The following is a 72089-nucleotide window of genomic DNA, read 5'->3' on the forward strand; positions in this document are numbered from 1 at the left end:
TATACAGCCGACTGTTTGCACTGCAGTAAGCTGCCAATGTTACCCCACCTCCCAAATCTCCATCATCCAGGAAGACAAAAGTGAGAAGTATGTGAAAAACCAATTTGTTATTATGGAGCTACAGCCTACTCTGACTTGGATAAATGGGTGACCATTGCTCAGTAACGCTCACATCTTCTGTGATGAACTGCTTTGTAAGGCTGGTCATAGCTAGAATCAACTACCTAAGCAAGGATCTCCACCCACTGCAACTTACCTATCACCATAATAGGCCTACAGCAAATGCAATCTCACTGGCGCTCCACCCCATCTTGGATCTTCTGAACAATACCTACATCAGGCTACTTTGTATTGAATACGCCTCAGCATTCAACACCATCTTAACCTCAGTTCTAATTATCAAGCTCCAAAGCCTGAGCCTCTGTGCCTCCCTCTGCAAATAGATCCTTGACTTCCTCACTGGGAGACCAGTTTACATGGATCAGTGTTAACCTCCTCACTGATAAACAACATAGCCCACTGCTCCAGTCTCTCTACACTCACAATTGTGTGGCTAGGCACAGTTCAAACAACATCTATAAATTTACTGATGACACAACTATTGGCTGAATTTCTGATGGTGATGAGGCAGCATACAGGAGTGAGATAGATCAGCTTTTTGCATGGTGCAGGAACCACAACCCTGCACTCAATGTCAGTAAGACTAAGGAATTGATTGTTGACTTAGGAATGGACAATCAAGGGAACACATACCAATCTTCACTGTGGGAACAGAAGTTGTAAAGGTGAGCAGTTTCGAGTTATGGCAGCAGCTATATGTCATTAGGAGTTTGAGGGGAATTGCTATGTCACCAAGGGCACATGGAAATTTCTTCAGATGTGCCACAGACAGTATTCCAACTGGTTGCATCATGGTCTTGTATGTAGGGCCTCTGCACAGGATTGGAAAAAGCTGGAGAAAGTTGTAAACTCAGCTATCTCCATCATTGGCAATAGTCTGCCCAACATCCAGGACAACTTCAAAAGGCAATGCCTCAAAAAGGCAGCTTCCTTTATTAAGGAGCCCCAAGGCATGGCTTCTTCTCATGACTGCCATCATGAAGGAGGTACAGAAACTTAAAGACACACACTTGGTGTTTCAGGAACAGCTTTTTCCCCTCTATCATCAGATTTTTGAATAGACAATGAATCTAATGCTTGTTATTTATAGATTTTATTATGATGTGTTGCAATGTACTGCTGCCACAAAACAATAAATGTTATGACATATGCCAGTGATATTAAACTTGATTATGATTCTGAATATCACTGCTGCTGGCCAGGATCCTGGAACTCCATATCAAACCCAGATTGTGATAGCTTGAATTTCAAGTTTATTATCACCTACATTGCATCATACACCTGGGTGCTCTCTCAGTTAGCTGATAGGTAACCGTAACCGTTTACCTGATGAAGCCAGGAGCAGATGTCGTCAGGTGGTGCCCAAACTTCATTGTGTTTCTAACCTTAGCCACTACACCCTCCAGTTGATGGGTCAGCAGTGGAGGCCAAGACACTGCCCATCTGCTCCTGACTTCCTGCTTAACTCCTCTTGCTGGATAAGAGCTGGTGAGAGTCTCCTTCCTCCATCCTGCAAGCTGCTTGGTTCTTGCTCTTTTCATCAAGGCCCAGCACAGAGAGCAACCTCCATGTTGACTTTGCCAGGAACCCTCTGCAGTCAGTCTCCACAGGGAATAGCCATCCTTTGTGCCTGCACTCCTGGACTAATTACCGATACTTCAGGGCCTTCTTCGCAAACTTCCTCCCGTGGTACTGTGAGCTCCACCAGGATGACTGTCTCGTCCTCAATGGACCACAGTAAAACACCTGGATGAAGTGTGGTTTGGACCACCACTGGAAACTCTGGTTTCCTCCCCACATCAATCCTCACCTCCCATGATCTGACAGTTTGCAGCAGATTGAATTTAGGCCTCTTATATATGAATGGCATGACCCCCTCCTTAGTGAAAATGACTGTCCTTATGCCTCTTTGCCAGCTGGTGTCTTTTTATACCTCCCCCGCTCCAGTTTTTTCAATAGGACCTTGTTGTAGCACCACCTCTACCGTCCTAGTGTTAAAGCTGTTTTGCATCCTGACAGTATGTGTGCCAGTGAACTCTGCTGACCACAGAGCTTGCAGTTAGGGTCCTTTCTCAGCCCCCTGGTATAGGGTGCATGCCATACACGGACTGCAGGAGGAAAGATGCTGAGGGTTCTAGTCTCCCGAGTTCTGCCTATGTGGTCTTGTGTTTGGGAAGATCCCATTTCATCCAGGCGCCCTGTGACCCCAACTCTATTGCTTGATAACTGTCTTTTGTCCTTCTGGTTCCATACCTCTGCCTGGACCATGCCACAGCTAACCCACACACTTACACTCCCCCGTCATTGGAAATGTACAGAGACAAGGCTTTGCTGTCCCAGGAATGGGTTGCTGATGATGTTTCTCAGTTGCGGGGAGCTCACTGTCTGGTCTATGGCCATGTTGGGTGCTCACCTTTGGCCCAATGTTGTTGTAACTCCAGCTTGATTTATTAGCTTGTCATTAGAGTACTTCAGAGTTAACACAACTCTACACTTTACCACCTTTGAATTTTTCCACTACCGATGATAACAGGAGATGTAGCTGGTCTGATCTTACCCAGAGCCCCACAAGTACATATACATCACCATATACTACCTGGAGATTCATTTTCTTGCAGACATTCACAGAACAAAGAAATAGAAAAAAAATAATGAAAAACTACACGCAGAAAAAGATTGACAACCACTATCCAAAAGAAGACAATCTGTGCAAATACTAGGTATGTAGATAGATAAATAGCTGGCTGGTGGCACAGGGACATTAGTGCAGAACTCCGGAGCAAAGGTTCCCAAGTTCGAATCCAGTTGGGCCGCTCCCGGGCCCCCTTTCTATCCATGCCACGTTGAGTGTCGAGCTTGCAACTCTGCCTCATAAAAAAGAAAACAACTGTGCTGTGAGAAGGACGTGAGGAACCACTCACGGAATCTTTCCTCCAAGATAACCACTTGAAAAAAAGTGGTCACAGAGGCTCTGGCAGAGTACGGCACACAAAAAAAGATAAATACATGCAATTGAAAACATGAGTTCCATGGACCCTGAAAGTGTTTCCATAGGTTGTGGAATCAACTTGTAATTGAGGTTTGTGTCATTTTCCACACTGGTTCAGGAAGGTAACTCAACAACAGCTTTTCAAGGACAATTAGACACTAGGTTGCAGAAATGTTATGAGATAGAAATAGACATTTTGACCATCACAGTGTGTGAAATAATTAGAAATATGCAATCAATATTGGCCTTGACAACAACAGGTACACGCAAGAAAGAATAAAAGTAAACACTTTCCTTTTATTAGTTTCTGCTACATATTTATTTTATGGTGTTTCCCAGTTTTTAATTTATTTACAAGTATAGATATGATCCTGGTGACTTTTAACATTTTTGTTCCGTGTCAACATAAACATTTTCCATCTCACCAATCATGTTTAGTTGCCACCTTCATGCACTGCCTCCTCCACACTTTATTCTTCGTCAGTTATCAATCTGTTTCAGAGCTTCTCAGCCTCTTTTCTTACTCCTTTATTTTCCCTTTGCCTGTCTGTCATCAGTTTTCTATATCATATGGTCTATATACCATCAACTCCTCTTCCAAAATTCCACAGAGTATAAAACCAAAGTTTTGATGCAACTCTGAAGGAGTTTTTCCACAAATTGTGCCTAGAGAAGTCCTCTGATGGAGTTATCCAGTTAGTCCCACTCACTGGCTCTTTCCCACTCTCTGTTACCCTATCACTAGAGCAAAACTGCACAACTAAAAGGGAACTTCCAACTGCTGCTACATTCACTAATAGCAATTGAAAATAAATGACTCCATTATCAGGACCATCTTTCATTCAGTACTTTGGGATTATTTGTTGTGTTCATTTGGTGCTATGTTTACCTACAACATAGCTGCTGCAACGTTTTAAAAAGTCAATCAGCCAAAATTTGTGGGGACATCTCACTAAAGTTAAGAGGTACAATATAAATAGGGCTTTTATCTTGGTATCTTGGTTAAAATACTCAAGTGGAGACAAATATATTAGGAGAACTGATTCAGCCATAATACAAAGTACTGAAGTTATCAAAGAACATTTGGGACCATTTCAACAAATCACTTCAGGGCTGGTGATGAAATTAAATCTCAGCTGTCAATGACACAGACATTCATTTGACTTCTGCCACTGCAAAGTGACCACAAAAGGCAAATAGCTAACCCCTGTCAGAGCTGCTAGGTCATTAGAATGTGGAATCACTCTGATAATAATGCCTCTGGAGATGGAGAATTGGACTTCCTTAGAATGCTCAAGGCATTTCTTGTGTGCTGCTGTTGTTAACGGAATCATATGAGACATCAAGTCATACCTCAATGCATACTGTATATGTAACATCACTAGCAATAAACACAGAGCAGATGATCTATTACACTTAGTGGTTTCAGAATATCTGCTGCTTTTCGGGCTTAACCAGTAATGATCAAAATTCACTTGTATCAGATTTACCTGTACTGCCAAGATACAGAAATAACACATTCACATTTAACAGGCAATGCCGATGCAATGGAAATGCAACACAATGCCATGCAAATTCCTGGCATATGCCAAATGAACTCAGCATTCATCCATCCCAATGAATATCAGGAAGAGCAGGATTTCAACATGATCCTGAACTTGCTTAGTGAGCTCCACAGGCAATGACTATGCTTCAAATTCCTCATGCATTCCAGCAATAAAGCATAAACTTGGTTTGAATCTCCAGCAATGAATCACACAAGTACCTGGGGGCCTATGCCTAGTTAAACATGATGCAGGACCAGCAAGCCCATTCATCTGGGAGAAGAATGGCTAGGAGCTTAATGTGTAAGTTTGAGGTAACTTATTTTTATTTGAGTTTGCATTATTACTTTTAAACCATTTGAACATATTTTCTGCTGTGTTTTAAATAGCTTAGTTTGCTTGTATTCCATCTTTAATGATTATTTTCATCTACCTGTCAAGGTGTATTTGGAGATCTTGGGCAAGACTTGTCCTGGGCATTCATATAATAACCTTACTGCTATTTCTGCCTTAGTTTGGAACCGGCAGCTTCCAGCAATGGTAGGATCTTAATAGGGAAGGAAGTATTTAGTAAGTATGTCAGAGTTAAGCTTGGGCAGCATGCTGTTGATATTAAATTCAGGCCATAGTAGATTTGAAGTTAGTGTTGCACAAATACACTGATTGATTCCTAGAATGAAGGGCTTATCCCATGAGAGGAGATTGGATGGAAGGTCATGTGTTCAAACCACACTCAAAGACTTGAGAACATAATTTAGTGCTTGCTGGAGTGCTGGTTTGTTTTGGCATTGCCCTGTAATCACTGACTGAGTTGATCTCATCAATGCTTATAATGCTCTGAAAGATTGACAGGGTGGATGCTAAGAAGCTTTTTTCTCTGCCTATAGAGTCCAAGGCTGGGGCCATGAGCTCAGGATTGAGACAAGGAGAAAGTTCAGTGATTGTCAATCATTGCAACCTAGTTCACCCACTGCAGCTTTTAGTCCAAGAGTCACAATTTTATTGATGTTGTCTTATATTGTCAAAGTCTGTGTTCCTTACGGGCTAACCTGTGACCGCTTTCAGACTTCACCCATGCTGCTGAATTAATTCCCAAACAGTAGCTTTCAGCACAAGATTATAAGAAGAGGTATTTTCTCATTAAATTGGAAACTGTAGGCACCTGTTTAAAAGTTCTTCACATCTACTATATTCAGGCATATGTTTTTTATTCTTGCTCATTTTGTCCTTCTGTTATTTTTTGAGTAGGTGCCATAAGTGATAATTGAAAATCTGTAGCTACTAAAAAAAATCAATTAATGTATTTTTAAAAGGTCAAGACCAAGCATTTTAAAGTAATGTTTTGCTCTGGCCAGAAACAATCAAACTATCACATTTGGTTTCCCTTCATTTTGTTTTGGCTTGGATCCATAATCATTCCATTAACAATAATCACACCTGCCAGAAAATGAAATACGATACTCTGCTCTGAGTAAAAGAAAATGTTGGAGGTACTTTGTTTTAACTAAAGCAAGAACATTTAATCTCCAAAGAACATCTCAGGATTACTGGCTGTGCCACACGACAGTGAGTATAGGAATGGAGTGAGGTGGAGGATAAATGTGTGGCTGAGGGATTGGAGCAGGGGGCAAGGATTCAGATTTCTGGGTCATTGGAAGCTCTTTTGGGGCAGGAGTGACCTATACAGAAAGGACAGGTTACGCTTGAATCCCAGGGGACCAATATCCTGGCGGGGAGGTTTGCTAAGGCTATTGGGGGGAGTTTAAACTAGGATTGCTGGGGGGGGGGGATGGAAACCAAACTGAAGAGACAGGAAGAGGTGGTTGGCTCACAAATAGAGAACACTTGGAGACAGTGTGACAGAGAGGATAGGCAGGTGATTGAGAAGGGACACACTCAGATCAATGGTTTGAGATGTGTCTACTTTAGTGCAAGGAGTATTATGAACGAAGTGGATGAGTTTAGAGCGTGCATCAGTACTTGCAGCTATGATGCTGTGGCCATTACAGTGATCTGGATGGCTCAGGGGTGGGAATGGTTACTTTGAATGCCAATGTTTTAGAAAGGAGAGGGAGAGAGGCAAAAGAGGTGGAGGCATGGCGCTATTGATCAGAGATAGTGTCAAGGCCATAGAAAAGGAGGAAGTCATGGAGGGATTGTCTCCAGAGTCTCTGACAGGAAGATAGGACCAGGAAGGGGTCAATAACTCTACTGGATGTTTTTTATAGACCACCCAATAGTAACAGGGACACTGAGGAGCAGATAGGGAGACAGATTCTGGAAAGGTGTAATAATAACAGGGTTGCCGTGTAGGAGATTTTAATTTCTCAAATATCGATTGACATCTCCCTATAGCAAGGGGTTTAGATGGGGTGGAGATTGTTGGATGTGTTCAAGAAGGTTTCTTGACACAATATGTAGATAAGTTTACAAGAGGAGAGGTTGTAATTGATCTGGTATTGGGAAATAAACCTAGTCAGGTGTCAGATCTCTCAGTGGGAGAGCATTTTGGAGATAGTGATCCCAACTCTATCTCCTTTACCATAGCATTGGAGAGGGATAGGAACAGACAAGTTAGAAAAGCATTTAATTAGAGTAAGGGGAAATATGAGGCTATCAGGCAGGAACCCGGAATCATAAATTGGGAACAGATTTTCTCAGGGAAATGTACTGAAGAAATGTGGCAAATGTTCAGGGGATATTTGTGTGAAGTTCTGCATAGGTACGTTCCAATGAGACAGGGAAAGGATGGTAGGGTACAAGAACCATGGTGTACAAAGGCTATTGTAAATCTAGTCAAGAAGAAAAGAAGAGATCATGAAAGGTTCAAAAAGCTAGGTAATGATAGAGAGCTAGAAGATTATAAGGCTAACAGGAAGGAGCTCAATAAAGAAATTAGGAGAGCTAGAAGGGGCCATGCGAGGTACTGGTTTGGCTGACAGGATTAAGGAAAACCCCAAGGCATTCTACAAATATGTTTGGAGTAAGAGGATAAGATATGAGAGAATAGGACCAATCAAGTGTGACAGTGGAAAAGTGTGTATGGAACCAGAAGAGATAGCAGAGGTACTTAATGAGTACTTTGCTTCAGTATTCACTATGGAAAAAGATCTTGGCGATTTTAGGGATGACTTACAGTGGACTGAAAAGCTTGAACATGTTGATATTAAGAAAGAGGATGTGCAGGAGGTTTTGGAAAGATTCAAGTTAGATAAGTTACCAGGACCAGACAAGATGTACCCCAGGTACCTGTAAAGGGCAAGGGAGGAGATTGATGAGCCTCTGGCGATGATCTTTGCATCATCAATGGGGACAGGAGAGGTTCTGGAGGATTGGAGGGTTGTGGATGTTGTTCCATTATTCAAGAAAGGGAGTAGAGATAGCCCAGGAAATTATAGACCAGTGAGTCTTACTTCAGTGGTTGATAAATTTAGAATCAGGTTAATTATTATGTGATGTGAAATTTGTTAACTTAGCAGCAGCAGTTCAATGCAATACCTAATATAGCAGAAAGAGAAAAATAAAAATATAAATAAAATAAAAGATAATAATAAATAAACAAGCAAATCAGTTATGTATATTGATTAGATTATTAAAAATGTGCAAAAACAGAAACACTGTATATTAAAAAAAAGTGATGCAATGTCCAAAGCTTCAAAGTGCATTTAGGAATCGGATGACTGAGGCGAAGAAGCATTTCCTGAATCATTGAGTGTGTGCCTTCAGGCTACTGTATCTCCTATATGATGGTAACACTGAGAAAAGGGCATGCCCTAGGTGCTGGGGGTCTTTAATAATAGATGCTACTTTTCTGAAACACCGCTCCCTGAAGATGTCCTGGGTACTTTGTAGGTTGGTACCCAAGATGGAGCTGACTGGATTTACAACCTTCTGTAGCTTCTTTCAGTCCTGTGCAGTAGCCCCTCCATACCAGACAGTGATGCGGCCTGTCAGAATGCTCTCCATGTTACACCTATAGAAGCTTTTGAGTGTATTTTTTGACATGCTAAATCACTTCAAACTCCTAATAAAGTAGAGCCACTGTCTTTCCTTCTTTATGACTACATCAATATGTTGGGACCAGGTTAGATCCTCAGAGATCTTGACACCCAGCAAATTGAAACTGCTCACTCTCTCCACTTCTGATCCCTCTAGGAGGATTGGTATGTGTTCCTTCATCTTACCCTTCCTGAAGTCCACAATCAGCTCTTTCATCTTACTGATGTTGAGTGCCAGGTTGTTGCTGTTGCACCATTCCACTAGTTGGCATATCTCACTCCTGTACGCCCTCTCGTCACCACCTGAGATTCTACCAAAAATGGTTATATCATCAGCAAATTTGGAGATAGTACTTGAGCTATGCCTAGCCACACAGTCATGTGTATACAGAGAGTAGAGCAATGTGCTAAGCACACACCCCTGAGGTGTGTCAGCAAAGAGATTATATTATCACCAATCCACACAGACTGTGGTCTTCCAGTTAAGTCGAGGATCTAATTGCAGATGGAGGTACAGAGGCCCAGGTTCTGCAACTTCTCAATCAAGATTGTGGGAGTGATGGTATTAAATGCTGAGCTATAGTCGATGACATAAGTGTTTGCGTTGTCTAGGTGGTCTAAAGCTGTGTGAAGAGCCACGGGGATTGCGTTTGCCGTTGACCTATTGTGACAAAAGGCAAATTGCAATGGTCCCGGTCCTTGCAGAAGCAGGAGTTCAGTCTATTCAAAACCAACCTCTCACTTTTGATGTTGGAAAATATCCTGAGAGGTTGGATTTATGAACATTTGGAGACGCCTAATATGATTAGGAATAATCAGCATGGCTTTGTGAAAGGCAGGTCATGCCTTATGAGCCTGTGACTGAATTTTTTGAGAATGTGACTAAACACATTGATGATGGTAGAGCAGTCGATGTAGTGTATATGGATTTCAGCAAGACATTTGACAAGGTACCCCATGCAAGGCTTATTGAGAAAGTAAGGAGACATGGGTTCCAAGGGGGAATTGCTTTGTGGATCCAGAACTAGCTTGCCAACTGTAGGCAAAGAGTGGTTGTAGATGGGTCATATTCTGCATGGAGGTTGGTGGCCAGTGGTGTGCCTCAGGGATCTGTTCTGGGACCCCTACTCTTTGTGATTTTTATAAATGACCTGAATGATGAAGTGGAGGGATGGGTTAGTAGATTTGCTGATGACACAAATGTTGGAGGTGTTATGGGTAGTGTGGAGGGCTGTCAGAGTTAGAGCGGGACATTGACAGGATGCAAAAATGGGCTGAGAAGTGGCAGATGGAGTTCAACCCAGATAAGTGTGAGGTGGTTCATTTTGAATATGATGACCGAATATAGTTTTAATGGTAAGACTCTTGGCAATGTGGAGGATCAGAGGGATCTTGGGGTCCGAGTCCATAGGATACTCAAGGCTGCTATGCAGGTTGACTCTGTGGTTAAGAAAGCAATCTTTGCATTGACCTTCATCAATCGTGGGATTGAGTTTAGGAGCCAAGAAGTAATGTTGCGGCTGTATAGGACTCTGGTCAGACTCCACTTGGAGTACTGTGCTCAGTTCTGGTTGCCTCACTACAGGAAGGATGTGAAAACCATAGAAAGCATGCAGAGGAGATTTATAAGGATGTTGCCTGGATTGGGGTGCATGCCTTATGAGAATATGTTGAGTAAACTTGGGCTTTTTTTCTTGGAGCGATGGAGGATGAGATGTGACCTGATAGAGGTGTATAAGACGATTGGAGACTTTGATCGTGTGGAGAGTCAGAGGCTTTTTCCCAGTGCTGAAATGGCTATCACAAGAGAGCACAGTTTTAAGGTGCTTGGAAGTAGTAACAGAGAAGTTATCAGGGGTAAGTTTTTTACTCAGAAAGTGGTGAGTGCGTCGAATGGGCTGCCGGCGACTGCGGTGGAGGCGGATACAGTACGGTCTTTTAAGAGACTCCTGAACAGGCACATGGAGCTCAGAAAAATAGAGGGCTGTTGGTCCACCTAATAATTTCTCAGGTAAGGACATGTTTGGCACAGCTTTGTGGGCCAAAGGGCCTGTATTGTGCTGTAGGTTTTCTATGTTTCTATGTAACATTTAACCCTGCAGAAACTGATCAGAGTTATGGACACAGGTCAGCACATCATGGAAACCAACCTCCCTCCATGTACTCTGTCTGGAACACTCACTTCCACAGTAAAGCAGGCAACATAATCAAAGGCTCACCATTCCCATTGGGCTGAAGATATAAAAGCCAGCAAGTACATAACACCAGAGTCAAGGTTAGCTTCTATCCAACTCACATAAGACTATTGAATGGTTCCTCTATATGATAAGGTGGACTCTTGACCTCACTATCTATCGTGCACCTTATTGGCTACGTCCCCTGCACTTTGAAACACTAACCCTTCATTCTGCATTATGTTGTTGTTTTCCCTTGTGCTACCTCAGTTAACTGATATGATAGAATGATTGGTATCGATGGTTCCAAAACAAAGTTTTTGCTGTATTTGGGTACATGTGACCATAATAAATCAATTTACCAGAAGCACTAACTGATGTGACAGTGCCAAAGATGAAACTTGTAAAAAGCATTGAAATAGTGAACAGGATGCACTTCTTGATTGTCCTTGATTGTTTAGTTTATTCTGGGTAGTCACTGAGTCGTACAGAATAGAAATCCACCCTTTGGCCCAAGTCAGTGCTGACTATCAAATTTAATATTTATTGATATTAAATCTAAGTACATTCAACTGAGTTTATTTTATCTACACAGTTAATTCAGACATACCAGGAGCAGTAAATCTTGGTCCGATTAAGACGCTGCCCCAATTAGCTGAAATTTCATGGAAATATTTGAAAATGTGTAAAAATGACCAACTACTGTTTAACTGAGTAACAAATTATGGATTTAAATGAAATATAGGCCAAATTAGAACACTAACAATGCTACTACAGTACTACAAAACTGTAGTTCCTAACAGTTACTGACAGAGGAACTTATTCAGTATGTGCTGCCTTGTCAATGTACAAAATCAATGCAGACAATGGACTGCCATCAGACAATCCTTTCAATGATTACATCCTCCAAATTTTCATTATCATTGTAAACTTCAAGACGATTGGTGATACCTTCAAATTCTTCATAGTTTCTAACTCGGTGAAGTACGAAAATTGTTTCTTTTTCACCTGCAGTCATCTCTAGCATCTCCAAGCCTGAATGCTTGAAACCGCAGTGAACAAAACAGTTCCAGATTGTCTTACTACTTATTCCTTGCCAAATATCTGTGACAAAAATCTCTGCTTTTCCAAGACAAACACATACCACTGATGCTATTTAAAAACTGTTCACTCTAAGCACGGTGTAGTGTATAATGGCCACACAAGTGCAAGTGGTTGACACTCATTAGAAACTTTGGCAATGGTCTCCTGTACCAGTTAAATAGCATAGTGTCCCAAATAAACAAAGGGAATTCCAGCTATTTTCTTGATTAGTATTTGTTCTTTAAGAGTTGTCCTAAATAAACAGCTGTCCCAGTTAACCAACGGCCTAAGTAACCAGAATCCTCTGTATTTGTTAGTACCTCCAGTTGAACTTTGAATTCTTGTGTGTTTTTCCCCTAGCCGTCAGTCTGTGGTTTTGTATTGTCTATCATCTGCCTCTCTGTTTATTACTCAGTGTATTTCAGTCCTGTGTTTTCACTTGTTTGTTGCCAGATTGTGCCAGTGAATTTTCCTGAGCCTCTCCAGCATTTGCATCTGTACTCTGTCCGTCTGAATATTGACTCTGCCTGTTTATTGATTCTGGTTTTTGGATTTCTCCGGATGTTTTGATCTCTGCCTGAACTTTGATGCTGACCTTGTTTGCACCTCGGAACTTGTCACTCAATTAATATCGCTGTGCACAGTGCTGAATCTGCAATTGGATCCCTGCTCCAGCGTCCTGACAATATTTCCATGAACTTCCTTCCAGATTCTACCACTCACCTAGACTGGAAGCAACTTATAGCAGCTAACTAACCTATCGAACCTTATGTCTTTGGGAAGAGGGAATCTCACAGGGCTACAGGGAGAATATGCAAACTGCCCACAGCCAGTGAGTAGCTGTAACGGTGAGGCAGCAGTTTTACTGAAAGTACTTTGGTGCAGGCATTGTGTTATGTCCCCACCGATCACATTTCTCACAAAACTCATATAGAACAAATTGCTTTGAAGTTCAGCAGTTGTTCCACTGGCAGAAGAAAATTCCCAAGACAGCAATATGATTAACTGGCTAATCTATTATTCATGTTATTGATTGATGGAATAATATTGAGAAGGATGTGCTGAGAATTATCTTCTCTTTAAACAGTATCATAGGATTTTTACATCTGCCTCAAACAGGTGATTAGGTGTGTAAGTTTTATCTAAAGCCTTCCACGGGCTTTATCCAATGTCTTACAAAGTAAAAAATGTAACATTCCATCTGACCATTGCACTTTGACCAAGTTACTATGCTTAGGTCTTGGAAGTTTGGCTTCAACCATGATCTTCAACTATTGATCGGCTTTCTATAGACATATTAAATTCAGCAATGCACATTAAATACTAAAGGAACTAAGCAGGTCAGGCAACATCCATGAGGGAAATAAACAGTCATTTAGAATTAACCTTCAGGTCCAGAAGTTCAGCAACAGCAGCCAGAAAGTTGAAAAGGTCATCAGATGGACTGCTCCCGTACAGGACCCTCTGATTGGCAGTTATGCTGCTGGGAGGTGACCCTACTGGGATATATATGATTGCATGGATGATCAGCTCATTCAACTCTGGTAGAGGGCAGTATTGGTATGTGAAGAATAACTTCAGTTTTAGTGTTCATCTGTCCCCTGAGGGCTCCACGTTACTCCTAATACTCTCAGAAAACATTCATCCCTTTTTTATTTCTGAAACATGATATTTAATCCTCACATCTGGCTAGTTAAACTTTAACCTGAAAGCTTATGAGTTCCTCTTAACTATGATTGATAATAGAGGTTTCTAGTAAGATCTTGTAGATGAGAAGGACTCCTAGAAACCATTGTGATTCAGATTCAAAGATTGTAGTTTGACAACTCCTCTTCTTTATAAGGAAAACAGAGATACATGCTGTCTTGGCTTTGATGGGCACCTAAGGCTTAAGCAAATGCCAAAGCAGATCCTTGGCTATTTACATGAAGACTTGATTTTCACTTAAAACATCAATTGATTTGCTTACATAAAGATGATAGCTTAAGGACAAGCTATTAAGCTTATGTATTTATAGGACCTTCCCCCAACCCTCCTGATCTATTCCCTAGGCATAGCCTTCTCATCCTATTTCCTTCTTGTGTTCTTCAGCTTCAACTTAAAACCATTTATGTTTAGCAAAGCATGAGTTTATTGGAGAGTGATGATTAAAGGGGATGTATGGAATGGGCAGTAATGCAATAGAACGTTTATGCTTCTAAAGATTACTCTAGTGTAGCACAAGTGCACTACAAGGCTGAGTGCTTAGCCCCCTGTTCAACATACTTTATACTCAACAAAGGCTAAGAAGTGCTCCATTGCCGTCTGCCCTATCAATGTTCCTTGTGGTTTTACTTTCTTCAATCAGGTCACTTTGTTCCAAGGAAAATCACTGTCTCTCACTCTCTACTCAATGAATCCTCCCTGCATCCTCTCCAGTACAGTCAGATTCTTACCTATTTTAAGTGAAAGGTTTGATAATGGCTGTGTGGTTGAGATGATGTTTTCTGGGAATTTACAAATTGAATTATGAGAACACGTGCGCTGCACTGCGAAAAGTCCAATTCCAGAATCTGCAAATTTCTACAGAATCTTCTCACCAAAAATATAGGACACACAGCCACCAACACACCGGTTTGATCTTGTGTGTTGGTGTAGTGCAATGTACTTAGTGTTAACTTTACCATGATAAAGTGGCTTGCAGTATTTGGAAACAATAAGATACTGTATGTCATGAATCATGCTATAGTGTTACACGTGTGACGGTTCAGTAAGGAATATATTATTAAAAGTACTCATTCATTGAAATTATCCATAGTTCAGTGATGGGCTGGTATGAATTGAACATTGGAGGAGGATAATTATATGATATTCAGCAACTTATGCCCTCAAATGATCACATGAGTTTATTGATCTTTTGGCAATGGTGCTTATTTGGATATTAACACCCTGACACTAACTTTTTTCTGGATTGCCCAGGCGAACCTTTGGATTGCCCGAGCTTGAATCGGTCTTATTGCTTGTATAACCTCAAACAGGAATGGTCCTCTAGCCCAGTAACTTTTCAGCCTTTGGGCTTTCACTGAAACAGAGACATATAAGGCTCTTACCTAAAGGAACCGTTTAAAATTCATGAATAATGAAAAGATGAGCAGTGAAGATTGCTTCTTCTCTGGTCAGAAAGAAAAGCACAGATGATCAAATTCAGTAAAAGAATAAAAGATTAGAGCAAATATAACAGAAGGATGAATAAGCCACATAACCCACTGAAACTGCTCCATCATGCAACAAGATCAAGACCAAACTCAATCTCAAATTCACATTTCCTACTTTATTCTATAGCCCACTAATCTCATCCTGGCCTGACAAACCAGAATATTGAAAGAAATGGAGGCTGAGAAGAAAAGTAAAATATATCTAAGCTTCTGATGTGTGCAAAAGAACTGATGCAGTCTTGACTGTTTTAGTCTGAAACCTATCACTTTTTATATATGATGATGGTAGTTCTCCAGTTAACATTGAGCTCCCTATGGAGGCATTATGTTATCAATGGCGAAACCATCTAGGCCATGCTTGCTTTTTGCAGCTGCTATCAGGAAAATGGCATAGGAACGTTAGGTCTCACATCATCAGGTTCAGGAACAGTTGTTACACTTCATCAACCAGGCTCCTAAACAAGTGCAAATAACTTCACCCACTTCAAAAGTGACCTGATTTGACAACCTACAGACTCACTTCCAAGGACTCTACAACACATATTCTCAGTAGTTTTAGTTATTAATTTGTTTATTATTATTATTATTATTATTATTATTATTATTATTATTATTATTATTATTATTAATAATAATAATAATAATAATATTCACACAGTTTGTTTTCTTTTGCACCTTGGTTGTTTGTCAGCCTTTGTGTGTGGTTTTTCATTAATTCAATTGTATTTCTTTGTACTACTGTGAAAGCCTGCAAAAAATTGACTCTCAGGTGACATATACGTACTTTGATAATAAATTCACTTTGAACTTTGAATGCACTCATTAGCAAAGAAGTTATCAGTATCTACCTGATCTATATCTAACTGGTTAACCCTCACCCTCCTTTATTCCAGCTAGAACAATCCCAACCTATCTAATCTCTCCCTGCTATTAATCCCTCAATCCAGGAGACATCTTGATGAATTTTGTCTGCTACCTCTCTAGTGCAATCATATCCTTCCTTTAGTGTAGTGACTGGAAACACACACAATACTCTGAGCGTAGTCTAAACAGTAATTTGTAAAATTGCAACATAACTTCCCACCTTTTATATTGTATGCCTAGCCTATTAAGGCAAACAAGCTATCTGTCTTTCTCATCACCCTATCTACCTGTGTTGCCTCTTTCACTGAAGTACGAACTTGATCACAAGGGCTCTCTGTTCATTAATATTTCTCAATAGCCTGCAATGTAATGTAAAGACTTATTTTAACCTGACTTCTTTTTTTGAAATTTATTTTTTTATTGAAGTTCATCATCAAACAAACATTTCCATAAGATGTATTTCAGACATTCTACATATATATCATATAATCATATATGTCACAAATCTCCACAAAGTATTTATCTGAGGTACACACTTATAGAAAAGAGTAGAAAGAAAAAAACAAGCAAAAGGAAAAAACTATGTACAAGTAGGGAGTGATCATTTTTTTACAACATATTCATTGATTTGTGAGAATAAAATCAGGCCTATGAGGGATTATGTAGTTAAACCATTTTTCCCAGTATGAATCAAATTGTTCCAGCTTATGATAAACAGATGCTGTTATCTTCTCCATTTTGTAAATGTCCATTGAATTTCCATCCATGCATTTAAAGTTGGGCTCTCCTGTGATAACCATTTCCTAGTAAGAGTCTTTTTACCAGCTACCAACAGTATATTCATTAAATATTTATCTCTTTTCAATCATTCTTGAGGTATATATCCAAAATATATGGTCTTACTCTCGAAGGGTTTTGCACATTTAAAGATGTCTTGTAGGGCATTGTGTATCCCCCTCCAATAGTCTTTAGTAACAGGGCAGTCCCAAAAAATATGATAATGATTTACATTTTGATTTCCACAATTTCTCCAGCAAACAGGGAGGTTACTATCATAATGGGATTTCTGAGAAGGTGTAATAAAATATCTTATCAAGTTTTTCCATCCAAACTCCCTCCATTTCTGTGAACTGGTACACTTCCATTGATACCTCCATATTGTTGTCCATTCTTCCTCAGATATAATTATTACTCCGTCCTTCTCCCATTTTGTTTTAATGTATGAAGTTGAATGTGTTTTTAGATTTGACAGCCCCTTATACATGCTTGAAATGTATAAGTATAAATGTATAAATCCCACTACCATTATCTGAATTATATGCTTTTCTAAATAGTTCTATCAAGCATGTACTTGCCTTGGTTACATTTTTAAGCGTCTTATTAACATATTGTCACATCTGTAAATACCGATTAAATGTCTTGTTTTTCTAATAAGTGCTTCTTTTAAGCATTTCAAATCTGAACAGTGTTCCTTCTTTCATTATGTTGCAAAGAACTGTTATTCCTTTAGCTGTCCAGTCCTTAAATCTAGCATCCAATTTATTTGGTGTAAAATCCGAGTCATATGCACACCATTTAAGAATTGCAATATCTCCCTCTAGATTATATTCTTTTATAGTAGTTTTCCATATTTTAAGAGTCAATTTCACCCATGGGTTATCAATAGTATTTATGTACCTTTGCAGGTTGTTATCAGCCAAAATTGCTTGTATGGGGATAGGAAGTACCCGCTCCTCAATGTTTTTCCATTGAGCGTCATATGATGGGTTGCACCAACATATCGCAGCTCTCAACTGTGCCGCAAAATAATAATCTCTAAGAGAAGGTAGGCCCCATCCCCCCTTTTCCTTTGCTAATTGCAAAGTTTTGAGATGAACTCTAGGCCTTTTACCCTGCCAAATATACCTTGATAACATCTCGTTCCATTCATTGAATTGATTTTGATTAATCTCTATTGGTAGGGTCTGAAAGAGATATAACAGTCTGGGCAGTATATTCATTTTAATAGACTCAATCCTTGAACTGAGATTGAAAAAAGGAATCAGGTTCTATCTTTCCATATCTTCCTTAATTTTTTTATATAAAGGTTGATAATTACATTCTGATAATTTTGCCAAATCTTTTGGCATAATGATGCCCAAATATTTGAAAGACTGTTTGCCATGCCCAGGGATATCTACTTTCAATTTCTCTTGGTGGGCTATAGTAATATGAAAGTAATTGGGTTTTATCTATGTTGATCTTGTATCCTGATAATTGACCATATTGTTAAAAGGATTGCATTAATTTAGGTAAAGAGTATGTTGGTTGCCCTAGATAGATCAAAATGTCATCCGCATAACAAGCCAATTTATGCTCTGTCCCTTTAATAGTAATTCCCCTGATATCTTCATTTTGTCTGATGTATTGAGCTAATGGTTCAAGATATAATGCAAAGAGTAGTGGTGACAATGCACAACCCTGTCTCGTGCCCCTTTCTAGGGTAAGACTATTTGATAATTATCCATTGATTTTAATCCTAGCAGTAGGGTTGTCATATAATGTATGTACAGTTTTAATAATTGTGTCTTGGAAACCAAATCTATGTAAAACTCTGTAAAGAAAATTCCACTTAACTGAATCAAATGCTTTTTCAGCGTCCACACTTATCACTATTGCTTCGATTTTATTTTTTTGTATATGATCCATAATGTGAAGTATCCTTCGTATATTGTCTTGTGTTTGGCATTGTTGTATAAAACCTGTTTGATCGTTACGTATCAGTATGGGTAGAAACTCCTCTAATCGTTTGGCCTTGATGGAGGTAAATAATCTATAATCTACATTAAGAATGGATATTGGTCTAAATTACCTGCATTCCATTTTATCCTTGCGTTCTTTCGGTATAGCTGAGATTATCGCTTCCTTCAGACTGGGTGGCATTTGTGCCTTTTTTAGAGCCCAGTTCAGTGTGGGGAGTAAAACTGGAATTAACTCATTTTTAAATTCTTTGTACCACTCTGCCGTATACCCATCTGATCCTGGTGACTTGCTTAATTTAAACCTACTAATTGCAGCTTTTAATTCAACTTCAGTTATGTCAGCAGTCATCGTTCTATTTTGTTCTTCACTTAAAGTGGGTAACTCTAGAGAATTCAAGAAGGTGTCAATTTGGGTTATGCTTCCTCCAGGAACTTTGGAATAGAGTTTTGTAAAACACTTCAAAAGCTTCTTGAATTTCACTTAGCTTATTTTTTATCATTTTCTTTCTTGAGTCCCTAATTCTATGAATTGTATTTTCTGCTATCTTTTTTTTTCAGTTTCCATGCCAGTATTTTCATAGACTTTGATCCACTTTCATAATGTCTCTGTTTCAGAAACATTACATTTTTCCTGATTTCTTGCATAGCCAAACTATTAACTTCATTCCTAATTTCTTTACTTTCCCCTAATGTATCCTGTGCCAAATTCAGTTTGTGTTTTTTCTCTAGTTCCTTCAGCCTATTTTGTAATTTCTCTTTTTTTTTGTTCCTTATTTTTTTTCTTATATGAAGATATCGCTATAATTTTCCCTCTTAAGACAGCCTTCAGAGTATCCCATAAAATGGGAGGTGAAACTTCTCCATTATCATTAAATTCTAAGTAGAGACCAATTTCTTTTTTAATTTGTTCCTTAAAGTACAGATCATTGAGTAGGCTTGAATTTAGTTTCCAAATAGTATTCTTTGGTTGTAGGTCAAAATCAGCAGATAAATATATAGGTACATGGTCACTTACATCTATTGTCCCAATTCCACAGGTGTTTAGTTTGTCATTGTTTTTTCCAAATATTATGAAATAGTCTATTCTTGTATATACAGAATGGGGAACAGAATAATGAATGTAATCCCTTCTGTTGGGGAAAAGGTCCCTTCATATATCAATTAAACCAACATCCTCAAAAAGTGTATTAACTTTCTTATGTAAGGATTTTGTTTCATAGGTTTTTCTGTTGGAAGAGTCTAAGTTTGGTTGTAATTGTAAATTTAAGTCTCCCTCACGTATCAGGAGACCTTCTATTTCCGCTACCATAGTATCAGTAATTTTCTGAAGAAAACCAATATCACTTCTCGGGGGTGTGTATATATTCAATAGAGTAACTGAATTTCCATCTATATTCCCTCTTACCAGAATATATCTGCCTCTTTATCTCCCATTTTGAATACTTTTTCAAAATTTAGCTTACTTGAGATAACAGTCGCAACTCCTCTCCTATGTCCTGCTTTATATGAGGAGAAAAACAAATTAGTGAAGCCCATTCTCTTTAGTTTTCTATGTTCATTATCACTTAAATGAGTTTCCTGTAAATATACTACATGGGCTTGTTCTTTTTTTCATTTTACATAAAAGTCTATTACATTTGATTGGATTTAATAGCCCATTGACATTAAAAGAAATGAATTTTACTTTGTCCTTAGCCATTTGTATTTATCTGTCAATGTATCATTGAAATTTGCAGAATAAAACTTAATCGATCTACTCACTGAACAAATAAGAACCAAGAAACGCAAATAATAATAAAAATAGCAACAAATTTGTGATTCCAAGGCTGAGGTCTCTGGTAGATCACCCTGCGTTGAGCTAGAGGAAATGTCTAGCTGTGGGGGATAACACCTCCTACTTGTGAGTTGTGGGCCCCCATTGCAGTATTCATAAAAGTCAGTGAACAAATCCATTACACAGAAAATATTTCCCTATGTGTGTGTGTATATATATATATATATATATATATATATATACATACACACACACATATGCCCACACACCCACACACATATACATATATATTACATACATATACATACATGCACACACACACACACACACATATATATATATATTCTCATTTTGGTGGGGAAAAAGGAGTAAGTGAGCGAATAAAGAATAACAACTAAGTAATATAAAATCCACATTATAATAAGTATTTCTCGAGATAGGTATATCACCATCTACTTTTGCTTCCGTTTAGCTTCTCAACATTTTTAAAGTTAGCCAAACCTTATGGCTCTTCTGGAGGGGCTGAGGACTGTCTTTGGAAAACTCACAGTCTCTTCCTGATATACTTCTCTCGGCCTCCTCCCGTCTCCTGCCTCCTCGATTCTCACACTATTTCCCAAGTGGAGTGAGATGATTCCTCTGCCAGGCTTTCCCTTGGTTTGATCACGCTGAGGGGCATCCGTCTGGCCTTCATGTCTGTAGTCACCTCTTCCACTGTCTGATACAGTTGGATCCCATCTTAATAAAACACTCGAAGTTTAGCAGGGTACAGAGTTTGAAATCTAATCCTTTGTTGCTTTAGTATTTGCTTTACTTCAGAGTATTCTTTACGTTTTTGCAGGACCACGGGGGGGGGGTAATCTTGGTCAAAATATATTAATTTATCATCTAAAAACACCCTCTTCTTACCCTAGGCCTTTTGTAGAATCTCCGCTTTGGTACTGTATCGAAGGAATTTAATTATTATTGAGCGTGGCTTATCTGCTCTGCCTCGGGTAGGCTTCGGGATGAACGCACAATGCGCTCTCTCAATTTCCAGCTCCATAGTCGAGGGAAGCTCCAGCGCATCCCGCAGCAGCTTTCCGACAAACTCCGTCATAGACAAGCCCTCCAATCCTTCAGGAACGTTGTACATTCTGATATTTTTCTGCCGTGATCTTCCCTCCAGGTCAAACAGTTTACCTTCTTGTTGATTTAATATTTTTATCATCTTACTTAGTATCCGTTCCACGTTTTGAACGCGATATTCCACCTTCTCAATTCGAGTCTCTGCCACCATTATTTTTTGGTTGACGTTGCCGAGCTCTGACTTAATATCATGTAGCTGCTGCTTTATATCTTTCTGGAACTCCCTTAACTCTTTCAAAATTTTGATCATATTTGCCACTTCGCCTGAATGAGGCCCAGTGTCCGCCTTGCTACATGCGGTCGGGTAGGAGAGCCGTTCGCTGTACTCCTCTCGGCCGCAGGATCCACAGTGTCACTCTTTTATTTCCATTCTTCTTCCCCATTCTTGCCCCTCTTATCAGTTAAAATACTTTCAAAAAATACTATATTTGATGGGTTAACGGGACTTAATACGCGTTTTTCCGGAGGACCTAGTGACTTAAGCTGCCATTCTCGACGATGATGTCACCAGAACCTTAATTTGACTTCTCAAAGTGTATCACAATACACTTGTCATTATTAAATTCCATCTGCCAATTTTCCATCCAATTTTCTATTGGTCTGTATTTTGCTGTAGCTTTAGACAACCTTCCTTACTACAGTATCTGCAACTTACAGGTATGTCTCATCTGCAGAATTACTAAAAATCATTCACATCAAAGACATCAATATATATCACAAGCAACAGTGGTCTCAGCACAAAGCCTGCAGCGCTTCACTGGACACAGGTTACCATTCAGAATAACATCCTTTCACTACCACACTCTGCCTCCTATCAGCAAGTCAATTTTGGATCCAATTAACGAGCTAAGTTTAGATTCATGTGCCTAACGTTCTGGACCAGTGTACCAAATGAGACTCTGTCAAAAGCCTTTCGAAAATTCATGCATACAATGGCAGCTACCCTTCTTGCATAATTACCTATTCAAAAAGCACATTTAACCTTTTCAATGTCTATGTTATTAAGTTTATAAGCTTAAATTTGTGTACATCCTTCATTTCTTTAGAGAAATGATACCCAGTCTTTTTTTTCTTTTTTTGCTTCAGGAATTAGTCATAGAGTCATAAGAGACATAATTTATGGGAACCAACCCTTCAACACACTCATGCATGCAAACTATTGCCCATTCATCTAGTTCCATCTGCCCAGATCTGGCCCTCAGCCCTCTAAACCACTCCTATCCATGTATTTGTCCAGATGGTTTTTAACTATTGTTAATGTATCCAACTCAGCTACTATTTCTGGTAGCTCGTTCCAAATAGACAGCACTCTGTGCATCAAAGGAGCTGCCCCTGATGTCCCTTTTAAATCTCTTGCCTCTGATCTTACACCAACGCCTTCCTGTTTTTAGCACCTTCTCCCTGGGAAGAAGACTATGTGTTTTTATCTAGTTTGGTGGTGGAGTGGAGATACATCTCTGTCAAAGATGTATAGGATGTCCTTCCCTCCACTGACCTGCAAGTAACCCTTGGGCAAGATGTAGCTTCCTGATTAAGGTCACATGAATCCATGGGAACACGTGGTGGATGGTCCTTAGAGCTCCCGGTGCATATCCTAAGTTCTGGCTATGCGACCACTGATGCCAGGCAGTGGTCAATTTCTGAAGAGTGGTGACAATGGCTGTGGTCACCCATTTTATAAAGACACTACCCAGAAGAAGGCAATATCAAACCACTTCTCTAGAAAAAAATTAGCTAAGGACAATCATGGAAATGAGATCATAATCGTCCATGTCATATGACACAGCACATAATGATCTTACATCAGATTACCCCTCAGCCTCTTGTCTTCCAGGAACAAATGTTACACAACTTCTTGCTGTAAGTCAGGCCTTTAAATATTCTGGCAATATTCTGGATTTTTTAAAAAATGATTTCTGTATTTGTCTCTCCAGGCACTTTGAAAAATGCCAGTGAAATGTCTACTTTACAGATATATTGAATCTTTTCTTTTATTTAATTTTAGTTTTTAATCTTTGTCAAAGATAATTGGGTGTTATTTATAAGTTTTGAATTTTTTAAAAATTCCTATATCCAAATAGCTGATAGAAAAGGAGAACATTGACAGCCCAGTCATCAAGAATTTTAAATTGCAGTAGTCATATTTTTGTTCTAGATAGCACATAAGCCCTACCCTCTGCTTTCTTTTCTGTTGCCAATTGACTATTCACTCTGATTTTTTTTTTCTCTGACTTCATCTGTTGTGACCTTAGTCATAAGACTACCAAGTTGGGATGTATGGCGTGTCCAGGGAGGGGTAGCACCTCTGCAGAAGGGGTTTGTCCGGTCTATTCCAGAACAACACTCTTATCTTTCATCCCCACCAGATATTCAGCTCACACCTGTGGCTCCAAGTTGTTTGCCTGTGATAGTGGCCACATTCCAGTACACCACCTTGACAGATGGGCTAGGCTAAGTGAGAGTAGCCAGTGGTCTCACAACCCAGTGAGAAAGGGGCATGCCTGTCCTAGCTTGCGAAGTCACCTCTACCAGACCAGGCAGATGAGATCCAACAGCCAGGAAGGTGGCTCTGCAATGCTGAATGGAGAGCGAAGGGCATGACGAAGCCTAGAAATGGCCATGGTTATCCATTGCAACTAAAAAAAGACTCCAGCTGTGATGCTTGTTTGTAGCACTGGATCCGGACCTCTGAAGTTGAGAGAGTGAAACTGCCCCAGTGCAATGTCTTTTTACTTTATCAGCTCTCCTGCACAGGTTTCCTGTCATCATCAGACATGACAGACAACCACCACCAAAAAATACCACATGAACTACTTTCTGGAAATTGAAATTAATCATACATATTGAAGAAACTTTTCTATTATAGCTTCAAAAATCTTAATAGTAATGCACGATCCTCAACTTTGCTGTCTGATTTCATGTTGGCTGCTCTGAATTAAATTTTATTTTTATTATGTTGTGTTATATATTCCTGTCATTGTCATTTTAATTGGTCCATAGCTAACTTTTCTTAATCCTTTAAGTATATATGTATTTCCATATATAAATTTTTCTCATATCCCTTTTCCTCTGGAATTATTTATTTTTCTTATTAATATTTGTAAATATGTAATGGTGTTGTTTTCCCTTCCATGGCTTTGTTTTAAAAAGCAATTCCCATTTTTTTTGTCTTTATGTCTTTACTTTTTTTTAAATCTTTTCATCTTTTACATTCAACATGTTGATATCCCTGGTATATACAGGCAATATATTTCTTTAATATTGCTGTAGTTTTGCTATCATTATCTGTGAGCTTACTGTGAATCTTCTTTAGTACCACCATCACTATGCTGATTTCTTTTCTCTATTTATTTAATAGCATGGCTTCAAACATTAACTTCTTTTCTTTCCACTGATGCTGTTGACTATTTTGAACATTTTTTGCTTTATTTTATCTTTTCAGTATATTTAGCATTTTGCTTTTAGTTTCATTTATAGATCTGTAGAATAAGTTACTTTTTTAAAATATCTGCCCTTCTAACTGATTTCTTTCTTTATTCTTTTGTACTACCTCCCCATTCCATTTACCATTTACATACCTGTATGTCCCTTCCTTCAGCTTTAATTACCTTATACCTCCTTATTGATTCAAAATGATTTATTATTGTCTTCCAGAACTTATTTTCCTTGCATGCTATTTATTGGCATTTTAAATGTTTTCCACTGTTCTTCCATTGTCTCTGCCAGTAAATTCTTATAGATTACTTTCCCTTGTTCAATTTTTGTCTCCAAAAATATAAAAAGTATTAGTCCTTGTTTTCATTATTTTGTTCTCGATTTTTCCTTAATCCTTATTTATTTCTAATCATTTGTGCTACAATGTCGTCCCACATTTAATTCTCTTAATGATTCTGGTTTATTTTTTACATAAGTTCTAAGAATCCTTAAAAAAAGATGTTGGATTGCTGAATACTCCTAATAATATCCTAGAAGGTAGTAATTTATTTATCACTGAAATCCACTGCAAGTGTGTTGCAAGATACCACTGCTATCTCAGATCTGGTGCACATTCACACTGCACCTTCATTTCTGTTATAGGATGATGCTGAGATCCAAAAGTTTAATATCCTGCCAGTCAGGTTGCTTAATTGTTTGTATTGAAATTCCTGTCATTTCCTTTTTGAGCTTTTGTTTTCTTGTGCTGCACAAGTTGACTAAAGTATGCAACTTGCCAGTGAAGTAAACCTTGTGAGTTCCTTGCAGGGCTACCTTTGTGTTTGTGAGTTCATTAGAATGTGTATTATACACTGAGGACACATTCAATGTTAAAGGCATTTAATGTGTTTTTCTACAATATGCATTATTACCCAACTATAAAGCAAAGGTCAGGAATAATAGAATATGTTGTAAAGTTCACTGCCCATTAAAAATAGGATTTATTACATATTAGTACAAAGTGTAAATGTCTGTCCCAATGCACTGATCACTCCTTTGAGGATAATCTTCAATGTCAATCCCTCTGTCTCTTTCCTCTGAGTTAAAGTACCACATCTTCTCTTGTTATATATCCATTGCTTTATTGATGTTGCTTGCCTAAAGGCAAAGATAAATAGAAGCATTGCCTAACATCAGTAGTCCTGAAGATAAAAGTGAATAACATAAACGACATTAAAGTCTTAAGCAACAAATTTAATGTAAATTCTACTTCATGATGAAATATTCAGTGGGTTACATAGCATCAACAATCAGTAGCATTATTAAATTTCATGTTGATTAGCCGACATGTAAAGTGGTTCTTTTGCTAAGCAGTATTTCCAACAGTAGATGTGAAGCAGTTGGATTCAGACCAAAATCCAGAGAGTAAATTAAGGCAATAATGGTTATCATTATAGAGCAACAAGATATAGGAACAGAATTTGGTCATTTGGCCCATCAAGTCTGCACCATTCCATCATGATTGATTTATTATCCCTCTCTAATGCATTCTCCTGCCTTCTCCCTACCCTATAACCTTTGATGCTCCTTACTAATCAAGAACCTATCAACCTCCACTTTAAATATCCTCAAAGACTTAGCTTCTAAAGCTGTCTGTGGCAATGAATTCCACAGATTTGCTACCCTCTAGCTAACAAAATTCCTCCACATCTTTGTTTCAAAGCGATGTCTCACATCAGTTGCAGGGAAATTGCTGGAGAAACTTCTTAAGGACAGGATATATGAACATTTGGAAACCCATGGCCTTATTAGAGAGAACCAGCATGACATTGTGCATGGCTGGTCATGCCTTAATGACTTGATTGACCAGAGAGTTTGATGAGGATAGGACAATTGATGTCTACATGGATTTTAGTAAGGTGTTTGGCAAAGTCCCTCATGGGAGTTTAATCCAAAAGACTAAAATGTATGGAATAGACTGCAAGTTGAATTTTTGGATTTAGAACTGACTTGCGCATTGAATAAAGAGGGTAGTGGTTGAAGGGACTTATTCGAACTGAAGGTCTGTATTTAGTGGATTTCTACCAGGATCTTTGCTGGGACCTCTGCTGTTAGTAACATATATGAATGACCTGGATGAAAATATAGATGGGTGGCTACACAGGTCAATATAGTGGTTATAAGACATATCAAATGCTTAGTCGAGCCACTGAGTTCAAAAGCCAGGTAGTTATGTTGAATCTTATAAAACTCTGGTTAGGCCACATCTGGAGCATTGTATACAGTTCTGGTCACCACACAATAGAAAGAATTTTGACGTTTTGGAGACAGTGCAGAAGAGGTTTACCTGAACACTGCCTAATTTAGAGGACATGTGCTATCACAAGAGGCTGGATAAATTGGGTTGTTTTCTCTGTAGCGTCAGAGGCTAAGAGGTGATCTGGTAGAGGTTTACAAGATTATGAGAGGCATAGAAACAGTGGACAGAGAAGATCTGCTTTGTAGGGTTGAAAAGTCTAGTACCAGAGGACATGTGTTGAAAGTGAGGGTGGGTAGGTTCAAGGGGGGTGTGAGGGTTGATTTTTTGCTCAGAGAGACATGAATGCCTGGAGTTCACTGTCTGGTAAGGTGGTAGAGGCAAATACTTTAGAGACTTTTAACAGAGGTTTGGATGGGCACATGAATTCAAGGAAGATGGAGGGATATGGACATTGTGTAGGTAGGAGAGATTAGTGTTTGGGTGTTTTTGATATGCATTTTAGTAATAGAGATAGCCCAGAAAATTATAGACCAGTGAGTGGAGTAGAGATAACCCAGGAAATTATAGGCCAGTGAGTCTTACTGCAGTGGTTGGTAAGTTGATGGAGAAGATCTTGAGAGACAGGATTTATGAACATTTGGGCAGGCATTACATGATTAGGAATAGTCAGCATGGCTTTGTCAAAGACAGGTCATGCCTTCCGAGCCTGATTGACTTTTTCTTTGAGGATATGACTAAACATATTAATGAAGGTAGAGCAGTAGATGTTGTGTATATGGATTTCAGCAAGGCAATAGATAAGGTACACCATGCAAGGCTAATTGAGAAAGTAAGGAGGCATGGGATTCAAGGGGACCTTGCTTTATGGATCCAGAATTGGCTTGCTCACAGAAGGCAAAGAGTGGTTGTAGTCAGGCCATATTCTGCATGGAGGTCGGTGCCTCAGGGATCTGGTCTGGGACCCCTTCTCTTCGTGATTTTTATAAATGACTTAGATGAGGAAGTGAAGGATGAGTTGGTAAATTTGCTGATGACACAAAGGTTGGGGGTGTTGTGGATAGTGTGGCGGGCTGTCAGAGGTTAAAGCAGGACATTGATAGGATGCAAAACTGGGCTGAGAAGTGGCAGATAAAGTTCAACCCAGATAAGTGTGAGGTGGTTCATTTTGGTAGGTCAGATATGATGGCAGAACATATAGTTTTAATAGTAAGACTCTTGGCAGTATGGAGGATCAGACAGATCTTGGGGTCCAATTCCATAAGACACTCAAAGCTGCTGTGCAGGTTGACAATGTTGTTACAAAGGCATATGGTGTGTTGGCCTTCATCAACCATGGGATTGAGTTCAAGAGCCAAGAGCCATGAGCCATGTAAGAACTTAGTTAGACCCCACTTGGAGTACAGTGTTCAGATCTAGTCACCTCACTATAGGAATAATGTGGATACTATAGTGAGAGGGCTGAAGAGATTTACAAGGATGTTGCCTGGATTGGAGAGGATGCCTTATGAGAATAGGTTGAGTGAACTCGGCCTTTTTTCCTTGGAGCAGCAGAGGATGAGAGGTGAGCTGATAGAGGTGTATAAGATGATGAGAGGCATTGATCGTGTGGATAGTCAGAGGCTTTTCCCCAGGGCTGAAATGGCTAACATGAGAGGGCACAGTTTTAAGATGTTTGGAAGTAGGTACAGAGGAGATATCAGGGGTAAGCTTTTTACACAGAGTGATGAGTGTGTGGAATGGGCTGTTGGTAACAGTGGTGGAGGCAGATAAGATAGGGTGTTTTAAGAGATTCCTCGATAGACACCTGAAGCTTAGAAAAATAAAAGGCTATGGGTAAGCCCCAGGCAATTTATAAAGTAAGTACATGTTTGGCACAGCATTGTTGGTCAACTTAATTTCATATTTCGTCTTTTCTCTCTTAATTGCTTTTTTAGTTGCACCCTGTTGGCTTGTTCTCAATCACATGGTTTCCCACTATTTTTTTCTATATTGTATGCCCCCTCTTTTGCATTTATGTTGTCTTTGACTTCCCTTGTCAACCACAGTTGCCTCACTCTTCCTTTAGAATATTTCTTCTTTGGGATGAACTAATCCCACATCTTCCAAATTACCTCCAGGATCTCCAGCCATTGCTGTTCCACCGTCATCCCTGCTAGTGTCCCCTTCCAGTCGTCTTTGGCCTGCTCCTTCTTCATGCCTTTCTAGTTGCCTTTACCAACTATAATATCAATACATCCAATTTTAGCTTTTCCTTCTCAAAATGGAGGAGGAATTTTATGATATTATGATCACTCTTTCGTAAGGGTTCCTTTACCATAAATTCCCTAATCAAGTCTGATTCATTACACAACATCCAATCAAGAATTGTCTTTTCCCTAGTGTGTTTGACCAGAAGCTGCTGTAAAAGTTAACTCATTGGCATTCATCAAATTCCTTCTCTTGGGGTCCAGAACCAATCTGATTTTTCCAATCTACCTGAAAGTCTATTGATCAACATTGAAAGATCACTAAAATGCAAATCTGCAACATTGGAAGTTCTTAGTACTGTATATCAAGAAGCATCTGTGGAGAGAAAAACAACATCAATGTTTTAGGTTGATGACCTTTCTACAGAACTCTCCAGGTAACCGCTTTAGTAGCATTATCCAATTTTATTTTAGATTTCCAGCAACTTTATTTAGTTTGCAATTTTATGTTTTGAAATATGTTCTAAAATATTCAGCTATTCTAGATTTCCAGCATTTGCAACTTTATGTTCAGCAATTTTCTGTTGAACTTTATCTTTAGCACCCAACTTGTTGACACGTGGCCAAGTGGTTAAGGCTTTGGGCTGGCGATCTGAAGGTCATTAGTTTGAGCCTCAGCCGTGGCAGCATGTGTGTCCTTGAGCAAGGCACTTAAGCACACACTGCTCCTGCACATTTATAGCCCAGTGGTGGTGGTTGGTCCAGTATGGACAAGACAACTATGATTATCATACAGCCACAACATCCAAGGATACGCATTGTATCGAAAGGACAGGCAGTTAGGCAGAGGGGGTTGGGGCTCTGTTGGTAAAGAATGAAGTCTAATCCTTAGAAAGAGGTGGCATAAGCTCAGAAGGTGGTCAGGGTTAAGAAACTGTAAGGGTAAAAAAAAGTCCTGATGTGAGATAGAAAAGGTATGTAATAAAGGCATTGTTACAATAGTCAAAGGGGATTTCAAAATGTGGGTAGATTTGGAAAATCAGGTTGGTGCCCGATCCCAAGTGAGGGAATTTTTAGAATACCTATGAGATGGCATTTTAGAGCAGCTTGTGATTGATCACACTAGGGAAAATGCATTTCTGGATAGAGTGTTGTGTATGCACAATTCTCCTTTTAGGGTACTTCTTCCTTGGGATGAACTGTATCTATCTTGTGCCTTCCAAGTTGCTCTCAGAAATGCCAGCCATTGTTGTTGTGCTATCATCACTGCTAGTGTTGCCTTCTAAGCAACTTTATATTGAAAGCAGAGGTTTAATAAGGACTTCGGAAGTTACAGGGTGAAGGCAGGAAAATGGGGTTCCAACCAAAACTAAATCAGCCACATTTGACTGGTGGAGCAAACTTGATGGGCTTGGTGGCTTAATTCTGTTGCAATGTTTTATGGGCTTATTTTCTTATATAAAAGCTAAAGCAAAAAAACAATATATCTTGTTCTCAAACATACAACAGAAATTTTATATTCTATAAGTGGCCCAATTTCTCCTTCTTCGAGATTTTATTTTAATGCCTTAATAAACATTTATGACTTTCAACTAGTTGAACTATTGGATCTTGATGTGTGAGCTGCAATACAAAGGAGTCCCAATAGAAATTTATAATTACTTATTCAGTTTATTGGTTTCATTGTTTTAAACATCTATTCAAAAGGGTCTTCCACTGAAAAACCCATGTGAACATTTCTGTGAAGATTTATTTGTTAAAGTGGCCAGAGAGCATTGCTATTGTTTTTCTGTGAAGGTCGGAGCAATGCGAGGTTTTGAAAATCAAATAGCTTTTCCATTGCTGCTCTAATCATTCTCCTGCATTGACAACAATATAATAGACTTTAAAGAAATGGTTTAAGCTTCAGTCATGGGTCTCCCATTGTAAGCTCTGTCATTGACCTTGACAAAGTAATTGTTGAACATAACAAAGAAATAATGGCAGAATTATATTCAGTTCTGGAATGATATAGAAGCTTTGAAGAGGTTGCAGAGGAGATTTACCAGGATGCTTCCTGCGTTAAATAATACATTTTGAGGATAGATTGGGAAATCTAGGCTTTTCACTTTGAAGAGAAGGAAGATGAAAGCTTATTTGGTAGAGGTGTACAAAATGATGGGAATGGGCAGACAGAGACTTTTTTCCCCAGGAAGTACCAGAGCGCATGACTTCAAGGGGATAGGAGGAAAGTATAGTGAGGAGAGGGATGTCAGAATTAGGTTGTTTACTCAGAGAATGGTAAGTGCATGGAATGAGTTGCCGGAGTGCTGGTAGAGGCAGATACTTTAGAGACATTTAAGAAACTTTTAGATGGGTATATTGGATGCAAGAAACCTGGAGGGGAACATGTGAGGAAGGGTTAATTTGGTGTTGTAATGGGATTAAGTAACATTGAGGGCTGAAGGTCTTGTACTGTGGCACACTCTGTAAGTTCTAAGCGCTAATGTGGTTTTATGAGATGGAAGTAAATGAATTTGTGAGAAAGGGAAACTCGAAGATCTGATATATTTGAATTTTCATAAAGTATTACCGGTAACTAAGATGGCAATTTATAATGTTACTTCACAGGGCAAATGAAGGTTTAAGCTAAGCTGGCCGGAGGATGGGAAGTGGAGTGATGGGGCTGAGGACTGGACAGTTTGTGTACAAGTCATTTCCGTGTGTTTTGAGGCTGTGAGGAAAGACAGACAGATGAAAGGGCAGAATTGCAGTCAGTGGGTGAAGTGAAATGTAGCCAGGCAAAATTGAAAAGGGCGATGAATGCAGGACTGAAGGCATTATATTTGATGTGCACAATACAAAATATAACAATTACAGCACGGAAACAAGCCATCTCGGCCCTTCTAGTCCATGCTGAACGCTTACTCTCACCTAGTCCCACCGACCTGCACTCAGCCCATAACCCTCCATTCCTTTCCTGTCCATATACCTATCCTTTTTTTTTGTAATTTATTTTTTATTGAAGTTCATCAAACAAACATTTCCATAAGATGTATTTCAGACATTGTACATATATATCATATAATCATATATATCACAAATCTCCACAAAGTATTTATCTGGGGTATACACTTATAGAAAAGAGTGGAAAGAAAAAACAAGCAAAAGGAAATAACTATGTACAAGTAGGGAGTGATCTTTTTTTTACAACAGATTCATTGATTTCTGAGAATAAAATCAGGCCTATGAGGCATTATGTAGTTTAACCATTTTTCCCAGTATGAAATGACAAAATTGAACCTGCCTCTACAACTTCTACTGGAAGCTTGTTCCACACAGCTACCACTCTCTGAGTAAAGAAGTTCCCCCTCATGTTACCCCTAAACTTTTGCCCCTTAACTCTCAACTCAGGTCCTCTTGTTTGAATCTCCCCTACTCTCAACGGAAAAAGCCTATCCATATCAACTCTATCTATCCCCCTCATAATTTTAAATACCTCTATCAAGTCCCCCCTCAACCTACTACGCTCCAAAGAATAAAGACCTAACTTATTCAACCTTTCTCTGCAATTTAAGTGCTGAAACCCAGGTAACATTCTAGTAAATCTCCTCTGTACTCTCTCTACTTTGTTGGCATCTTTCCTATAATTCAGTGACCAGAACTGTACACAATGGAATATATGGAATAAGGTAAGCACAGTTAAAGATTGGCAGGTATGATGTTGTGGGCATCACTGAGATGTGGCTGAAAGATCATAGTTGGGAACTTAACATCCAATATACACGTTATATTGAAAAGACAGGCAGGTAGGTAGAAGGGGTGGGGTGGCTTTGTTGGTGAAAAAGGAAATCAGATCTATAGAAAGATGTGATATATCTTCGGAAGATATAGAATGCATGTAGGTAGAGTTAAGAAACTGAAAGAGTAAAGATACCCTGATGGGATTTATACACAGGACCCCAAACAGGATGTGGGATAGCCAGGATGTGGCATATAAATTGCTCTGGGAAATAGAAATGGCATATAATAAGGGCAATGTTACAATAGTTATAGGGGAGTTCAATATGTAGGTAGACTGGGAATCAAGTTGGTACTAGATCCCAAGAGAGGGAATTTGTAGAAAGCCTAAAAGATGTCTTTTTTAGAGCAGCTTGTGGTTGAGCCCATTAGGAGAAAGGCAAATCTTGTTTAGCTGTTGTGTAATGAACCATATTTGATTTGGGAGCATTAATGTAAAGGAAACCTTGGGAGGCAGTGATCATAATATGATAGAATTTATTCTGTAGATTGAGAGGGAGAAGCTAAAGTCAGATGTATCAGTATTACAGTGGAGTAAAAGGAATTATGGAGGCATGAGAAAGAAACTGGCCAAAGCTGATTGAAAAGGGACTCTAGCAGGGATGATAGCAGAACAGTAATCCTGGAGTTTCTGGAGGCAACTTGAAGGGTGCGGGATGGATACAATCCAAAGAAGTAATAGTATTCTAAAAGGAGAATGAGGCAACTGTGGTTGACAAAGGATGTCTAATTCAGCATAAAAGCAAGAGAGAGGGCATATGATATGATTCATAAGTCACCTGGACCAGACAGACTACACCCCAGCATTCTGAAAGAAGTAGCTGAAGAGATTGTGGAGGTAATAGTAATGATCTTTCAAGAATCACTAGATTCCGGAATGGCTCCAAAGGACTAGAAATTTTAAAATATCACTCTAATCTTTAAGAAGCAAAGAAAAGAGGCAGAGTAAAGGAAATTATAGGCCAGTTAGCCTAAACTCAGGGGATGGGAAAAGTTTGGAGTTAATTTTTAACAAGGAATTTTCAATGTACTTGCAGGCACATTATAAAATAGGCTAAAGGCAGCATGGTTTCCTTAAGAGGAAATCTTGGTTGACAGATGTGTTGGAATTTTTTGAGGAAATAGCAAGCAGGTTAGACAAAGGAGAGCCAATGGATATTGTTCTTACTTGGACTTTTAGAAGGCCTTTGACAAGGTGCCGCTCATGAGGCTGTTTAACACTATAAAAACCTATGGCATTGCAGGAAAGATCCTAGAATGGATAGTAGGAGGCAAGCAGTCAGAATAAAGGGGGCCTATTCCGGTTGACTGCATGTAACAAGTGGTGTTCCACAGGTTTTAGTATTGGGACTTGTTTATTTCACGCTATATGTCAACAATTTGGATGACAAGATTTGATGGCTTTGTGGTCATGTTTGAAAATGATACAAACATAGGTGAAGTGGTAGGTAGTGTTGAGGAAGTAGGGAGTCTGCAGAAGGACTTGGACAGATTGGGAGTAAGAGAAAAGAATCGGCAGATGTCATATGTATGGTCAGGCACTTTCGTAGAAGGAATAAAGGCTGAGTCTATTTTCTAGGCAGGGAGAAAATTCAAAAATCAGATGTGCATAGAGACTAAGGAGTCCTCATGCAGAATTCCCTAAATCTTATCTTGCAGGATCACTCGGTATTGAGGAAGGCAAATGCATTGTTAAGACTCGTATTGAAAGGACGAAAGTATGCGTTTATTTAAGGTATTGGTCAGACCTCACTTGAGTATTGCGAGCAGTTTTGGGTCCCTTATCCAAAATAAGTGGCTCAAAACTGCCACTGGAGAGCATCTAGAGGAGGTACATAGAATGATTCTGGAAATGAAAGAACTGATGTGTGCAGAGCATTTGATGGGTCTAGGCCTGTACTTCCTGGAGTTTAGAAGAATGGGGAGGGAGGATCTTATTGAAATCTATCAAATGTTGAAATCCCTTGACAGAATGGATGTGGAGAGGAGTTTTCCTATATTGGGTGGGTCTAGGACCGGAGAGCACAGCCTCAAAACAGAGGAATGTCAATTTATTACAGAAAGAAGAAGGAATTTCTTCAGCCTGAGGGTGGTGAATCTGGGGAATTCATTGCCATCGACATCTGTGAAGGCCAAGTTTGTGGAGGTCAATAGGTTCTTGGTTAGTCAGGCATTAAGTGTTATGGGGAGAAGGTAGGAGAATGGGATTGAAAGGGATAATAAATGAGCCATGATGGAGTGGTGAAGTAGACTTGATGGTCCAGGTTGCCTAATTCTCCTCTGACAACTAATGATCTTATGGTCTTTTGGTAAGATTCATGACTTTGTGTGTATTAACATAGATAAATGGAGAGATACAGTACTATAAAGGGATTTGTTCATGCTTAGATATGAAGTACAAAATCAATGTGGTTAGTGCAAAGAATTAGGAACAAATTGAAATTTGATCTTTATTTCAAAGAGGTCAAAAACTAAAGTAATGTAGTTATATGATATGTGTGAGACCACAGCTGGCATATTGTGCACTATTTTTGTCGATCTATTTTGAAGAGGGTTATGAAGAGGGTTTGGAGAAAGAATTATCCAAGAAGGAAAGACTAAGAACGTAGATTATGTCCACATTAAAGTGGAGTTCAGAAGAATGATTTTATTGAAACCCTTTGAGAGGACTTAACAATGTATGTAATGTGGTGAAATTGGAACAAGGGGCAGTGTTTCAGAATATAAGGTTATTCTTTGAAGATATACATAGAATTTTTTTTCTCAGAGTGTGGTGAATTTTTGGAATTCTCAACCCCAAATAGTTGTAGAGAATGAATGTTTGAGTGTATTCATTTTAATCTACAGTAATCAACAATGGGTATGGGGAACAGTCAAAAAAAGTGAAGCTAAATGCAGGTTCGAACACCAATGATGGCATTTGATTGTAGTGTAGGATCAAGAGGGGCTATGGCAGCCATTGCCTTCATTTGTACATCCTAATGTAAATAATATAGGCTATTCATGATTTTAGGCTAGATATTTCACTGCCTGACAGATTTTTGCTTGCTTCTCTTTGTACCTACATGGAAGCAGGATACAAGCACTTCTATATCCACTAATTCATGAGATCATAGTTGATAAGTACAAAAATATCCATAGTTTCTTAATAATATAAAGCAGGAAATAATGGAAATGTTCACTGACCAGGCAATAGCTGCTGACATTTCCAACTGAAGAATCTTCATTACATCTATAATCACCTTGAATTTCAATCCTTGTCAATAAAGCTCGACATTCAACACAGCAAAGGCCAAGCTTTTCATAATGATTTTGATTAACTTTAAGGAAAGTGAATTTAAGAAGCTGAACAAAGTTTTATACTTACTGTAGAATGCATTTTGCATTCCTCACTAGGGATTAATTTTCAAGTAATGCAAAATTTTATCAACCTCAGATTCAAATTAATGGTTGACCCAGTATCAATTGTTATTTGCATAGTTAATTTATAATTACAGCTGGTAATTACAACCTGCCAGAGCAGCTCTCTTACAGAGTTCGTTAAACCTTTTACTTCATCTTTGTTATTCTGGTGATCACTTATCCTGTTCCTGACTCCAACAGCTTTTTCTTTTATTCCTCCTGCTAATGGTCTAATTTATTACTCACTCCAGATCCTTGTGTTCTACTGAAATTATAACACTAAATGCTCAGAATGCCCATAACTTTCACCAGCTTCTAGTATCTGAGAAGGAAAGGACAATTAATATTTTAATTATAGCCTATGACAAGTTTACCTGAAAATTAATACATTCTCTTCATTTTCCATAATCTACAAACTTACCTGACAACACACAGGTTGACCAGGGCAATATTTTTACTTATAAGCGCTTAGTAGTAGTGCAATCACTCAAGTTGAGTATAATATTCTCCTATGGGGTTGCCTGTTGGTGGATCCTCAGGTGGATATCTTATTCTAACCCGGTAAGCCTATGCATTTAGCACTTCATTCTCCACAACTTTTGACATCTCCAAAGGGACCCTACCATGAAACACATCTTTACCTCCCCCCTCCCCACACTTTCCGCAGGGATAGCTCCATCTGTGATTCCCCTGTCCATTTGGCACTCCCAACTAACCTTCATCCCGGCACTTAAACCTGCAAGTGACCAAAATGCAACACCTGCCCATTCACCTCCTCCCTCACCTCATTCAGGGCCAAACAATCCTTCTAGGTGAGGCAACAGTTCACCTGCAAATTTGCATTTTGTGCTCCTGTTACCGTGTCCTCTACATTGATAAGACCCACCGTAAATTGGGGAAACACTTTGTCAAGCACTGCCGCTCCATCTGCCAAAAGCAGAATTCCCAGTGGCACAAAATTTTAATTCCAGTTCTCATTCCCATTCTGACTTTTTGGTCCTTTTGTGCCATGATAAGACGACCCTCAGCATAGAGGAGCAACACCTTATATTCCATCTGGGTAGCCACCAACCTGATGGTATGAACAATTATTCTCTCCCCCACCACTCTTCTTCTACTACTCTTGAGTCTCTGACCTCTGCCCACCTGCCTATCACCTCCTACTGGGTCCCTTGTCCTTCCCTTTCCTCTATGGTTCACTCTCCTCTTCAATCAGATCCCTTCATCTCCAGCCCTTTACATTTCCGACCCACATGGCTTCACCTATCACTTTCTAGCTGTTCTTCTTCCTTTCTCCCCATCTTTTTATTCTGGCCTGAAGGATCTTGGCCTGAAATGTTGACTGTGTTCATTTTGGTGGATGCCGCCTGAACTGCTGAGTTCCTCCAGTATTTGGTGGATATTGCCAGAGATTGTTGAAGGTAACAGGAGCTCACTATTCATGACTTTAGAGACTCTGCACTACAAAAGCATCCAAGGAGCAAAATCCAGGCACCATTTGCTGTAACCAGAAAATGGGGATGCCTAATTTAGAATTGAAAATACATTTGGACTAAGATGTTAACTATCCTGTGCTGTCACTAGTAGGATCATCAGTAGATCTGCCACCTGTCTTCAGGAGTTTCGGCCCGCTTGTGATCGAGACTCCCTCAAGGTGGTGGGCCAGCGGTGCTAAAGCACCACCTCCCACTGGTGAGCTTAACAACTTGGCATCTGCCTCTATCAGAGTTGTTGGTCACTTCCATCCAACAGATAGTCTACTCTTCAGGTGTCTATGCAACTACAGAAGGGTTTGCAAAAGATGGATGCACTGTCCGACTATCTGCCCCTCTGGACGTACTTGGTCCACACCCACAATGATCCTATTTCTACTGCCTCAGCTGCAGCCCTGCTGGTTGACTTGATCTCTCTTCTAGTGAAGCCAAGGTCACGCAGCCACTTCTGGAAAGTGAATGCAATAAAGCCACAGCATCCTACTTCAAATGGATAGCATGAGACCTTCCACTCTCTGTCTCTGCACTCTGATCTTAATTCTGCATACTTGGTTAACTTGCACTCATGGGCTTCATCGATGTTGTCTTCCCAGGGGACTGTGAGTTCATCAATAACCACTTCTCCACTGGTGTCAGACCATACAATTATATCTGGACGCAACCTTGTGAAAGCTATTTGCTCTGGGGAACTGCCTTTCCCATCCAGGTTGGCCTTGACACACCATTCATTGGCTGAAGAAAGTATGTTTGATCGTGGGCTTGAGGTGTACACCCTTGACTTGGAGCCTTCTTTCACAAATGATATGCGATGTTCTGTGCAGCATGGGGCATGAGATAAGTTGTGCTGCAGTACTCTCTGCTCAACCGCTTCTGTTACAACTTTGAGAACGTTGTTATGCCTCCAAGTGTACATGCCGCTGGAAAGATTGACTCTGAATGCACTCAAAATATGTTGAAGTGTTCCCTTCTCATCACAAGCAGCACACTTGTCTGTCTTATCTTCATACCAGGTGCTGAGGTTGGCAGCTGTTGGGAGCAGGTCATACGCAGATCTGCATAGAAAAGAAATGCGGAGCAGTTCCATCTGCCACAGAACATTCCAATATGGATGTCGTTGCTCAACATTTTCCCACCAGGTCCAAGCCCCTTGTCTGGCCAGGCCAGCTGTTTTAGCTAACCTCTTCTCCTCTTCTACCTCTCATATTTCTTGTGTTACAAGCTCTCACAGTACTCCTTACTTGTAGAAGATAACAATCACTTGTGAGTTGTCCATCCAAGATCCTGGCGGCTTAGCTGGGTGGACCCAACTGTTTCCTTGTGCTTCAATCTAGACTCTGTCTCATCAATTGCTACACGGGCTGACCACTCCCTGCCTGATCTCACATCCGACTGGGTGTTCTTGATGACAGGGTCTTTTGGGTCTCGAAGCATCAAGAATGATCCTGGCTACCTTAATCTCTTCAATGAGGGATTGCACTGGGATCATAAGCTTTGTCTGGCTACTGTGGATTGCAATATTAGTGAGGCTGCTCGGTACTCCAAGCCACTTCTTCACATACTTGTTGATCTTCTGTTCCATTGCCTCAACATAGGACATTGCCACTTGATGGACAGTTAGTGGCCACATTATCCATGGCATCAGTCCGAACTGCAAGCACCATAACTTCAACTTGTCAGGGAAGTCACACTTGTCGACAGACATCAGCCCTCTGCTGATCTGTTCTCCTGTCTCTTGAACCCTCTTGGTGTCTCTCAGCTCCTCTGTGTAGCATCAGCTGAGGCTCTTAACTGGTTGGTCCTGAATAGATGGAATCTCCTCTCCACAAAGGGTGAAATGAAAGTCAATCAGCTTTCCTCTCCTGAGAACAAGCCTCCTTGACTTCTTGATCTTAAACTTCATTCTTCCCCAATCCATTATCTCCTCGAGTCTAGATAGTACACTTTCCACTGCCTCCGTGCTAGGAACAAAAAGGTGAGATCGTCCATGAATGCTCGTATTGGTGGTAACTCCCCTCCGCCATCACATGCGACACTTGGTCCACTGATTCTGCAGCCCTCACAATGACCTCCATGGCTAACACAAAAAGGATGGATGAAATCGCACATCCCATTGGGATTCCAACATCCAAGTTCTGCCCCCTAGTTATAAACTGCTGAGTAGAAAACCTCATCCGGCAATTGTTGTAGTACCGCATAACAAAGTTCTTCACCTTTGCAGGAATCCATAGGAATTCCATTGCAAACTCAATCAGGGCATGGGGAACAGAGCAATATGCGTTTGCAAGATCAAGCCAAGTTACAGCCAGGTTTCTTCTCAACCTTAAAATAAAAGCAGTGTACAACAGCAGACATATTAAAGTGCATTAGAATGGCAACCTTTTTATCTCTTGAAGACATTAATTTTGCAAATGATTCTCTCTTTTTATCATACAGAGGAGCAGGTTGGAACATGACATGCAAGCAAAGTAAACCCAACTCTATGGATTCAGCCGGCAAATCAAATTGAAGATTAGGCACAATGAAGCAAACACTATAACTTTTAATTTGACCTCACTAGTGCAGAAAGAGGGTTCTATCCTCTTTAACACAAATATATTAACATACCTGGGCACTATGAACAGCCTGAACAGTGAAACAAGAAAGGTAATTCTCTCCAGAAACATCTTTAGGAACTTAGGTTGTCATCAAAATGCTACACTACAAGCAAACTCAATATTAATCTGAGCTGCTTTCTTTCAATACTTGTGTCTTGTGAAGAATGCTGAGGAATAGCAATAATATGGCATGTCTAAACTGTGTTACATAGATTAATGTGAATTTAATCCTTTTCTTCATGGTTTGTTAAGAGCTGAAGATCGATCTGGATTCCCCTCCCACTGGCCTTCAGTCACTATCTTACTTAATGCATTATTTCTCTCAGCAGTGTTGTCAGGGGAACTTACAAAAAGCTACCTCTGCAAACACTCAATCACCATTATAACAAACAGCTACTCGATCAATTCTCCCAACCTGTCATCGGTGCCTCAGATAGTTCAAGGATACTTCATTTAAAGGGACTACATGTCAGCCCATCAACTTATCATGGGTTGTGTGTCAATATTTTTCATATGGCTCTGACAATCTCTTATCTTGCCCCAAACAAAAAGTTTGATTCTTACCATCATCTGTGCAATAGAAGTAGAAAAGGAGCATCCAGAAAATGTTGTGTTCATAGAAGACATGACTATCAGTAACTGATAGATTAGTTTCCTTGAGACAGTAATCTGATGCAAGATCCAGAGGTTAAACTATCAAGCTATATGCTTCACAAACAAGAGAAAGTCTGCAGATGCTGGAAATTCAAGCAACAACGGTCTCAAACTTAGTCATTGACTATCTCTTCACTTCCACAGATGCTATCTGATCCACTGAGTTTCCCAAACACTATTTTTTTACAGCAGGCAGCATCTGTGGCAAGAGAATCAAAATAAACATTTCAGGTGCAGGTTTATGATTTCCAGCATCTCCAGTTTCTTTTAAAATTTGTTTTTGCTCAACACAGTACAAAGGATGCATGCAATCATAGCAAACTACAGGTGATTTTCAAATTCTGTAAAATGCTAATTGTATTGTAGTTTCTCAGTCAAGGTTACTTATTAAACAGTGAAGTAAATAGTTCATTGTTAGCAACGAACAGCAGAGGATAATAATTCTTTGGAATTCTCTATCCCATTTAGCAGTAGAATCATAATATTAAGTAGTATAGGAACAGGCCCTTCAGCCCATCAAGTGCACACTGGTCATCAAAATCCCATTTTATTCTCCCAATATCCGCCAGCCCAAGATTCTACCTCTTGGTGACATATGCAATTTACAGTGGCTAGTTAACCAACCTTCACCTCTTTGAGATCTGGGTCAAAGTTAAAGGACTGGGAAAAGATGTGGTGTCGGTCATAGTAAGAACCTTCAAGCTCCTTATGGTCAGCAGCTGAGGTCAGGATTCAACTCAGATCACTGGGTCTGTGATGCAGCTGCAGCCATTGAATTGTATGAGACAAGTCAACTCTGTTTTTTTTCTTGGAGTCTTTAGGAATTAAATACTGGTCCAAGCCACACAAATGAAAATTCACCAGTTGCACCGGGTAGGTTATTGAAGTACTTAAAGAGGATGAAGATACATTTTTGAAAGATCAGGGAGCTGAGGTTCATTGGACACTGGAATAGAAGAGTTGAGGCCTGGGCTGCTCAGCCATGAGGACAATGAATGGCATGACAGACTTGAGGGGCCTATTTCATTTTGCAGAGTTGTATGTGGCATCTTAAAGAAGCAGATAAGCATTTATGACAAGTAGTAGAAACAGCCTATTCTTCGGGAAATTATTTCTCACTAGCTCTTTTTTATTCTATAGATAGTAAAATAAACCTAAGATACGGAAGCAAATGAAACAAAAATATCTTCTTTCATCCACAGAAAGAAAGAATGAGGAATATATTCCATCTGCACAATAGCTGTTACACCTTCACAGGTTGTAGAATATCTTTGCAGTTAATGGAATGATCAGCTTCATGTTCTGTTACAAGTTATTTCCAAAGCATTTATATTTTAACAACTCTCTGACTACTACCAATTCTGTCCAAAATGCCCTTTCAGGAGCTATTCATCTCAGTATGCTATTTCAGCTATTTGGGATGTTCATAATATAATATAATATAAATGAGACAATGGTATCATTCAGGTTGTGCAAGTCTTAGTATATTTATTTTAGTTTATTTCCTGGATGGCTTTGGTCATGAATCAAGTGCTTTTCTTTAAACCAAATATCACTCAGTAAAAGGGACGATGTGGAATTAATTTACATAAAGTTATATACGTTTAGTGTTTGTTGTGCAGCATTTTGCCCTGAAGAACCCACGTTAAGATTTGTTTCATTTCAATTAATTGAAGAAAAACTCAGCAGACCTAGCTGACCTGCTGTGTCAAATTCCCAGGACAAGCCCCAAAAGATAAATTTCTTCTTCCAGTGCTTAGATTCATAAAAGGAAACCTGTTGTACTTGCCTAATTTGTTTAAAATATAAACCAAAATTTAAGGTTAATTATCACAGGCATTAATTATCAATTTGGTGGATCATTTATGAATGAAAGGAATTTCTCTAAAAGCATAATATAAACTAACAATGTTAAAATTACCATAGATCAGACAACATGTGTGTCATGGAGTCATAGATTTGTACAGCACAGAAACAGTCCCTCCACCCCATTGCATCTATGCCCAACTACAGTCTTCCCATCTCTCTGTATGAGGACCATATCCTCCTATGCCGAGTCTATTTAAGTGTCTGTCTGAATATGTCTTAAGCATAGTAATTGTTTCAGATTCCACATATCAATCAGTCTTGGTGTAAAAAAAAAATCCCATTCAAAGCTTAAATCTCACCTTGTACTATGTTCTCTTGTTTATGATTGTTTTTGACGCAGTAAATTAATATTTCAGATTGATCATCTTTCATCAGAAATAGTTTTCAGCACTTTTTATCTCATACTTCCAAAAACTGCATTTTTGTTTTTACTTTTCAGATATATTTATCAGTACTTGGGTCATAAATATTAATGAATTTCTCTATAATCGATGCTCCACTTATTTCTGTTTCCATTCTGCTTAGATTCAGTGAACTGAGAAAAAAACAGGAATCATCACAGATGAGTGCGAATAAATCAGCCTATTCAGATTAATTTATTTCGGTCATCATCTGTCCCTGCATGATGTTGCACAGGATATTGAATTATCGACTGTGATTATAGTATTCTTAGAATTACTTGTAAAGCAGGTACAAAAGAGTAAATTCATAAATTCATGCTTGGGTATTAAACCACACATTTGCCCCCCTCAAGATTTATACTTGAGAGCTTTGGGATGTGCTTTCTAAAAGTATAGTAGTATAACATAATATTAACACATACACTTTTCCAATACAGTGCATTCAGGTTAATTGGGTCATCATTTAATCAGGGAAGTACCTTATTTAAGACAAATCTTAAACAATAAAAGCTAATTGAGAAAATAGCTGGTATTCCCTTCATTTAATTGGGTTACTATGCCGCCTAGTTGGGGCAGGATATATTTGCTGAACAGTGTTTAGCTAGCGTCTGACACATGCATTTGTGCGGCTGTTAGATATTACACGACGCTTAGGGCGAACAGTTTTTATAAAGCGTCAGTTGTGTGTGCTTGTGTTCAAAAAGCTGTCATTTTTGTCACTGATAGTTAGCGAGAAATAAGTAGGAAGACAATTCTGAACTGTTTTGCTCACTGCAATTTCAAGCAAGGAGATGCCGGAAGTGGCCAGAGTGAAAGTATTTTTAATTCCTCTGGAATACGAAATCAGAGTGTCTGCGCTGATTTTATTTATTTACAGTCAGTCAAAAGAATATAGCAACATGTAGGTACATTGGATGGATTTCCCCATTGATAATAATTCTGAGTAATACAGTTTTATAGTACTGTAGAAGTATTGATAGTGTTCTATGTTTTTTGAATATCATTTAAGTACATAATTTGTTACTCAGTTGAACAGTTGTCTGTCTCTTTTATACATTTTAAACTATTTCCATGAAACTTCAGCTAATTGGGGCAGATGCTTAACTGGGCCAAAACGTATTAGTCCCAAGGTGTCCCAATAACCCAGAATCTACTGTAAGTTCATGCTTGCCTTATGATTGAAGATAAATGTACAAATTTCCAAAATCAGATTAAACATTACAGGAGTCAAATAACTCAAGATGATCAACCCTGTTTAGACTTCACTCATTAGCTCAGTGAAGATTTTTGCAGTAAGCAGCTCACAGAAGGCAATCTAGAACCTTACTGCATAATGGAACCAAGAGGCTGCTTCTAAAATCAGTGTGTTTAAGTTATTGAGAAAAGGACAGCAGTGTGATAGAGAAGCAGCAATATATTAGATTAGATAACAGTATTATAAATTTATTTCATATTAGAGTCAAATAAAATAAAGAAAAATGAAAAGAAGAAAGTCTAGGTTAAAAGAGAGAGAAAGTCACAATAACAAAAGGGAAAGTTAAAATTTGGAATGTTTTAAATCTCTCTGTAGGTTGTACTGTGCATAGGAATGATAAACTTATTTCGTCATCTTGAAGTAGTGCAGTAATTGTGATAGTCACTGGTTTGTATATATTGTAGCACTGAACTTGTAATAAAGATAATTTATATAAAACAAAAAAAGTAATGACAAACTTATATTGATCGGCATTGTTGAAAGGATAGAAGCTGTTCTGGATATGCTCTGTAGGAGACTTAATGGAAGCCATTATGTAAATCCATGTTCAAAGTAATGATGTAAGTTGCTATGGGTGTGATGGTGTCTGTGAGAGGTAAATAGTAAATGAATCAGATAAAGTCAGATCTCACTCTTGCATCCTGTGGTGAACTATAAATACCTGTCTGGACATGCCCCCTCCGCTGACTGCTCCTGTGGCTCCTCCCACTGACCCCGGTATAAAGGCGATTGGAGGCACAGACCCTTCCTCAGTCTCCAGGATGTTGTGTGATGGTCACTTGCTGCTTGTGCTTTCTTCCAGCCAATAAAAGCCTACCTTAACCCACATCTCAGAGTTATTGATGGTGCATCACATCCCTTATCCTGACTTTGCATGAAAATTGTTTCCTGCTGTTGTTGATAGTGCAGAGGGGAGGTAGCCAAGATAGGGATGGGGGCTGTTATGTGGTAAGTGGAGCCAGGAAAGTGTAGGGATAATGGCTCAATAGACTCAGATGGGTAATGGGGGGGGGGGGGGTGTCGAAGTTAGAGACAGAATAGACAGAAGAGTGAACTTGAAGCTTTAGCTCTTCGAGGCTTCAGCAAAGGGAAGGTTCAGTCAGAGAAAACAAAAAAAAGAAAAACTCCATGTAGAGTATTTTTTCCATCCCTTCTCTATATCTGGCCAGTTAGGACATTAGAGATGCAAGGCAGGATAGGTAAATATTACCCCTGCAGAATGTGGGAAGGCAGGGACACTTCCAGTGTCTCTGATGACTACGACTGCGAGAAGTGCATCCAACTACAGCTTCCAACAATCGACGTTACAGGGTTGGAGCTGGAACTGGATGAACTCCGGATCATTAGGGAGGCAGAAAGGGTGATAGATAGGATATATAGAGAGGTAGTTACATCTAAGATGCAGGGCAAAGGAAACTGGTGGCAGTCAGGAGGGGGAAGATGGTTAAGGAGCTAATGCAGAGTATCCCTGTGGCCTTCCCCCACAATAACAGCTATACCACGTTGGATACTGTTGGGTGGGATGACTAACAGAGGAAAATCACAGTGGTTATGTCTCTGGCACTGAGTCTGCCTCTATGACTCAGAAGGGAAGGGGGTGTGAGAAGTGACACGCTGTGGTGATAGGGGGTTTGTTAGTTAGGGGAATGGAGGAGAACTAATATCATAGCAGAAAGGATTGTTAATGCTGCATGGTGGAGCTTAAACTAGAATTGCAGGGGAATGGGAACCAGAGTGCCAGAACAGATAGTGGAGAGGTTCTGAAGGCAAATATTGGTAAAACCTCAGACAAAGTCAGGAATCAAAAGGTAGAGCATAGTGCGACTAGTGTCCTGAGTTACATATATATCAATTCAAGATGTATCGTAGGAAGAGTGGTTGAGCTCAGAGCATGGATCAACACCCGGAATTATGATGTTGTAGCCATTAGTGAGACTTGGTTGTAGCAGGGGCAAGACCTCAGCTTAATATTTTGTGGTTGCATTGTTTTAGACGTGGTAGAGCGGAAGGGTTTAAAGGAGGATTACTAGCATTACTAGTCAGAGAAAATGTCACAGCAGTGCTCTGTCAGGACAGACTGGAGAATTTGACTAGTGAGGCGTTATGTGTGGAACTGAGAAATAAGAAAAGTATGACCACATTCGAGGGGCTATATTACAGACCATTCAACAGTCCCAGGGAGAAATCTGTAAAGAGATTGCAGACTGTTGCAAGTGTTATGCCGCCGGCCCCCTCCTTTGTGAGAATCTCAAGAACCCTAGTCAAGGGGGGGTCAGCTGACCCAAAAGAGGAAGGGACGTGCTGAATAGACACAGGGAAATGGGAGAGAGAGAGAGAGACCACGTTCTCCCAAGAAGCAGAATAAAGGTGACATTGACTATTGTCTCATGGAGACCACGTGAAAAGCCCTCGGGCAAAGTGGGCTGGTTGAGAGAGAGATCGCATTACCTGCAACTTGATTGACACCTGCGATCCCGTGAAGAAGTATAAAGGAGGGTCTGAGGTGGGGGACAACTCTCAGACGCCCCCAGGAGACACCAAGGAAGCACGATATCGATTCCCGTGGGAGCAGGACGCCATTTTGAAGGAAGCCACGTGCGTTAGATTCTGAATTCGAATCTGTGGCTAGAACCAACGAAAGACTGCTTTTAACTAACAACGGGGAAGTCTGCTCCCCTGATTCCAAGGATTTGCTCTGCCAAGACGACGGGCAAGAGGTTATCTTTTCTAAATCATCTCTCTCTCTCTACAACGTGAAAACCCCAGCGGTTCCCGAAAGGGGAAAGCCTGCAAACTTCTGAGTGACTCTTTATATTTCAATTGGACTCAGTATTACCCCTAGACAACTATAGAGCTTATTTCTGATTGATTATTATTACACCGGTGTTTTAGATTGAGTTTTGACGATGTATATGATCTGAATGTTTTGTATTAACCATACGTTTGTGCCCTTTTTTGAATAAAACGTTTGAAAATAGTAGCATCCGACTCAGCTGATCCATCTATCTTTGCTGGTAAGTTACCTGGTTACGGGGTTACGTAACACAAGAAACATAAGGTTGTTACAATAGGTGATTTTAACTTTCCACATATTGATTGTGAATCCAATACTATAAAAGGACTAGATGGAATAGGGTCTGTCAAATGTGTTCAGGAAAGCTTCCTTCATCAGTACGTAGAAGACCCAATGAGGTAGCGTGCAATACTGGATCTGCTATTAGGGAATGAGACAGGGCAAGTGACAGAAGTTTGTGTAGGGGAACACTTTGCATCCAGTGACTACAATGCCATTAGTTTGAAAGTAAATATGAGAAAAGATAGGTCTTGTCCACAGGCTGAGATTCTAAATGGGAGAAAGGCCAGTTTTAATGGTATCAGAAAAGATCCGGCAAGTGTGAATTAGAACAGGCTGTTTTCTGGCAAAGGTGTACTTAGAAAGTAGGAGGCTTTCAAAAATGAAATTTTGAGAGCACAAATCTTGTATGTGCCTGCCAGAATAAAAGGTAAAGATAGCAGGTAGTGGGAGTTTTGGTTTTCAAGAAATATTGAGGCCTTAGTTAAAAGAAAAAAGGAGGTGCATAGCAGGTATTAGCAAGTAGGAACAAATGAAGTGCTTATGGAGTACAAGAAATGTGAGATAACACTTCAAGAAATTAGGAAGAATAAAAGAAGGCATGAGGTAGCCCTAGCAGACAAGGTGAAGCAGAATCCTAAGGGATTCTATAGATATGTTAAGAGCAAAAGGATTGTAAGTGATAAAATTTGTCCTCTGAAAGACCAGAAAAGTAATCCATGTTTGGAGCCAAAATAGATGGGGGACATCTTAAATGAATTCTTTGAATCTTTAGTTATTCAAGAGACAGATACAGAGTCTATAGAGGTGAAGCAAAGCGGCATCAACTTCATGGACCCTTTACAGATTACAGAGGAGGAGGTGTTTGTTTGCCTCACTGAGGCAAATCAGGGTGGACAAATCCCCAGGACCTGTCAAGGTTTTCCCTTGGACCCTACGTGAGGCAAGTGCAGAAATTACTGGGACCCTATTTAAAACATCAACACGAGGAAATCTGCGGATGCTGGAAATTCAAGCAGCACACACAAAATGCTGGTGGAACACAGCAGGTCAGGCAGCATCTATAGGAAGAAGTACAGTCAACGTTTCAGCCGAGACCCTTCATCTGCGTGGACTTTAATAACGCAGTTGACAAGATCCCGCATGGAAGACTGGTCAAGATTGTTCAGTCTCTCAGCATTCAGGATGATGCAGTAAATTGATTTAGATATTGGGATTGTGGGAGAAGCCAGAGAGTGGTAGTAAATGGTTGCATCTCTAATTAGAGGCCTGTGAGTCGTGGTGTGCTGTAGGGATCAGTGCTGTGTCCTTTGTGGTCATCTATATCAATGATCTGGATGACAATAGAAACATACAAACACAAGTTCCTCTCTCATGCCACCATAATTCCCTTTATTCCATTGCAATACTGACACATGTGACTTATGCTTCTCCTTCTCAAATTGCAGTATGAATTCAACACTACTATGATCGCTGCCTCCTAAGGTTTCCTTTACATTAAGCTCCCTGATCAGATCTGGATTTTTAACACAACACCCAATCTACGATAGCCTTTCCCCAAGTAGGCCCAAGCACAAGCAGCCCTAAAAACCATCTCATAGATATTCAACAATTTCCCTCTCTTGCGATCTGACACCGACCTGATTTTCCCAATCCCCCTGCATATTGAAGTTCCCCATTACAATTGTTTCATTATTCTTATTATATGCCTTTTCCAGCTCCCTTTGCAATTTCATCCCAACATCTTGGTTACAATTTGAAAGACTATATATGATTCCCATGATGTGTTGTTTACCATTGCAATTTCTTAACTCCACTCACAAAGATTCAACATCCTCTGTCCCCATGTCACCTCTTTCTAAAGATGCAATTCCATGTCTTACATCAGAGCCACACCACTGCCTATGCCTTGCTACCTGTCCTTTTGATATAAAGAACGTCCTTTGATGTTAAGCTCCCAACTCTGGCCTTCTTTCAGGCACAACTCTGTGATGCCCACAATGTCATACTGACCAATCTCTAATTGCGCCACTAGTTTATCCACCTTATTCCGAATGCTACACATATTTAAATACAACACCTTCAGTCCTGCATTCATCACCCTGAGGAATTTTGACTCTGTGGTACAATTTAATTCGTTGTACTGTCTGCACTTGTACCCAGTTATTGGCTTGTTCTTCCTTACATTCATGTTATATCCATCATCTACTTGTAAACCTGCTGGCTTATCCTCAGCTCTGTCATCCTGGTTACCATCTCCCTGCCATATTAGTTTAAACCAATGTCAAACATGATTTCATTTTGCAAAACTATATTGACTTCACCCATTGCCTTGAGGTTTTCTGAACTGTTGGCTTGATGCTTTTTATCAGAGCTTCTAATATTTTTCTTGATGATAGATGTTAAATTAACTGGTCTATATTTTCAATACCCCTCCCATTATGAGTTATTAACACTTACACTTTATTCCAGAAGAAAATATATTTTCACATCTTCATTTAAGATTTATTTCATGACAAGATTTTACTTTTAAATTCTCATCTTTCTTCTCTCTTCTCTCTTCATGTTGACTAAGGCCTGGGCAAGTTTGTATGGAAGACCGGCAGTTGCTCATGCGGCAAGTCTCCCCTCTCCACGCCACCAGTGTTGTCCAAGGGAAGGGCACTAAGCTGATACTGCTTGGCACTGGTGTCATCGCAGAGCAATGTGTGGTTAAGTGCCTTGCTCAAGGACACAATACGCTGCTTCAGCTTAGGCTCGAACTAGCGACCTTCAGATCACTAGACCAATGCCTTAGCCACTTGGCCATGCCTTCCCATTGAGATTCAAATTCACATTTCCAGTTCAATATCTGGACACCAATTTGTTGCTAGATGGTATTATACAGATGTAATATGTCCTATTCCATTCATTTTCAGGAATGACTGTAATTGTTTCACAACAAACTATGTTCCATTGTCATGGACCAAGTGTACTGGAACACCAGTCCTTGAGAAGAGGCTTCTCAACAGTGTGAACACGTATCAACAGTGTGAACACGTATCAACAGTGTGCGAGGCTGTAGTGGAGGCTATTGGCCACACATCTGGACACTTTATATTGAATTGACTTTATTTTTTATATCCTTCACATACATGAGGAGTAAAAATGTATATGTTACATCTCCATCTAAATGTGCAATGTGCAATTTATAGTTACTTGTAATAAATAGTATGTAAACAGGACAGTCAATACAGCATAGAAGAACAATTGTATCAGCGTGATTTAATCAATATGATGGCCTGATGGAAGAAGCTGTCCTGGAGCCTGTTGGTCTTGGCTTTTATGCTGCGGTAACATTTCCCCGATGGTAGCAGTTGGAACAGTTTGTGGTTGGGGTGACTCAGATTGTCAATGCTTCTTTGGGCCCTTTTTATGCACCTGTTTCTGTAAATGTCCTGAACAGTGGGAAGAAGCTCACATCCACAGTTGTGCTGGGCTGTCCGCACCATTCTCTGCAGAGTCCTGCGATTGAGGGAATTACAGTTCTCATAACAGGCAGTCAGGATGCTCTCAGTTGTGCCCCTCTTCAACCATCTGAGATGAATGAGTCAGTATGTCCAGACCACTTGAGATCTTCAGTGATGTTTATGCCAAGGAACTTAAAGTTGTTCACCCTGTCAACCCTAGATCCATTGATGTCACTAGGGGTTAGCCTGTCTCCATTCCTCCTCTAGTCTACAACTAGCTGCTTTGTTTTTGCGATATTGAGGGAGAGTTTGTTCTCCTGACACCACTGTATCAGGGTGATGACTTCCTGTTTATAGACTGTCTCATTATTATTTTAGTTTAGGCCAATCAATGTAGTACCATCACACAAATTCAATTAGCAGATTGGAACTGTGGGTGGTGACATAGTCATGGGTACACAGAGAGTAAAGGAGGGGGCATAGGACACAGCCCTGAGGGGCTCCTGTGTTGAGGGTCAGAGCAGCGGAGGTGAGGGAGCCCACTCTTGCCACCTGCCGGCGATTTGACAGGAAGTGCAGGATCCAGGTACACAAAGCAGGGTGAAGGCTGAGGTCTCTGAGCTTCTTGTCGAGCCTGGAGGGAATTATGGTGTTGAATGCTGAGCTGTAGTCCAAGAACAGCATTCTCACATAAGCATCCTTTTTCTCCAAATGTGTAAGGACAGTGTGTAGAGCAGTGGCTATTGCTTCATCTGTCCATCGATTGCGTCGGTAGGCAAGTTGTAGGGGGTCCAAGGTGGGTGGTAGCGTGTTGCAGATGTAGACGTTGACTAGCCTCTCAAAACATTTGCTTATGATTGAGAAAAGTGTGACAAGACGTCAGGTGTTCAGACGTGTTACGTTGGTCTTTTTAGGTACAGGAACAATGGTGGATGTTTTGAGGATACTCTACACTGGGAGAGGGAGAGATTAAAAATGTCTGTAAACACACCAGCCAGTTGTGCCACACACATCCTGAGTACTCACCCTGGATACTGTCCAGTCCCGCAGCCTTGCAACTGTCCGCTCATTGGAAAGACCCGCATATCTCAGCCTCAGAGATGACCAAGGTGCAGGTTGGTTCGACGGTTCTCTTCAGTGGCTCAGTGTTGGTGACATCGAAATGAGCATAAAAAAGATTTAGCTCATCTGGGAGAGAGGCAGCGATGTTGGCAGCACCACTGCACGTAGCTTCAGAGTCTGTAATGATGTGCAGACCTTGGCGCAAGCTGTGTGTGTCATTGGTGGAAAGTTGTGACTGGATCTTGTCCCTGTATTTTGCTGCCTTGATGACTTTGCATAGATTGTAGCTGCACTTTTTGAGATCCTGTTGGTAACCAGCAATGTAAGCTCTGTCTTGTATGAATAGTGCTGTTTGAAAGATTTCTGGTTTGGATTGACCCTGACCGATTTTTGGGGGACTACATCTTCAATGCACTTCTGGATGAAGCTCATGCACCATCAGTGAGCTTGGAGACATCATCATCACGACAGACATTCCAGTTGATGTCAGCAAACATGGAGACCAACAGTGGACAGTTTTAACTCCGGCTGCCTCTTGTTTCAGCTTCTGCCTGTACATTGGCAGAAGCAAGATGGAGGAGAGATCAAACTTCCCAAATGGCGGACGGAGGAGTGTTTTGTAAGCATAATATACAGACATGAAGAAATTATTATCTATGAATGGTCTGGCAAAATCCATATAAATCCTCTGCCAGGACAATGCAGGCCATTCCCAGGATTGATGTTACAGGAAAACTACTGGGATGGAGAGCAGAGTGACTGACAGGCAGGAGACAGCAAATGGGAATAAAGGAGGCTTTTCTGGTTGGGTACCAGTGACTAGTGGTGTTCCTCAGGGGTTAGTATTGGGACTGCTGCTTTTCACATTGTTTGTCAATGATATGGATAATGGAATTGATGGCTTTGTGGCGAAGTTTCTGGATGATATGAAGATAAGTGGAGGGGTAGGTGGTACTGAGGAAGCAATGCGATTGCAGCAGGACTTAGACAAATTGGCAGAATGGGCAAAAAAATAGCAGATGGAATACAGCGTTGGGAAATGTATGATAATGCACGTTAGTAAAATGGAGAGGAGGTTCAAGCATCAGAGGTTCAGAGGGAGTTAGGACTCCTTGTGCAAAACTCCCAGAAGGTTATTTTACAGGTTGAGTCTGTGAAAAAGAAGGCAAATGCAATGTTGGCATTAATTTCAAGGGGAATAGAATATAAAAGCAAGAAAATAATGCTGAGCTTTTATAAGACACCAGTCAAGCCGCACTTGGAGTGTTGTCAACAGTTCTGGGCTCCATATCTCAGAAATGATGTGTTGTCATAGGAGAGAGTCCAGGATAGGTTCACGAGGATGATTCTGGGTGAAAGGGTTAACATATAAGTAGCGTTTGGCAGGTTTGGGCCTGTACTCACAGGAATTTAGAAGAATGCAGGGGGATCTCATTGAAACCTACCGAAAGTTGAAATGACTAGATAGGGTGCATGCAGAGAGGATGGTTCCTATGGTGAGGTTATCCAGAACTAGAGGGCCAAACCTCAAAATTAAAGGGTGACTCTTCAGAATAGAGGTAACGAGGTTTTTTTTTAGCCGGAGAGTAGTAAATCTGTGGAATGCTCTGTCACAGTCTGCATGGAGGCCAAGTCCGTGCATGCATTGAAGGCAGAAGTTGATCGTTTCCTGATTGATCAGGGAATCAAGGGATATGGCGTAAAGGCAGGGTGTATGGGGTTGAGTGGGATCCAGGATCAGCCATGCTGGAATGGCGGAGTAAACTCAATGGGCTAAATATCCTAATTCTGTTCCTATTCTTTATTATCAGAGTCTTATTATTAGAGTTCTTTGAAAAAGCAACATACACAATGGATAAAGTGGAATTAGTGCATGTGTTCTATTTCGCTTCCAGGAAACATTTCATAATTTCTCACATTAAGTGGTATTATGAAAAATAACAGCTTATTGTGTAGGAGGCAACATTTTGGCATGAGCAGAAGAATGGATGGCTAACAGGAAATAGATTAGGCACGGATAGTTTTTTTTCTGATTGACAGGATGTAACGGGGATGTGCTCAGCTTTGTGCTCTTTACATGAAATACTTAAACAAAGGCTAAAAGGTACTGTTGTTATATTTTCTGATGTCACAACTATAGGTAGGAAAGTGAGCTCTGAAGAAGACAAGCGGAGTTCACAAAGGGTCATAAGTAGATTGTGAAAGGGAGACAATATGGCAAATGGAGTGAACAGGTAGGAAAGTGTGATTTTTAAAAATCCTTTTGGCAATATAAAGTGAAAAAAGAGATTATGTGAAAATGTGCAGATTTGAAATACAAGATGAAATGCAGATCTGAAATACAACTAGGACAGATAAAAAGGGCTATTGTTTCAGGTTGACAGGTTGAAGAGCCATCAACATAACTGGGAAAGAGTTCTGACAAACATTCTAATGTATGGTAAGGAGCAGAAAGCCCATGATGTTGACAAAATTAATTGAAATCATGAAACAGAACATTGATTTGTGCAAATATCTGCACTTAGAATGGGAAAGGCAAATGTTTTTATGAAAATACTCATTGTACTTCAAGAAAAATGATCAAACATACCATCCATATCATGAAATGGCACGCATCATTAACGCAAAACTGAAGCGCTAGCTTGGCAGTGATAGATTTGAATTTGGAAAGTGCAAAAAGTAAAGGCCTTCTCAACCTCACCATTGACTCAGAGGTGGTGAACTCACTCCAGCTTCAAATATTATGTATTGAAGTTGCACTCCAAAATTTGTGAGTATTAGAAAAGTAAAGTAACCTCAAAATGTTTTTAAAGTACACTAAAGGAAATAGTTGGCCAATGTAGACGTAACAAGAGCTTAGAAACAGCAATCTGAAAAAGACAAATTGAGAACTAGCTGATATAATAGCTTGATGAGAATTATATACTAAAATAATAATAGCCAAGTATTTCACCCCCTAGAATTAGTGCCGAATGAACTACTTCATAATGTCGACACACTCTACTCCATCTCCAAAATCAATTTTGTTGAAAGCATTAGAAAGAATTTGAGGCAGAATAGAAAATATCATCCTACTTTTGGGTGTGTCTTATGCTAATAATGGGATTAATTTCACTGTAAGTAACTTAATATATTTCAAGAAGATGAAAGCTGGGATTACAGAGAAGGACAATAGTATGTGTATGTTTAACAGAAGAACACATAAGCTAGACAACCAAATAGGTAATGAAGTAAGAATGCAAAAGAGCCTGATAAAAATAGTGATGCTGAAGCATTGATCTACAACCAAATGGAGTTTGTGTATATCTTTATATAATGGGTTTGGAAAAGTCCATTTCAGTATGAGCTGCATGGAATACAATGACTGGTGATAGATGAAAGAAAAGACAATTGCATTTTGTCTTTCTGAACGTTATCCCCCACCATACTCTTACCCGATTCCATCTGCCCATCATCAACTCCCCATTTGGTTCCACCTATCACTAAGAAGCATCTGTCTCATCCTTTCTCCCTACCCTCTCTACTGCTATTGACTGGCAATCTGCAAACTTAAGGCCTGATTCAGGATCTTGATCTAAAATTTCCAAACATACAAGGGGTGATTAATAAGTTTGTGGCCTAAGGTAGAAAGAGTCAATTTTAGAAAACCTAGCACATTTATTTTTCAACATAGTCCCCTCCTACATTTACACACTTAGTCCAGCGGTCAAGGAGCATACGGATCTTGGACCTCCAGAAAGTGTCCACAGCATGGGTGATTGATACGTTTGTGACCTAAGGTGGAAGGAGATGAGTTATACAACTCTCATTACATACACGTACAGGTCAACTCTTAGAGAGATTATGCAGAAAATTTAAAGTTAATAACTCATCTCTTTCTACCTTAGGCCACAAACTTATCAATTACCCCTTGTACTTTGCCTGCAAAGATACTACTGAGGCTACGTCCACACTATACTGGATAAATCTGTAACCAAAGCCTTTTCTCTGTTTTTACCCTTCATCCACACTAAAACGGTGTTTTCGTCCCCTGAAACTGGAGCTTTTCAGAAATGCTGTCCAAGGTGTATATTTTTGAAAATGCTGCTTGGGCAGATCAGTGTGGACGGGGTAACTGGAGAAATCTGAAAACGCTGTCAGACGGCAGCGCGCCATTTCATTGTTTTCCTGAATGCAACCTAACAATTTCAGGACAGACGGCAACGAGACTGAAGCCAGAAGAGTTAGAAATGTACTCACCAAATACTTTGACCCATAACTTACTGAATAAATAAGTATACTCACTTTGCCCTGTTTTCTGTCCTTGCTCGTATGAAGGTGGTTTACTTATTTATGCAAGTACTTCTCTGACAATAGATGTGTAACAGCCTAATGTAACATTGTATGGAAATACAAGAAAACATTGATGCAGACATGTTTTATATATTTAACAAGGTGCTTTATTAATGCAACAGAGTTAGTTGATAGTTCAATGTTAGTCGTCAGTCAGTTCATACAATCCGTGAACTCCATGTCGGTTGCCTCCACACGCTCCAGTATTTGTTTTTTTTTTACTTTAAGTCCTCCTGTGCGAGAGCCAACAACTGCCCATTGTTTAAGTTTTTCTAGTCTGTAACTGCACAAATGCACATTTTCACAGTGAGATTCGACACCAAACATGCCGCTTGTGTTCGGTAGATGTGTCCTGCGCATGCGCAGTAGGTGGAGATTCGCTGAAATCTCCATTTCAACGTGGACGGAAATATTTTTACAAATGCATAGTGTGGACGCCTATCATTTTTATGCGAAACCAGCATTTTCAAAGTTATCTGGTCTAGTGTGGATGTAGCCTGAGTTCTTCTAGCATTCTGTTTCTGTTCAAAAATATAGCACAAATAGGAAACTGTTTATTCTTTCTATTTTAGTATCAAGAGATAGGCTTCAGGAAGAAGAACTTTTGCTAATTTGGTACTGTTACTGTACCATATAAAACATTAAGAGAATCAGAATCAGGTTTATTATCACTGGCATGTGTCATGAAATTTGTTAACTTAGCAGCAGCAGGACAATGCAATACATAATATAGAAGGAAAAAAAACAAAATAAAATAATAATAATAATAGTAAATAAAGAAGTAAAAATCCTGCCTGCCAAACCTACTGCAATTCTTTGAGGTAATTACAAGCAGGGTAGACAAAGGAGATGCAGTAGATTTGGTATACTTGGATTTTCAGAAAGCCTTTGACAAAGTGCTGCAAATGAGGCTGCTTAGCAGGATAAGAGCCCATGGAATTACAGGGAAGTTACTAGCATGGGTGGAGCATTGGCTGGTCAGCAGAAAACAGTGAATGGGAATAAAGGGATCCAATTCTGGCTGGCTGCTGGTTACCAGTGGAGTTCCACAGGGATCAGTGTTAGGAGCGCTGCTTTTCACAATGTACGTCAATGATTTGGACAGCGGTATTAATGGATTTAAGGCTAAATTTGCCAATGATACAAAGATAAATGGAGGAGTAGGTAGTGTTGAGGAAAATGAGAGCCTGCGGAGAGACTTAGATAGTTTAGGGGAATGGGCAAAGAAGTGACAAATAAAATATAATGTTGGAAAGTGTATGGTCATGCACTTTGGTGGAAGAAGCAAATGGGCAGACCATTATTTAGATGGGGAGAAAATTCAAAATGCAGAGATGCAAAGGGACTTGGGAGTCCTTGTACAAGATACCCTAAATGTTAACCTCCAGGTTAAGTCAGTTGTGAAGTAGGTGAATGCAATGTTGGCATTCATTTCTAGAGGTATAGAATATAAGAGCAGGGATGTGATGTTGAGGCTCTATAAGGCACTTCTGAGACCACATTTAGAGTATTGTGTGCAGTTTTGGGTTCTTATTTTAGAAAGGATATACTGATATTGAGAGGGTTCAGAGCAGATTCATGAGAATGATTCCAGGAATAAAAGGGTTACCATATGAGGACCATCAGGCAGCTCTTGGGCTGTGTTCCCTGGCGTTCAGGAGAATGAGAGGGGATCTCGTAGAGACATTCCAAATGTTAAAAGGCCTGAACAGATTAGATATGGCAAAGTTATTTCCCATGGTAGGGGATTCTAGGAGAAGAGGGCATGACTTCAGGATTGAAAAATGTCCTTTTAGAACTGAGATGCAGAGAAATTACTTTAGTCAGAGGGTGGTAAATCTGTGGAACTTGTTACCACGAACAGCTGTGGAGGCCAAGTCATTGGGTGTATTTAAGGCAGAGATAGATAGGTTCTTGATTAGCCAGGGCATCAAAGGGTATGGGGGGAAGGCAGAGGAGTGGGGATGACTGGAAGAATTGGATCAGCCCATGATTGAATGGTGGAGCAGACTCAATGGGCCGAATGGCCTACTTCTACTTCTAGATCCTATGGTCTTATGATCTTAAATCAATTACAGTATACAACTATTGAATAGATTAAAAATCATGCAAAAATCAGAAGTAATACATATTTAAGAAGTGAGGTAGTGTCCAAGAGTTCAATATCCATTTAGGAATTAGATGGCAGAGGAGATCACTGAGTGTGTGCCTTTAGGCTTCTGTACCACCTATCTGATGGCAACAGTGAGAAAATGGCATGCCTTGGGTGTTGGAGGTCCTTAATAAAGCACATTCCCTTTCTGAGATGTCCTGGGTACTTGGTAGGCTACTACCCAAGATGGTGCCAACTAAACTTACCACCCTCTGCAGCTTCTTTTGGTCCTGTGCAGTAGCCCTCCACCACCACCCCTCCATACCAGACAGTGATGCAGCCTGTCAGAATGCTCTCCACGGGACAACAATAGAAGTTTTTGAGTGTATTTTTTGATATACCAAATCTCTCTAGACTCCAAATGAAGTATAGCCGCTGTCTTGCCTTCTTTATAACTGCATTGATATGTTGGGACCAAGTTAGGTCCTCCGAGATCTTGACCCCCAGGAACTTGAAACTGTTCACTCTTTCCATTTCTGATCCTTCTATGAGGATTGGTATGAATGCCTTTCTCTTACGCTTCCTAAAGTCCACAATCAACTCTTTCATTTTACAGATGTTGAGTGCCAGGTTGTTGCTGTGGCATCAATCCACTAGTTGGCATATCTTGCTCCTTTATACCCTTTCATCATCATCTGAGATTCTGCCAACAATGGTTGTATCACCAGCAAATTTATAGATGATTTGACCTATGCCTAGCCACGCAGTCATGTGTATATAGAGGGTAGAGCAGTGGGCTACGCACACACCCCTGAGGTGCACCAGCGTTGACTGGCAGTGAGGAGGAGATGTTATCACCAATCCACACAGATTGTGGTCTGCCAGTTCGGAAGTCGAAGATTTAATTGCTGAGGGAGGTACAGAGACCCAGGTTTTGCGACTTCTCATTCAGGATAATAGAATGATGGTATTAAATGCTGTGCTATAGTCGATGAACAGCCTCCTGATGTAGTTGTTGTTGTTGTCCAGGTGGTCTAAAGCCATGTGAAGAGCCATTAAGAATGTACCTGCCATTGACATTTAGTGGCGATAGGCATATTGCAATGGGTCCAGGTACTTGATGGCATAGGAATTCAGTCTAGTCATGACCAACCTCTCAAAATGTTTCATCACTGTAGATGTAAGTGCTACCGGGCAATAGACATTAAGGCAGCTCACATTATTCTTCTTAGGCACTGGTATAATTGTTGCTTTTTTGAAGCAAGTGGGAACTACTGCCCATAGCAGTGAGAGGTTGAAAATGTTCTTGAATACTCCCACTAGCTGGTTGGCACAGGTTTTCAGAGCCTTACCAGGTACTCCATCTGGATCTTCTGCCTTGCAAGGGTACACTCCCTTTAAAGACAGCCTAACATCGGCCTCTGAGACAAAGATCACAAGGTCATCAGGTGCAGCAGGGATTTTCACAGCTGTATTTATATGCTCCCTTTCAAAGTGGGCATAGAAGACATTGAGTTCATCCGGTAGTGAAGCTTCGCTGCCATTCATGCTATTGGGTTTTGTTTTGTAGGAAGTAATGTCTTGCAAATCCTGCCAGAGCTGTTGTACATGTGATGTCTCCTCCAACCTCATTCAAAATTGTCTCTTTGTCCTTGAAATAACCCTCCACAAATCATACCTGGCTTTCTGGTACAGGCCTGAGTCACCAGACTTGAATGCGACAGATCTAGCCTTCAGCAGATGACACACCTCCTGGTTCATCCAAGGCTTTTAGTTTGGGAATGTAAGTAAGTCTTTGTAGGCACACACTCATCCACATAGGTTTTAATGAAATCGGTAACAACTGCAGTATACTCATTCAGGTTCAAAGATGAATCCCTGAATACAGTCCAGTCCACCGATTCAAAGCAGTCCTGTGTTTCCTTTATCCATACTTTCTTGGCCCTCACTACTGGTGCTGCAGTCTTCAGTCTCTGCCTATACTCAGGGAGTAGAAGTCCAGCCAGGTGATCAGACCTCCCGAAGTGAAGGTGTGTAGCACGGTAGGCATTCTTGATGGTGGTGTGACATTGCTCCAGACTCTTGTTTCCTCTGGTATTGCAAGTGATCTGTTGATGGTAACTGCCTAGTGATTTTTTCAGACAAGCCTGTTTAAAATCTCCCAAAACAATGGTGAAAGTATTAGGGTGTGCTGTTTCATGCACGTTGATACCACTGCTCAGATCATTTAAAGCCTGATTGACATTGACCTGAGGTGGAATGTATACAGCTACCAAAATTATCCTGGAGAACTCCCACAGCAGGTAAAAAGGACGGCACTTAACTGCCAGATATTCCAGGTCTGGTGAGCAGAAAATTGGGACAGCACTGATATATTTTGCACCAAAAAGAGTTGATCATGAGGCAAACTCCTCCACCTCTGCTTTTGAGAGACTCTATAGATCTATCCTGACAATGTATAGTAAACCCATTGAACTGAATCGCTGCATCTGGTAGGGAACATTAACGTTCCATGCAACAAATGACACATGCAGTCCTATTGGTAACTTCAGTTAATGTGGTGTTTGGTATCAAATGCACAAGTGCAGTACTGGACCAGGAAATGCGTAATGCCTAGAAGACTCAACAATATAACCATATACTTGTAGTTAGCCCTCCTCAATGGATTTCAGGCTATGGCCAAGTAAATGCAATGAATATTCACATCCTTCATTTAAGTCATCCAGCTGTCTTCTATGGCTAGAGTAACACAGCAGCACAGATCCTCTGAAATGACTTGTACCATCACCATGGTATTTTAAGGATGGTAAAACGTATGACTCAATTGCAAATTTTAATTCTAAAAGGTTAACTGAACACAAGTACATTTAAAAAAATAACCAGTAATACAAATCTAATTAAAATGCTAACATGTTATACAATGAGCAGAGAACTTTAACAGCAGAAATATTTTTATTAGAAAGGTAAGTGTGATATGAAATTGCAGGGGAAAAAAGAATAAATATAATTAATTTGTTCGAAGAATATGATTTGGATTTTTAAACACAAGAGATTCTGCAGATGTTGGAAATTGTAAGCAGTGCACACAAAATGCTGGAGGAAGTTATTTAGCATCTATGGAGGGGAATGAACAGTCAACGTTTATAGCCAAGGCTCTTAATCAGAAATGGAAAGGAAGGAGACAGAGCTAGATTAAGAAGGTGGGGTAAGGGAAGGAGTGCAAGCTGGCAGGTGATGGTTGAGACAATAGACAATAGGTGCAGAAGTAGACCATTTGGCCCTTCGAGCCTGCACCACCATTCTGAGATCATGGCTGATCATCTACTATCAATACCTGGTTCCTGCCTTGTCCCCATATCCCTTGATTCCCCTATCCATAAGATACCTATCTAGCTCCTTCTTGAAAGCATCCAGAGAATTGGCCTCCACTACCTTCCGAGGCAATGCATTCCAGACCCCCACAACTCTCTGGGAGAAGAAGTTTTTCCTTAACTCTGTCCTAAATGACCTACCCCTTATTCTCAAACCATGCCCTCTTGTACTGGACTCTCCCAGCATCTAGAACATATTTCCTGCCTCTATCTTGTCCAAACCCTTAATAATCTTATAAGTTGCAATCAGATCCCCTCTCAATCTCCTTAATTCCAATGTGTACAAGCCCAGTCTCTCTAACCTCTCTGCGTAAGACAGTCCAGACATCCCAGGAATTAACCTCGTGAATTTATGCTGCACTTCCTCTATAGCCAGGATGTCCTTCCTTAACCCTGGAGAACAAAACTGTCCACAATACTCCAGGTGTGGTCTCACCAGGGCCCTGTACAAATGCAAAAGAATTTCCTTGCTCTCGTACTCAATTCCCTTTGTAATAAAGGCCAACATTCCATTAGCCTTCTTCACTGCCTGCTGCACTTGCTCATTCACCTTCAGTGACTGATGAACAAGGACTCCTAGATCTCTTTGTATTTCTCCCTTACTTAACTCTACACCTAACTCTATATATAATCTGCCTTCCTGTTCTTACTCCCAAAGTGGATAAGAGACCAGCTGAGTGGGATGGGGGAACAAAGTAAGAAACTGGGAAGTGAGAGGTGGAAAAGGTAAAGAGCTGAAGTTGAAGAAATCTAATAGGAGAGTACAGTGGACCATGGATTAAAGGGAAGCAGAAGGTGAACCACAGAGAGGTGATGGTCAGGTTAGGAGAAGAGAAGGGCTGAGAAGATATCAGAATGGGGAATGAAAAGGGAAGGGAGCTGGTATAGATACTGAAGTTAGAGAAATTGATTTTCATGCCATCAATTTGGAGACTACTCAGACAGAATACGAGATTATGTGCCTCCAACCCGAGTCTTGCCTCATTATAGCAGTAGAAGAGACCACGGACTGACATTCTAATATGGGATTGGGGAGTTGAACTGTAATGGATACCCAATGAAGGATCCTGCCATTTCTATCAGACAGAGCAATGATGTTTGATAAGGTGGATCACCAATCAGCTTCAAATCTCGCCGATGTAGAGAAGTCACACTAGGAGCATCAGATACAATAGATGACTCCAATGGGGGTGTCATCTCATCTGGAAGGACTGTTGGGGCCTTGAATAGTTGGGAAGGGAAGAGGATTTCTAGGGCACTACTAAGACCTTATACCGGTGGAGCAGAAAAGATATGACAGAATTCCAAGCCGTGCAATTCATTGACATTGTTTAAAATCTTCACAGGTCATAACATCTGTTTTATTTTTATATGTAAAATGACTGGATTTGACACAAAGAAGAGCTGTTTTAAAAGTACTGTTTCTGACTTTGAACGAGAGAGCACATAGAATTCCATTAATTACACCTTTTTTACCTGATTAATGGTATATTTAATCAAACATGGATTTATTAATAATAATGTGTAAGCAAATATAATAATTCATGTAATGATTTGTTTGTATTATTTGAAGAGTTCCAGTTCAGGTATAATCTGTATGTTTGTAGCTTTGGCAATCCAGCAGAGATATCAGTAAGTCAGGCTCTCCAGTAACTAGCAAGGCAACGGGCTATGTTTCTGTTTTGGGCAGCTCCAAAGGTGGGACCTCACATCCAAACAATAACATTTTGATTTTTAACTCCATGTTGCTATGCAAAAGAAAAATTCTGTTTCGTGAGAAGACCAACATATTGTTTAGCAATAATCCAGAAATCATGTCTAATAATTCAAAGACAAGTTTAAATTATATCATAGCAGCTAGTAAAAGTACAAATGCACATGATGGCTATTAAATAAAAACCCTTGGTTCACTAATGTCCTTCAGGTAAAGAAACCAATGTCTTTACCCTGTACTGTGAATCTTCAGGAACATGCTTAACTGTCTCTGAAATGGCAGGTAGTCAGTGCAAGGACAAAACAAGATGTGCAATATATCTTGTCACTGCAGCTAAGCTCAATATCTCTGAACATTTTTGTTTAAGAAATTTCTTTCTGGAATAGAAAGAAGGTTGGATTACAAATTTCTTTTGGTGCTCCTTCATTGAACAATTCCATCTTTCTTTGTTGTGGGATAAAGCAGACTGTGAAACAATACGTATTTGCAAAGGAAAGAAAATGCTTTTAATCCAAACATTTGTATAGCAGACAGTGTTCTCTTCATTTTAATCTTGCAGTTGGTGCACTCAAATCATGAAAAACAGGTTGCCAGTTTGAAACATAATACAGTTGCTAGATGCATTAACCTTCCCATGCAATGCACACAGGGTCCATTTGTTTTTACTGATGATAATGTTAATGTAAACCCCTTTGGTTTAAATGCACAAAGTATTTCCCCCAGTACCTTGGAGAGAAATTTGGCCAATTAAGTAAATGATAATACATCGGCACTCGGTACACAGAGGAATGCCAAAACTATGCCGATCATCTGCAGACTCTTGTATTTAGCACTTTAAATACAAGATTTCCTTTTTACTGTCGCCATAGGCAATCTGTTATTTCACAGTTTTTCAGTTTTATTAAATAAATGACAGACAAAATTCCCTCAGGTTGTATTTTGTACAGCCCATTACAATTTTCATTAGGGATTTTAACATTATTCATTGAAATAGCACCCAGAGTCTAATCCTCCACATGGTCACTTAGAGATTTGTTGCACATCATAAAATTAGATCAGAGCTGTGTGAATTTTCTGTAGACTGTTGCAATAGTTACTTTATATTAGTCCACTGATAGATTTGACACAACTCATTCAAGAAAATTAAAAATAAAATGCAATGCAACAAATAACCTGAAACCTTCAAGGGCAGTAAGATTTAGGTTATTGTGTAGTTTGCAAATCTGCATTGCAATTTGCCTTATTTTGCAACGGATTGCTTTAATTTATAGTATTTTAATTGAGGTGAGCTGATGTTGGGGAATTCATCCAGTTTCCAATATATATTAGTGGGTACAGCTATGGTCAATTGTCAAAGAATCATCCATCAACTCAGCATTAAAATCAACATGTCCAACCCCATCACTGTCATAAGGGTTACCAATGGCAACGTACACAATTGGATCAGCCCGTTGTGACATGATGGATGTCTGAGACTGACCTCCCAGGGCCAGATGGATTTGTAGTCGTATATAGGTGTCTAGCAGGCAGGTTGGCAACTGCAATAATGGCTTTTGCCAGACAGAGTTACTTTCTTGTTTCATGTGCCATTGAGAGCACTTTGAGGTAGGACACATACAACTCTATGTGAAATCTGTTAGGAAATATAGAGAAGGTTTGACTCATGCAGAGCAGCAGAGACGATTCAGCAGTGAATGATGATTTTAATAAAAAAATGCAAAATAACAAGCCATGAGGGTCCACAAAACAAGAGAGAACAGATACTAAGCTCATAGGCACAAGGCAACTGAAGGCTATGAGCAGCTGTTTGGTGAGTGAACAAGGATTGTGGCTGAGAGCTGGGTTTAAACAGGCTGCAGGTGATGAGTTGGAAATGAATGGCAGGTGATTCTTGTTAGCTGGGCAGAGGCTGGGAGATGCCTGTCTATGCAGGCCTGATAGGATCCCTCCTCCTCTGACCAACACCTGATGGCCCAGGGTGATCTGGATGAATCCAGTGGAACTCCTCATTGAATGATGGATCTAAGCTGTTACTGGACAGCACCCAAGACCTCTCCTCGAGGCCATTCCCTTCTGAGTTGACCAGTTTCTGCGCACCCCACCCACAACAAAGCCAAACCATTAACCAGTGAACAATGTACACTGGACCACTTTCCACCATCTTTGGTTCCAAAGGCGCAAGCCCAGGTGGGATGAGTGGTCCTTGGACAATGTGCTTGAGAGTAGGAAATGTGGAAGGTAGGGGTGATCCTGAGGGATGGTGGCACCTGAAGATGTAACTAGCAGCTAGGTTGGACTGACAAGCATTCTGGCATCAGCGAACTAGAGCCCCGATGGTCAGGAACACCGCTGTTGGCAGGACATAGTGGGGATTGGTAACCATGAAGGACTTCAAAGGGTGATATCCCTGTGGCAGAGGAGGCGCGTTGATTGTGGATCAGTTCGATCCAGAACGGATACCTTTTCCTCTTGTTGATGGGCTCTTTCTGACTGGCCATAGTTTTGTAGATGATTACCTGAGGACAAACTCATTGAGGTTCAGAGGAGGGAGCAGAGGGCTCACCAGAAGTAGGAGATGAACAGTAGGCCCTGATCTGACACAGTGTCCTGGCAAGTGAAGTGAACCATATGTTGGAGAAGCAGTTCGGCTGTCTCAGCTATTGACACAAGTTTGAGGAATCCAATGAAGTGGAGCCTTAGAGAATGAGTCCACTACTGTCATGATCACCACGGCCCCGTAAGAAGGTGACAAACACATGATAAAATCCATGGTGACAAGGGTCTGCAGGAGCTGTTGGTTGGATGAATTGGACTAGGCACACTGAGGTCAGGCAGTGATGAGCTGACATATATCAGTGATTATGGTGGGCCACCATAACCAGTTCTGCATAAAATCCAGAGTCTGTTGTACACCTGGATGGCCAGAGAAGAGTGAGGAGCGGGCCTACTGGAGTGCCTCAGAGTGCACAGCATGTACAGATATGTCATCCAGAGCAAGCTTGTGGTGATATTTTTCTCAAGGTCCCAGACAATCGGGGAGCAGATCTAGGAGGATAGAATGATGAGTTGAGGGTCGATCTCAGTTTCAAGTGGGTCAAATCGTTATGACCGGGCATCCATCTTAGTGTTCTTGGGGCCAATTTAGTAGGAACTGGTGAAACTGAACTGCTTGAAGAAGAGGGAATAATGAGCCTGACGTGGTTGAGTTGGTGGGTCTGTTGTATGAATATAAGGTTCTGATAGCCAGTCCTGATCAGGAAGGGCTCAATGCTTCCATCAGCCAATGTCTCCATTACTCTAAAGCCATTTGATAGTGAGAAGCTCCCTATCTCCTATTCCATAATGGCACTGTGTAGAGTTGAAGTTGTGCAAGAAGAAGGCACAAAAGTGTATCTTCCCGCCCAGTCCTAATCGGGGCTGGATAGCCCTGGTGACATGTCAGATGCATCCACTTTACCACAAAAGGTCCAGAGGGGTTTGGATGGCAGAAAATGGAAGTGGTTATGAAGCATCTCTTGAGATCTTCTTAAGTGTGGTCCAAGGCCAGGTTAAGTGTGAGTTAGGGTGATTTGGTGAGAGGCGTGGCAATTTACCTATAGTTCCTGATGAAATGGCAGTAGAAATTTGAAAAGCTCAAAAAGCGCTGTAGTTGTTTGAGGGAGAGTGGTCAGGCTCATTCGACAAAGGTGTACTTTCTTTGGGTCCATGGTTATGCCTTGAGGTGAAAGGATATAACCAAGGAAATGGCTGGGATGTGGAACTGGCATTTTTCTACCTTGTGCAGCTAGCTTTTGAGGAGAGACTAAGGAATGAATGGATATGACAGATGTGGTCTTAGGCGTTCTTGGAGAAGATGAAGATGTCATTGAGTAGACGAATACATGTGTAGCATGTCTCAGAGGATCTCATTGATGAAGACTGTTGGAAAGACTAAAAGGCATCACTGAGTATTTGTAGTAGCCAGTGGATGTTACGAACACTGTCTTCCACTCATCCCCTTGGCGGACCCAGTTTGGAGAAGACCTGGGCCTCGTGGAGTTTTTCAAATGCACTATCCATCAAGGAGAGAGGGGAATGGTTCTTAATGATGATTTTGTTGAGTCCATGGTAATTGATGCAGGGACAAAGATCCGCATCTTTTCTTTTAAACAAAGTAAAATCCTGCTCCAGCTGAGGACTGGGATGGGTGAATGAAACCACAATGTAGCACACTGGTGATGTAGTCCTTCTACGCTTGGGTCTCAGAAAATTAGAGGGAGACAGACGAGTGGTCATATAGCCTATGAGGCAGCAGGGTGCTGGCTTCCCTTTTAATTAAGGTGATGGCTAAATTGTAGTATTCCTTTGGGAGTTTGATAAGGTCAAGAGATTCCTCTGTCACCACAGATTTACAGGATAAAGCCAGCTGAGGTTGCAGACAGGTGGGCCCCCAACTCAGTAGTGAAGTGGACAACCAGGGGTTACCCCAGCTGAGAGGAGTTTTGGTTGAATTGATAAGGAGAAATTGGATGGAGTCGCGGTGCACATACCTGGTGCACGATCTGACCATCCCAGACCCCAAGGGACATCCCTGAAGGGCTGTTTTGCAGAAGAGGTGAGAGATAGGCTTGGTAGGGAGTCCAAGCTGCATACACAGAGTTTAGTCCAGAAAGTTACCTGCTGTGTCAGAAATCATCAATACCTCACATGCAAAGGGCAGTCAGGTTGTGGAGTAGAACAGAAAGATTGAATCAGGCTATGGTGCTGGAACAAGAGGCCAGGGGAAACTTACCAGATAGAAGACTTCTCATATCTATCTCGTGGTGCTGTTTCCCAGACACAGTGGCCATTTAATATGGGTGATTGGCTCCACGGTAAGCATTCAAACTGTTTCTCTACCGATGCTCATGCACTTGAGGGAAGGATGTTAAGGGACCATTCCATAACTGGATTGGTTCCAGAGACATTGCTGATGAGGGTTCTGTAGCTTGAAATAGGAATGGAACTGAGGTTCTGGAGGGCCATTCGATAAGACTACGGTCGATAGGCTACGGTCAATTATGGAAAACTCTGAACATCCTCTACGTAGCACCATCCAGAGACAGAGAAGCAGTTTCAGCGACAGGTTACTATCGATGCAATGCTCCTCAGACAGGATGAAGAGGTCAATACTCCCCAATGCCATTAGGCTTTACAATTCTACCGCCAGGACTTAAGAACTTTTTAAAAGCTATTATTAATGCTTTTTGAGATAGTGATTTAGATGCATATCATATTTTTTACTGAGTTAAGTACTGTATGTAATTAGTTTTGCTACAACAAGTGTATGGGACATTGGAAAAAAGTTGAATTTCCCCATGGGGATGAATAAAGTATCTATCTATCTATCTATCTAAGACGCTTGTCAATTCGGAGGACAAGAGTGATAAGGCTTTCAAACTCGAGAAAATCTACAGATGCAAGAAATCCAAGCAATGCACACAAAATGCTGGAAGAACTCAGCTGGCCAGGCAGCATTTATGGAAAAGAGTAAGCAGTCGATGTTTTGGGCCGAGACCCTTCATCGGGACACCTCAGTGTGACTGTTTACTCTTTTCCATAGATGCTTCCTGACCTGCTGAATTCCTCTAGCATTTTGTGTATGAGGCTTTCAAGGTCAGTGGGCATTTCCCAGTAGACAGCTCATCCTGCAGGCACTCCAAGTGGCCTGATGGTCATGGGCCAGCAGCACTTCTGCATTGCAGGTGCACTTCGTCGCAAGGGTCCCGAATTGCACAGTGTAGTCCAGTACCAAACATGCACAGGCAAAGTATCTGATATGCTGCCCCTCCCCACATCTTGGCTGATCAAAAACTGATGCATCCCAATGGTGAATTCCTCATATTCATTGCAAATGATCATTTTATTATCTTAGTTACCGGTAGCCCAGATACATCGCAGCTCCCCAGTCACAAAAGAGGTGACGACGTTAATCTTGTCTCAGTCCGTAACATACAAACACGGCTGCAGCTCAAAGTGTAAGGAGAACTGGGACAGGCAGTTGTGGCATCGGGTTGGGGATCCACTGAAACATTCAGGCGCTGGGATATGGGGTTCAGAGGGAGGAGGTTGACTACACAGGTTGCTGAGTCAAGGTGGAGAGTTGGAAGAGAGTGGTGAGCAATGGTCATTGGCTTCTTTCTGCATCTGGATTGTGTGATGTCAATGGGCAACTTCCTTTAGGCAGGTAAACTCTGTTGGGCTAATCGTTGGTTCATTCATCCTGTCAGGAAAGGTAGAGAAAGCTTGATCCAAGTGCAGGGCAGCAGAGACAATTCAGCAGGATATGATGACTTTAGCAATAAAATGCAGAACAATAGGCCACAAGGAGCCACAAAACAAGAGAGACCTGTCACTAACTCACAGGCAACAAGGTAACTGAAGGCTAGGAGCAAGTGGTTGAGGCTGGCTGGTTCATTGGGTGATCAAGGATTGTGGATGGAGGTGGGTTTAAATAGGTGGCATGTGATAAGCTGGACATGAGTGGTAGTTGGATGGAGACTGGGAGGTGCCTGCCTGTGCAGGCCTGACAAGATCTTCTGAAGTAAAAGAGTTGTAGGTGTGAAGGATTTTCTTGATCAGTCTTATTTGATGTGAATATTTTAAAACTAACGCTAACTTCTTTCTGCCTGAGTAGTTGGTGGAGGCAAACACTGGTAATATTTAATAAATATTCATCTAGATGAATATTTGAATTATTATGGCATAGAAGGCTACAGCTTGTGCATGACTATAAGCAAGGGTACTGTGAAGGATATTGCCTGGTCTGGCTTTATATGGCTGTACTAGAGACCATGGACAGATGTGTCTGTATGGGAAAGGGAAGAGGAATTAAAATGGCTGATCTCCAAGAGGTCCTGGCTGTTCTGGTGGATGGACTAAGGTGCTTGAAAAATTGATATCTTAATCTGCTTCGGGTCTTTCCAATGTGGAGTGGGCTGCACTGTGAACACCAGATACAATGAATGACTGATGAATTCACATGTGAAGTGCTGCCTTACCTGGAAGGACTGCTAGGGACCTGAGCTGTTCGTCAGTCTTTGTGTGTAGGTTTTCATTGATTCTATTGTATTTCTGTGTTCCACTGTGAATGCCTGCAAGAAAATAAATCTCAGGATAGTATATGATGACGCATATATACTTTGATAAAGTGGTTACTTTAACTTTGGTATCTTAGCATCACATTGTGGTTGTTTGGCAGTTTACTTTTCAACTGGGTTTCAGCAAAGGGTTCTGAGCAGGCAATGAGGATAATGAGTACTCAACCCATGATCATGTGCACAGCCAGTACATAATGAGAGTCACCCTTCCACAAGAAATAGAGTAGGAATGAAGATTCCACCTTCAGGGTCAATTTGAAAGAATCCTACAGCACTTGAGCATCTATGAGCTCAGAACGCTTGAGACCAGAGGACGTTACCATCGTCTGGATGGGAGCGAGTGAACTGGACATGGTGGAGACACGAAAGTTATCATCCTGAGAGGGGCGTGAGTCTCATGGCCTACAGACCTATTTTGATTCCTACGTCAGGAGGTCAGCAATCCCAGTAATCTGGCGGAGGACTGAACAATAAATTGCAGTGAAAACCCCTGAGAATCTGTGCAGGAATGTTAAATTCAGGTTGAGACGGTAGTAAGGAAGGCAAATGCAACGTTAGCTTTCATTTCAAGAGGACTGGCATATAAGTGCAAGGATATAATGCTGAGGCTATGTAAGGCATTGGTCAGATCACACGTGGCGTATTGTGAACAGTTGCGGACCCCTTATCTAAAAAAAGGATGTTCTGGCATTGGAGGGGGTCCAGAGGAGATTCATGAGAATGATTCCAGGGATGAAAGGTTAATGTATATGAAGTATTTGAGGGCTCTGGATCTGTACTCACGAGAGTTTTGAAGAATGAAGGACTGGGGGAATCTCAATGAATATTAAAATGTTTAGATAAGGTGGACATGAGAGGGATGGTTCATATACTGCAGGTGTCTTGGACCAGATCTCAAAATAGAAAGATATTCCTTTGGAACAGAGATGAGGAGGAATTTCTTTAGCTGTGTGGTGGTGAA

The sequence above is a fragment of the Hemitrygon akajei genome, chromosome 9 (assembly GCF_048418815.1).
Source record: "Hemitrygon akajei chromosome 9, sHemAka1.3, whole genome shotgun sequence".
NCBI classification, from domain to species: domain Eukaryota; kingdom Metazoa; phylum Chordata; class Chondrichthyes; order Myliobatiformes; family Dasyatidae; genus Hemitrygon; species Hemitrygon akajei.